Source organism: Lactuca virosa, chromosome 8, assembly GCF_052849685.1.
Source record: "Lactuca virosa cultivar CGN04683 chromosome 8, Lactuca_virosa_CGN04683_v6, whole genome shotgun sequence".
NCBI classification, from domain to species: Eukaryota; Viridiplantae; Streptophyta; class Magnoliopsida; order Asterales; family Asteraceae; genus Lactuca; species Lactuca virosa.
Window position 1 is genome coordinate 391,286,524 of NC_136433.1, and position 72,089 is coordinate 391,358,612.

The following is a 72,089-nucleotide window of genomic DNA, read 5'->3' on the forward strand; positions in this document are numbered from 1 at the left end:
TGTAGAACCTGGTCATCCCGTATAAATTTTAAAACCTACTCGACGAGTTGGAGGACCCAACTCGATGAGTAGAGGTTGTGCTTGAAAACCCTAATTTTTAGGGTTTGCACCCTATTTAAAGGACCTTAAGTCCTCCTTCCAGCCTCCCTTACCACCTTCACGCCCAGAAGCAAACCCTAATCAAGCTAACCTTCTATTTTGAATGTGTGTGAGGCTAAAGTGTGTGTGTTTGGTGCATTTCTTGAAGAGACTAGAAGATTGAGAAGCATGGAACGAGAAGGAGCTTGTAGATCCAACATCTACTTCGTTTTGGTATTCATTTGAAGGTAAAAAAGTCATTACCTTGACCATGTTCTTGTTAGATCTCTCCATTTAAGAGTTTTGGGTCATTTCTAGCTAATTCTTGAGGCATTTCAGGTAGTGAGCACGTTTTGAAGTGAGGAGTTCAGATCTAGACTCCTCTAGGCCCTCACAGACATAAAGTTCTCGACTTGATCAAGCTTTGGCCCTTCCCCATGCCCTAAACCTCTTCCTAAGACTAGTTTTGGGTGTTTTAGCCTCTTGTGGCCTTGCATGCACGTAAAGTTAGCAACTTTACGTGGTAACTACACCCTAGGAGGCTAGATCTACAGTTGGGAGCCTTGGTTTCGCTTAAAAATGTCTGAATGAGAAAAAGGGTTGAAGGAACTCGACGAGTTGCATAGCCAACTCGACGAGTCGATTAGGGTTATTACGAATCTTTTGGACAGTGGCGAGTTGCATCGGGTTTTTCCCGCTTTCTGGATTCTGAATGGACTCGTCGAGTTGATGAGATAACTCGACGAGTTGGTTAGGGTTTCTCCTGGTTTTCTGAGTTCTGAAGGAACTCGACGAGTTTCTAGATGCACTCGACAAGTTGGGTCAACAAGGACTGTTGACCTTGACTGTTGACTTTGACCAGGGTTGACCGAGTTTGACTCTAAGGGTATTTTGGTAATTTGGGTTTTGATAGAATTAGTCCTATGATGATTGTAGGTGTTTGAATTTGGAGTTGTGATTTGGGAGCTTAATTCATTTAGTTCAGTTCGACATTGTGAGCTGAGTTCTTCTCACTATATCAACAGGGTCTAAGGCACCAAGGTCGGCCCTTTTTGGATTGTATCCTGGTCATAGGATGATGTTATGTTAGTGATCTGTTAGATCTGTATCCTGGTTATAGGATGATGTTATGTTAGTGATCTGTTAGATCTGTATCCTGGTTATAGGATGATGCTATGTTAGTGATCTGTTAGATTTGTATCCTGGTTATAAGATGATGCTATGTTTAGTGATCGGTTAGATCGGTATCCTGGTATATAGGATGATGTTATGATTAGTGATCTGTTAGATCTGTATGATTATCTGTACATGCTAGCTAGCGTATGATATTATGTGTTATTTGTATGAATGGAGGTGGGTTGAGGCGGCCCTGCTTTGTGCTCTAGGCCAACATACCCAGGGCGGTTCGGATAGACTGCAGACCCGGTAGGGCGTACTAGTCAGGCTGAAGGCCCGAAGAATGGTCCAGACAGGTTGTAGGCCTGAAAGGGTGGACCATACATGCTGCAGGTTCTGAGAGTGGGCCAGATAGACTGAAGGCCCGGTGAGGGCGGTCTAGTCATACTGAAGACTCTGAGAGTGGACCAGGTAGACTGAAGGCTCGGTGAGGGCGAACCAGTCGTACTGTAGACTCTATATATGCATGTTGTTTGCTATGATATTGTTTTGATTGTATGACATTGGTATTTTGGGGGAACTCACTAAGCTTCGGGCTTACAGTTAATGATTTGGTTTCAGGTACTTCAGATGATCATGGGAAGGCGAATGCTTGATCGTACACCTCCTCGCATTTTATGATTTTGGTTTTTGGGATACTCTGACATGAAACTATTTTGAAACCACTTTGTAATAATTAATGGTTTTTAAATGGTTGAAAAAGTTTTAAATTGGCTTGAATTTTATGGATGTTACAAGTACATTGGCAGCATCGGAGGGGATCCGAGTGGACTTGGGAGCCGGAGGCCGAGATGCGGGAGTATTACCCGGAATTGTTCGCCACATTAGGCTTCGAGGACGAAGCCTAGTTCAAGTGGGAGAGAGTTGTAACGTCCCAATCTTCAGGTATGAATTTAAAAGCTTATTATTTATATTTTCAGGGCAACTCGACGAGTTGGAAGGATCCAAGTCGTCGTATAGAAGTATATTAAGCCGCGTATCTTTCAAGGTCTACTCGACGAGTTGGAAGGCCCCAACTCGACAAGTTGACGGTTGTATATGAAACCCTAATTTTCAGGGTTTTTCACCATATTTAAAGAACTTATGACTCATTTGTGGCCTCCCTCATCGTCCCCTCAGTCCAGAGAAAACCCTAATTGTGCCTCTTTCCCCATTTTGAGTGTTTGTGAGCTTAAAGAGTGTTCTTTGGTACTTTTCTTGAAGGAGCTTGAAGTTGGTGGTGTAAGGTTGAAGGGAGAAGCTTTAGATCCGGTATTTTCAGTGTTGTTACAGCCACTTAGAGGTATAAATTCGTTATCTTGATCATCCCTTCTTTTATATCTCTTCTTTTAGAAGTTATGGCCATTATTAGCTTATTTTGGGACAATTCTTGGATTTGAGCATGTTATGAAGCCATGGTTTCAGATCTAGACGTGGCATGGCCCTTGTTGACATAAACTTGTCATCTTTATCAAGTATTGGCTCTCCTTAATTCCCTAGGTCCCTTAATAAGACTTATTTTAGTGTTTTAGCCCCTTTGATACCATGCATGGATTTAAAGTTAGCAACTTTACGTGGTATATCAGTCCTAGGGGACCAGATCTACAGTTTGGAGCATTAAACTCACTTGGAAGCGTCTGAATGCATTAAGGCTAGGAAAACTCGACGAGTTGCTCTGCCAACTCGACGAGTTGGTGAGGGTTTTCCCGCTTTTTGGATGCTGAAGAACTCGACGAGTTGCTCTGGTAACTCGGCGAGTTGACTCGAGCTTTTCACGACCTTCTAAAAACTGAATGAACTCGACGAGTTGCTAGATGCACTCAACGAGTTGGGTCAACATGGACTATTGACCTTGACTGTTGACTTTGACTTAGACTATGGTTGACCAAGTTTGACTTCTGAGGGTATTTTGGGTAATTTGGGATTTTAATGGAATTAGTCATGTGATGGTTACAGGTAGTTGAGTTCGAAGCCGTGAGTTGTGATTCGATTTTATCGGTTCAACACTACTTGTGAGGTGAGTTCTTCTCACTATGCTAACAGGGTCTAAGGCACCAAGGTCGGTCCTTTTTGGATTGTTATCCTGGTTATCGCATGATGCTATGTTTAGTGATCTGTTAGATCTATATTCTGGTATATAGGATGGTGCTATATTTAGTGATCTTTTAGATTTGTATCCAAGTATATAGGATGATGTTATGATTAGTGATCTGTTAGGTGTCTGTGACTGTATGTACATGCTAGCTAGCGTTTGATATCTATGTGTTGCTTGTCTGTTTGCGGGTGGGTTGAGGCGGTCCTGCTTTGTGCTCTACGCCAACAAACCCAGGGCGGCCCGGATAGACTGAAGGCCCAACGAGGAATACCAGTCAGGCCGAAGGCCCGGAGAACGGTCCAGACAGGCTGAAGGCCTGGTAGGGCGGTCCAGACATGCTGAAGGTTCTGAGAGTTGGCCAGATAGACTAAAGGCCGGTAAGGCGGTCCAGTCATACTAAAGACTCTATATGCATGCTGTTTGTTATGATATTGTTCTATATGGCGTTGGTATTTTGGGGGAATCACTAAGCTTCGGGCTTACAGTTTTGGATTTTGTTTCAGGTACTTCGGATCATCGCGGGAAGGCGAAGCCTTGATCGTGCACCTCTTCACATTTTATGATTTTGATTTCTGTGATTCTCTGATATGAAACTATTTGAACACATTTTGTGATAACTAGTGGCTTTTGGATGTTTGAAAAAATTTTAAATTTTTATGAATTATATATATATATATATATATATATATATATATATATATATATATATAGAGAGAGAGAGAGAGAGAGAGAGAGAGAAAGAGAAAGAGGGAGAGAGAGAGAGAGAAAGAAAGAAAGAAAGATAGAGAGAGAAAGAGAAAGAAAGAGAGAGAGAGAGAGAGAAAAAAAAGAGAGAAAATTACTTTTTCGGAAAACAATGTAACCAAAACATTTTATTAATACAAATGATTAACTAATTATGATTTTAAATAGGCACTATAAATAAGGTGTTTAATAGACTGGAGTGTCTACATGACTTTTTATATCTACACTCCACACTACTACACTCCATCTTATTTTAACTAGTTTTGATTTTGACTATAGGTCTGTTAGCTTTTATTAAAAAGAAGCATGACTTACCTAGTTGAAGAAAAAAAGCTACGCTTCCCTATCCTTTTTTTTTTCTTTTTGCTGCTAATCCACGCGGCACTAAATTTTAGTTCTTTTATGCAAACTTATTTTTGTAGATTTATTTTAAAGATATTTATTTTTTTCCTATTTAAAACTATGTCGAAACTCATATGTTTTAATAACGTTTACCGGTAATAGATACGTATAATTTTTTTGTCGTAGTCCCGCATAATCAAAACCCTTATGTTTGATATATTAGTAAATGATATACTATTATATCAATTATTATTTATATACAAAATAAAGTTTGCCATTTAATTTTATTATTTTATAGATATTTAGATCTTAACTTCTGTTGCTTTTCATTTTATGTTGTGTTGTAATCATTGTGTTGTAATCCGTTGGTTCATGTTTTTTTTGATTTTCTTATGTCGAATTCAATGTATATAACAAGTAACAAATCATTTTTTAAAACTTGAAGTTATTAGTTTAAAAAAACATTCCAGGATATATATATATATATATATATATATATATATATATATATATATATATATATATATATATATATATATATATATATATATATATATATATCACATGACCCAACCAAGTTTTGGGTTTTGTTTTAAAAGGTGGTTCATATATATTTTTTTTGTAGTATAAGGCCTTAAACTTAGAATTGACCGCTTAAATTGGGTATCGTATTTTATTTTTGCCGGTTTCACCGGTTAAAGCTGTATTAAGTGGCATTTTTACTTTGTAAGTAATAAAAAAAAATCAAACTCACATATCTCTCTCTCTCTAACTTTTGCTCCAAACCCCATTTTCCATTATTCCATACCTTCATTTTCTGTGCAAAAATGGTGGTTCGTGACAACAATTTCAATCACAGAGATGCCCTTTTGTTGCACAAACACGAAGGGCCACCTTCGTTCTTCATCCAAATCTCTTTTTGTGCAAAAGTCGTGGTTCTTCAATCCAATGGTGTTTTTGGAGATTTCACAAAGTTGGGAAGTTTTAGGGATAAGAAGATGGGGCCAGACATGAATCTTTTCCATTGACCCAAGATTTTTTTTATTAATATAAATATTATATAAATTTCTGTTTATATAATTATTATTTTAAATTTCAAGAAATCTTTTACACTGTTTATGCTTCCTCTAGTTTCGTTCATCTACATTCCTCGATGTTCTCACCCCCATAATACTATCAATCCTTGCCTCAGTTTCCTCATCTTCCTCATCGAGCATCGAATCAATGTCAAAATTTTCCTGATATCCTTCATTCAGTTCCATTGAATTAGAATTAGACTCGATTGGACTCCAATGTGTTTCAGCTTAATCGAAGAACTCGGTTTCACCTTCATCTGTCTTTCAGTCACCGGAAAAGGAAAGACCAACTGCGGTGGTTTATTGAAGAAACAAGAATGTTGCTTGGGTTTCATACAAATGACCATTATTAAATAAATTGACAAAATTAAAAAAAAAATGGAATCTAGAAGCTATACATCAACGCCGGTGTTAAGATCGGCTGATGAAGTAGAAGAACAGGATGGAAAAGATGTAAGGCAACCAGTAAAATCGGTGAAGAGAGGAAAGAACGCAACAAAGAGAGAAAGAAAAGAAAAAAATAACATTTTTTAAGGTTAAACTCGTGCAAATTTCATAAGACCCTTGGTCAACAAATTTCATATAGCCATGTAATCCTACTTTTACCTGTGAAACCGGAAAAAAAAAAAGTTCTATACCATTTTTAACACGCCAATAGCGATTTTATACCCTTAGAAAGCAAAAAAAAAAAAGATATTAAGAAACTTTTAAAACAAAAAAGTTGGTTGGGCTACACTACCAATAACCCTCAACAAATTATAAACATATATTATAAAATTCTATAATTTTCATTTTTTTTAGTTGAAATTTTTTAAAAGTTTATTTAAACTTGAGGTTAATAAATTTATGTCAAGATTATGTTCAAAATATATATATATATATATATATATATATATATTGAACATAATAGATATAAATTTATTAACCCTAAATTTAAATAAACTTTTAAAAAATTTCAACTTTATATATATATATATATATATATATATATATATATATATATATATATATATATATATATATATATATGACTCAAATTAGATAAGTCAAACTTATTTATATCTTTTTTTCAGTTTTAATATATATATATATATATATATATATATATATATATATATATATATATATATATATATATATATATATATATATATAGAGAGAGAGAGAGCGCGCGCTAGGTTCAAATGTGGATTGACATCTATTGTGCGGACGTGTGGACAATGCTATTATGTGAGAATGATAAAGAAAATACGTTGTTTGGTAATGTGAATACGTTCAATCTTACATAACTATTGTGATTATCACACATTCTCACTAATTAAATCGTCTATAAGGTTATTATAGACTTTTTTATTATTATTCTCATTCTGTCAGAATGTTTATTGAGTCGTATTCTGTAAGAATGATAATGAGTAAAAAATGATGTGTGAAAATAAAAATGAATAAGAATTAGTGAGAATGGATGAAAATGACGATAGTTGTGTAAGGTTGAACGTATTCACATTAGAAAGCAATCTATTCTCTTAGTAATTATCATAGAATAACATTGTCCACACGTCCGCACAATAGTTGTCCATCCACATTATAACCTAGCCCTATATATATATATATATATATATATATATATATATATATATATATATATATATATATATATATATATATATATAGAGAGAGAGAGAGAGAGAGAGAGAAAAGAAAGAGAGACAAAATTATTTTTCGGAAAACAATGTAACCAAAACATTTTATTAATACAAATGATTAGTTAATTATGATTTTAAATAGGCACTATAAATAAAATGTTTAATAGGACGGAAACATTTTAAATAAGCACTATAAATAAAATGTTTAATAGACCGGAGTATCTACAATAGGGATGAGATTTAAAACCGGAAAACCGGACCGGAACCGGAACCGTTAGAACCGGAATATATAAAACCGGTTCCGGTTCCGGGTTTAAAAATTGGCTTTATCCGGGTTCCGGGTAATCCGGGTTTGGGTCCATCGGGTCCGGGTAAACCGGGTCTAAAAACCGGAACCGGTGTTAGGAACTGGAACCACTTTTAGGACCGGAACCAATTTTTGTGAAACGTTAAAAAGATGTATATCTCATTCGTTTCAACTCTGATTGACATGCGGTTTTTTCCAACGTGTATTTTAGAGTTTTTACATGATTTTAGACTATAAGTTTGCCATTTTTAGTTTTATATTCATTGACTTACAGTCCCCCAAAGTCGAGATATCAAAGCTGAAAGTTTTTAGTTTTTCAGTTTTTTTGTATTCTGTGAAAATTTTAAAACATGCATATCTAATTCGTTTGAAGTCGGATTGACATGTGGTTTTTTTCCAACTTGTAGTTTAGAGTTTGTACATGAGTTTAGACTATAATTTTGTCATTTTTTGTTTAATATTCAATGATTTACAGTCCCCCGAAGTCGGGATATCAAAACTGAAAATTTTCAACTTTTCAACTATTTGTTTTTATACTTTGTATTCTGTGAAAAAGTTAACACATGCATATCTCATTCGTTTAAAGTCGGATTGACATGCGGTTTTTTCCAGAGTGTAGTTTAGAGTTTGTATATGATTTTAGACTATAATTTTGTCACTTTTGGTTTCATATTCAGTGAGTTACAGTCCACCAAAGTCGGGATATCAATATGAAAATTTTCAAAGTTCAACCAACTACGTAGTAAGTAATTGCCAAAAAATTCAGGTTTTTTCGGGTTTTCCGGTTCTAAACCTATTTTATCCGGTTCCAACCTACCCACTTTGATGTTTCCGGGTTTTCCGATTCTAGACTCACTTTACCCGGTACCGTACCCGAAACCGAACCGGAACCGGAACTGGTTCCTATATACCGATTCGGTTTCCGGTTCTACAAAATCCCGTTAACCGTTTCCGGGTTTTCCGGGTCCGGGTCCATCCGGTCTTGGTTTGGACCCATTTTCATCCCTAGTCTACAACAACACCCTTCTATTTTAATCTCACAAACCCACACACACCCGTCTAATCCTATAAGCCCTCTTAATTGCATTAAATATTTATTTTTTTGTTACCGTGTTTTTTTCTCTCGCCCTGTTACACACAGCACATGCTTCTAATTTCATTTTTATTTAAACTAAATATTATCAATCTTTTATGAAAAAAACATCACGTTTTTATTTAAAAAAAACACTGTTTTCAATTTGTTTAACTGATATAAACAAAAAAAATAGTTTTCTTTATTTAATTAATGATGAACTTAATCACATAATTAATGAATATTTTTTTCAAAAATAGAAACACTAAGCTAGATAAATAGATGCCGGAAAATATTTTTTGTCGGCAAATAGTTTCGCCGGAGTGCTCGTACACAAGAAAATAGTTTTGACGGAGCCCTTGAATCGTTGTTTACTAACTTTATTATCAGTGTCTTAATCTTAATTATTTATTTATCTTATAAACAACTAGAAAAGAGCCCCCGCTGGAAAGGAAAGTTCATCTAATCATCGGATGTTTTTTTCATCAGAGGTTAGTAAATTGCGATCTTCTTATGGATTGATCCAATCATGAATGCCATATTGTCTTCCATCGAAACTTGTATTACAATAATACAAAAGTAATGTCATTGGTGATCACACTCATACCAGATTACACCATTTAAAAGTACAATAGTACATTGCGCAAATAGACAAACAAAGTTACCATCATCAGTGAAGAAGGAGGTCCATCTAAATCATCATGAGATCCTTTCTGGGAGTCTGATAAAATCCTAGTAACAACTCAATCGATAAATATTAAATGAACATATCAGATAACCTTCATTCCTGTTTTTTATTCTTTTTCTGCTTTTGTGGAAAAACAGTAAAAGGGGATTTTTTTTTCAGCCGATTTGTATTACAGTTAAACAAAAATCAAGAAGCATGAAAATGAAACTTACTATTGCTATGTTATTTCCATTGAGCAAAATCTGATCAAGCTTTGTAATCCTATGTCCTTTAGGTGTTCTCAAATGTGGATATGAAGAAGGGTAATGTCATACCTGTAGGAGTCAAATCTGAAATCAAACTAAAATCTATGAGATTATGACTTGTCAACAATGCTTTAGTTGTGATTTTGCAGCAAACATGTTTGGGGATGTGCATTTTGAAAGTGATTCTTTCAACTTGAAGAAAGCAAATCAGATAATTAGTCTATTGAACCTATAAATAGTTATATGTGTTTACATTTATCTCAATCATTACTTTTCTTATATTTTCATATCCTTTTATAAATCTGATTATCATCACCCTAAAAATGGCATAGAGTACAATCATTATTATTTTTACCAAAACACCAACATAAGTTTCACTTTCCAAGATATTTGTCATCTACCTCAAGGGCAGTTCCAGTCACATCAGTTGCTACAAAAAGCATAGTATTTACTCAAAGAAAGGTATTAAGTACGAAATCGCCCTTTTACTTGTATTCAGAATTACAATCCAAGTAAAAGAAGAAAGACATGGATGAGAGATGATAAAAATACTAAGAATTTACAACTGAAAACAACCAAGAAGCAGAAAGTTCACTTGCCTAACTAAAGCAACTATCAAATATTCTTGATGTTGTTTATAATGAATTGTAATTTCTAAAACACTTACAATAACATAAATGGGAAAATGACAAAAACCTTTCAGCAGAGAAGGCGAGATGGAGAGTCTGGAAATAAGCTTTACATTTTCTAGTTTGACATGAAAATGGTATATATGAAAGGTTAATCTTTAAAATAACTGTTTTTATTAGAAAGTAATTAATTCTTTATTGAAATTAAAAAGAAATTGCCATCTGATTTCGTAAATAAGGTTATCATGCTTTATGAATTGGCTTTTGAAAATGCTCAGCATTAAAACCAAATCAAAATATAAAAATAATATGAAGAGAAAGGTAAAGTTTATGTTAACTTGTGATTAAAAGAAATTGTAAGCTTTGTGATCTACCTGACTGTAGATTGTAATTTTTTGTGACCCTTCGAGACTCTGGTTGTGGTGAAGCACAGTCAATAGTTAAGTGTTGACCAGAAGGTTGACTATTTTCATCAGAGATCGGTTTTTGCCTGCAGTAAGGTCAAGTAATAATAACAGAGTGAGATAAAAATATTGAGTTAAACTCTTCATTGCTTCTTTAACTCAAAAAAATAGAATATATAGCTATGCAGCCTTAGCCATCCGACACCACCTAATAGTAAAAGTTAATTTAACAGAATCAGAATTAAGCTAAGTAACTATGATTAAGAGAAACTGTGGAGAAAAAGAAGATAATACACAATAAAATTCAAACTATATCCAAATCCAAGTGTAGGTTCACTCATCTGAAAGGGAAAAAAGCAAAGTCAATTAGCATTCATTCAGAAATTTATAAATTTTTATGAAAGGAAAAAAACTCATATGGTCCATATACGACATATACGACATACTGCTACGTCCATGAAGGACTACTGCAGGAAATCGGGTGACGAAGTCGCCAAACTCACCGGAGGCCTGGAATTCCAGTGACGGGCAGTCGAGACAAAATCACCCAAGACATCGATGCTCACCTGCTGTGATCAAGTAGATTAATTTTTGAACTTCAAAACAGATAGAACTACCAAATATTGTAACAATTATCTAGATTACATAACAAAATTGGAGATGAAGAAACATGTTTTCAACTTTTTAGCCATGTCTCATTATCAATTTGAATTTTTAAAATAGTAGATTAATCCACAACCTAGAAGAAATTATTGAAAATGAGAAATTTAAATAAAAAAAAAGTCGATTATAACATGCAAAAGGAAGATTTCAATTGTCAAACTATTATTGGTGAAATTTATTAATGATATACACTTCACATAACCCATTTTGTGATTCGGATAATGACAATTTTAAAGATTTATCGCACCCTTATCTTTCTACCTTCATGAACATGTCAAAAATCATAAATTTTATAATGACTCCATGGGTGCTCCCTAAATTTGGTTATCTGTTACCAAATTCACTTATCTTCACCTAATGGAAGGTTTTATGTAGCTCATTGGAAGGTCTCAGATGCTAGACTTGTGCTTGAAGATGGATCCACTTCGAAGGACAAATCATTTGCTGATTCTGAGAGTAAAGTTGGTGAGGTTGTATTTAATACTTCATTAAAAGAATAAGATATGGATGTATGATCATGTAAATAGATAGAAATCATGGATTTTTTTTTTGACATTTACCTGTTGAATAATACTATGTATCTATATACTGTAGGTATGACAAACCGACACGTTGATGAGGAACTAATCAATGCTTCTTGGATGGTTTTGTAATTAGAAGTTTGATTATCAGGTATGTTATATGATATGCATCATTCCTGTAACAAGACTTTAGATTGGAGATGCACGGAATCACTTTCTGACTATTTGTCAAAAAGGAACATCATGGAATATGTATGTTTTCTTTTCTGTTTCATCTATAGAAGTCTAATAGGTGTCTTGATCACAAAAAAAAAAAAATTGAAACCGGATGAAGAGGTATGATCCCTTTTTTGATGAAATGGAACAAATTGTTGTATGTATTGATGAAACATGACTTGGATGTGAGTCTGCAGAAGTAGTATTTTATGAGTTTTCGTTTATACTTTTTTTTGTGGAAATTACTTGATGTCTTATACTTTGTTTTTCATTTTGACTTATTTTTTATGTTCTATCCTGTAAATAAGCACTCATCAACTTTTTTTTCTTTTTCAGATCAATTTAAAAAAACCCTAAAATATAACCAATATTATAAACTGAAACTAACTGTTGGTTGTAGATTTTTGGCCCTAATTATAGTCTAACTAAAAATCATTCAGAACAAAAACAATTTGTCGTTTCTTCTTCAATGGAACCTGATTGCTTCGCCATATCTCTTGTTTTTCAAAATCAGCATATTTCGTTCTGGACCGACAAGCTGTCTTCCTTTGATGTTGGCGTCGATTTATTTGAAGGCGATGAAACGCCATCGGAGGTTTGGGAGGGGTTCAAACCCGGCGAGAGAAACACAGAGAATATTTAGGAGAAGAGAAAGGTGGTTGATGCTTTTGTTGGGTACGGTGGAGAAAGCCGTGCGCGTCGACGACGAAGTTGAAGCAGGTGTGCAGCGGATCGTCTATGGTAGCGATTGATGTTTTTGTAGGTTCAGGCGGTGGAGAAAGTGACAGACGATACATTTACCTGGAGCACCGATTAGGGGTCATTACGGAGGAACAGAGAAAGGCGGTGAGAAGCAGAGAAAAGGCGGTGGGAAGCATCTAGCGGTCATTACGGAGGAACAGATTAAAAACAAACGGTCCAATAATAACAATTTACTGTTCCGTAAGGAACTCAAAATTAATATTATTATAAATTATAAATAGTTTTGAAACTTAATAATAATAATAAATTTAATAATAATAAAATAATAAAAGTAATAATAATAATGTAGTAATTAAACAATAAACACATATGTTTTAAACGAAATCTCCAGAAAAGTCCTAAAAATTTATCATAATTTACGAAAAAGTCTCAAACTAAATTTTGTTTACCAAAAAACATGAATTACCGGTAAAAATCGCGATTTGACCCCTTTTTTCCGGTTTACCAGTTTTATTACTTACCTGTTTCACTAACATCTCATTATTTTACCCTAATTTGCTAATAAGTCCCAAAAAAAATTTACTGATGATTTTGCCATTTTCTTCATGTAACATACATTTTATCGGTTTCATTGATAACTTAGTCATATCTCAACATATCCATCTCATCATCTCATTTAATGACTAGGCGTCCGGGTCAACAATGAAACCGGTAAAATGTATGTTACATAGAGAAAATAGTCAAATCATCAGTAAATTTTATTTTGGGACTTATTCGCAAATTAGGGTAAAATAATGGGACTTTAATGAAACATGTAAGTAATAAAACCGGTAAACCAGAAAAAATGGTCAAATTCGTCATTTTTACCGGTAATTCATGCTTTTTCGTAAACAAAATTTAGTTTGACACTTTTTCGTAAATTAAATTTTAGGATTTTTCTGGAGATTTCCCTATGTTTTAATAATGTTTACTATATATATATATATATATATATATATATATATATATAAGAAATCTCATTATTTCTATAAACTAGGGAAGATTACCCCCGCATTGCGGGGTTTAGAAGGTATTTGATTGCAAAAGTTGTTATTGATTAAGTATTTAAAGCAATGTACTTATATTTCTTCACATAAAATATGAGTTATGCTATACAGCCATCACATTGGTTTCATATCATCCTGAGCCCCTTGCAGAAGTTGCTTTTACTTCATGTAAACAAAAATAAATCAACATTGTTATCCCCATGACGATAAAATTTTCATTTGGAAAAGCTTTAACTACCAATACCATAAAACTACAGCCTTCTCATCATAGATTACTAATTAAATTGGATTGTGAATCGTAAAGCAAATTGGATTAGTAAGTTCTCAACTCTATGATTTCATGTTTGTAAGGGTTTACTTATGGAAGAGTAATTTAGGATGTTGTTGGGAAGGCTGAAAATTAGATAAAAAACCATGAGTTTAGAACTTAGTTATCAAACCTTGGATAGATAAACCTTTATTTGGAAAAGCTTTAGCTACCAAAGCAACTTAGATGGTGAATCCTGAAATACACACACAGCCTAAATTAGTTATCAAACATTGATCTTGAGGTAGTTTCCATAAATTAGAAATCGACTATAACTTACTTGGAGAAGTAACAATATGTTTAAGCTTTATGACATTCTCATGATGCAGTTTCTTTAAGATTTTGATCTCACGAATGGCAGTTATTGGAAACCGTCCCAACAAAACTTTCTATCAAATTGGTAACAAAATCAATACCAAGTTTTATTTGAAAACAATACGCTTTGAACATACAAAGTCAAAGTAAATATATTTTTTTTGTCCCTGTGGTTGCATCAATCTTTCCATTTCCATGACGGCAACATCTACTTGATCTGCTGCCACCTGCCAAGCAGCAGAAATAATATATTCATATGAAGATCAAAACGGCATATGGTATGTTGCTATTTTTGCCAAATAATAAAATTGCAGCATATAATTGGTTCCACGGTGGGTTAACTTCAACCTTGACTCTTGGCAGTGCCTTCTTGATCTAGTCAGCATAAAAAATGCAAAAAGAACAAAAATAACACATCAATGAGTGTTTAATCATATTAAAACAATTATTTAAAAAAAAAAGAAGCTAAACTTCACTCGGTCTGCATCAGATAAAGGTCTTGCAGAAACATGTCTATTCAGAAGTTGTGTTAGCAAGTCAATCACAGGCAGTGGCTCGATGAACGCAGTAGAAAACATATATGCATCACAAACATGTCATAAAACAACATCAGTGCAACAAATTTCAAAGAATACCAAAAGAAAAGTTGCAAATTTTTTAGTAAATTACAAAATTGGTCCCTGTACTTTCTGAATTTTATAAAGTTTGGCCCTTATTAAAGATCCTAGAGACTAAAATCAATGAGGAAACATTGACCAAACTGAACAAACTGACCAATATTAAGGGAAAGCCCCATTTGTGTAGGCCTAATGCAATGATAAAAACCACGCCAGCTTTCCAAACTTTCACCCAATGGTTGTCTACGCCCAAGATTAGGGGAATAAAATGACCTCCCCACAAGAGTATACCTACATTCCTATATAAAATTCAATTAAACAAAATACTTATGTCATTAGATACTCTTAAAGTTACCAAAAGTTAACAACTCTGCTTATGATATTAATATATACCTGGTCAATGGATGAGAGCATCAATATGCATTGTGTATATTATAGTTAGGCGAGCATAAAGTCTGGTACTGATATAAGGAGAATGAACAAAGGATGATGATTACTATCAACTTATTTCTTATAGTTTTTAAATAATTAAATCATATTATTAATGAATTTGATTAAACTGATAGCAATTAAAAAGCTTCTCCAATTGTTTGTAACAAAAAATTGAAATAGACAAAAGATATTTGTAACACCTGTTCCAGGTATTATTTGATTTAGTTAATTTCAGGGTTTTTGGTGCATGGACTCGGCGAGTTGGGAGTCCAACTCGTCGAGTAGGGGCATTTAATCATGGACATGGATCGGGACCAACTCGGCGAGTCGGAATGCCCGACTCGGCGAGTTGGAGCTGTAAAGAGAAAACCCTAATTTTGGGGTTTGCCCCCTATATAAAGATCATTAACTGCCCTTGTGGCCTCCCCTAGCACCTTATCTCCCTACAGAAAGTAGTTTTCGGTCGTAAACCCCCTTGAGTGAGAAGAAGAGCTTGGTTTAGCAAACTTGGAGTGTTGAAGAAGGGATTTAGAAGAAGGAGCAAGAAGGGAGGTAGTGGATCCGACATCTACACTGTATTGGTCACCATTCTAAGGTAAAAAGTCATGACCTTGACCTCTAGTAGTTTAGATCTCATTTATTGGAAGTGAATGACCATTATTGGGAAAAATGGAGTCAAGCTTGAATCTGGACTTATGGTCCCATATTTGGACCTCTTTAGGTCCCCAATGGCATAAAGTTGCTCCCTTTATGCAGTTCAGCCTCTTTCTATGCACAAGAACCTTGTATGAAGACTAGTTTTGGTGTTATGGACATGTGAGGCCTTGCATGCACGTAAAGTTTGCAACTTTACGTGACATCTACACTAGGGAAGGCTAGTTCTGAAGTTTGGGAACCTTGATCCCACTGGAAAAGGCCGAAAACGAGAAGGACTAAGGAACTCGCCGAGTCCTTTAATCGACTCGACGAGTCGGCCAAAGAGTTTACGGCCAGGGGTTTGCAGTTGAGAGTTTGAATCCGCGAACATTAAGGAACTCGACGAGTCACTCAAGTGACTCGGCGAGTTGACGAGTTAAGCAAGGAACCCGACGGGTGGTTGGTTGTGCTCGACGAGTCGAAGTCAACATTGACTATTGACCTTGACTGTGAACTTTGACCTTGACCTTGATTTTGACCATGGTTGACTTTAAGGGTAATTATGGGATTATGTCAAGTTAATCACATTATGCTTATAGGCAGTTGAGTTGGAGCAGCACGTGGGACATATCTGATTCTAGCTTGTCAGTTCAGCAGTGCCAGGTCAGTCTCCTTACCATACCAATGGGTCTAAGGAACCAAGGCCGACCCATTTTATGATATGTGATATGCTAGTTGATTATGTGCTATGTTAGTATGACATTTGCATGGAAGACCTCAGGGGGGGGTTCCCGAGGGAGTAGACTAAGACCATGTGTGGCAATTAGTTATATGTGTTATGTGGTATGCTAGCTATTATGTGATATGTGGTATGTTAGATATTCCGTGATATGCGGTGTGCTAGTTGACTTTGTGTTGCTTGCATGGAAGACCTCGGGGGGTTCCCGAGGCAGTGTGATATAAGACCATGTGGGGGTTCCCATGGAAGTGATATAAGACCATGTGAGGGTTCCTATGGATTTCCTAGTTAAGACCATGCAAGGGTTCCCATGGCAGTGGGCTAAGACCACGTGGGGGTTCCAGTGGCACCCGGTGTAAGACCTTGGAGGGTTTCCATGGATTCCCTATATGTTTATATGCATGGCTTGTGTAGTTGATATGATTTATGTGAGTATGTGAATAAGACCTTGGAGGGTTTCCATGGCATCTTCATAAGTGTATATGCATGCTTATGTGATTGATATGGATTATGTGATATATGTAGCTTTTATAGCTAATATGATATGTGATATGTGGATTGTGTGTGGGGGTATGCTCTGGGGAACTCACTAAGCCTCGTGCTTACGTTTTACAGTTTTGGTTTCAGGTATCATTGATTTGGAAAGGAAGGGCTCAGATTGATCGCAGTGCACACACCTATGATTTCCGCAATGAATGATTTTGGGATGAACTCTGATAAATGTTTTACTTAATGATGATTTTAAATGTTTGAAATAAATGGTATTAACATTTTAGCTATATTAAAAATGAAATTTTTACCCTTGATTCTTGGGTCATTACAAGTTGGTATTAGAGCCTTGGTTTGAGGGATTCAGACATACTTTTGGGTATGTCTGAACTCAAACTGAGGATCTGTAAAGTTTTCAAAAAGAAAAATGTTTTCAAGGAAGGAACTTTCTAAAATAAGAAAAAGGTGTGGTGCATGCAATCCGCCGAGCTCAAGTAAGTTTCCCCAGAATACCCATATTTGTTACATGTTATGATTTGATTATGAATCTGTGGATCGCATGCTAGTTAGGGCTAGGGGAGATGCATGTATATGTTGTATGAGCTGGTAGACTTGCATGCTAGTGCTGAGTAGTTAGCAGTAGGTTTGCCTGATATGTGATGCTTGTAGCCGTGAGAATATTGGATGCCATGATGGAATGAGAATGATAATTGGTATTTGTAATTGCTATGTGTATGCTTTTAAAATTGTATACGGTTAGGATCTTATAGCCTTAGAATAATTGATTTGGCCTTATTTCCTGTTCCTTGTCTGGTTGTGATCCTAGGGTGGAGTCTATTATTCAACAATCTATTAGATCCTGTTATGTGTATAATTTGCATGCATAAGGCAGCCGACAGTGAGGATGGATGGATGTGGATAGCGCGAGTTGCGATATATGGGCTGAATGTTCTATGATAGTCCTTTGGATTGGAGTGCTACTGCACGAATGCTGCTTGCTTTGTGCTTTGTGGGACTCCTGAGTGATGGGAGTCAGTCACTAAGTGGATATGACGATATCCAGCAGGTGGATGACTGGCATCATGTGGAGTTCTTCATCAGCTGATGGCAGGATGAGATTGGGAACCTAGGAAAGCCTACGATATGCTCCAGTGAGTTAGTGGGGCTGTTCGGTGAGGTTAGGAACCTAGGGGGAGCCTAGGAGTTGCTTTGGTGGATAGTGTGTTGTTGTTTAGCGGATGTTTGGTGCACCAGTGGAGTAGGTGACTTAAAGAATTCGGGAGGATTGTTGAGGAAAGTATGGATAGGTGTGGAAGGTAGTATGGGCCCGTACTACTGAAAGCACAGGATCCATACTCGAATCGGTGAAAGTCTTGGGGAATCTAAGAAGCTTATGGGAAGGAGAATTCTTGGTTATGCTCTGATAGTGGGGATAGCTTCTTTGCCAAGATGAGAATGAGCACGCATGGGTAGGAACAGGGTTTGGTCCCGGCTCCGGTGGTGAGCCAATTAGCGGAAGGACTGCCAGAGTTTCGAGTTTGCCTTGGATCTCTTGTATCATGCGGCAAGGATTGATTGTGCGATTTATTACGCTTTGGGAGTGGAGGCTATGTCTTGGGAGTAGTTGTATCCCGGGTAGGGCAGAGGTTGCTCCAGCTATTGCAATTCATCCGTTGACGATTGAGTTGGTGGGTGTGTCAGGTTGCGAGACCCTGAATGATATGATTTCTGGAGTTGAGAGCGAGGGATTGACTCAGAGCACCTTGAGAAGAGGGGACCAGATCAGATATATATTAGAGGGTCCCTGAAGGAGATCTAAGAGTTTGGATTAGCTTTTGAGAAACCCGCAGGGTTGGACCCAGTGCAACGTTTTCGGAAACTGTGCGATGAAGTCTCGTTTCAGGGGTTTGGATTGTCATTGGGATCAGAAGGAAGTGTTACACCATGTGCTTAGGATGGTCGAGGTAACATAGGAGGAGATGTTTAGGATTCCTTCAGATGTTTACGGATATGCTATCTTCTGCTACTTCAGGTGAATATAGGGAGTGTGCATCGCTTTGGAATTGTGATAAGTTAGATCTCGGGTCGGTCCTCCGCTATTGTCTGAGTTGGCAAGGGTGGTCAGATGCCAGTCAGCATGCCGAGGAATCTTTAAGGGATCTTCGGACGAACGAATCTCGCGGGGTGGGTTCCGCGGGTACTGTTATTTCTCCAAGTCGTTGTCAGAATCTGTTAAGTGATCTGGGTTGCTACAGGTGTAGCAGGTTGGGCCACGTCATCGGGAATTTCCCATAGGGGGCAAGTCTGTTCTATTTTCGTTGTGATCAGGTGGGCAACAAGGAGGTCGATTGTCTGGCGATCAGGGAGGAGCAGTGAGTTCACCTGCTCTAGTCATTTCTGGGGTTGGTTCAAGGGCTTGTACGAGGGAATTATGGTTAGTTTTCAGTAGCCTTAGTACTTGTGCTTGGAAGAGCAATCGGGAGTGCCGAGGGAAGAGAGTGTTGTTGTTAGAGTTTTGGGTTGGAGCATCCGACCATTGGGCGTTGAGATCTGAGCACGGCGTCATTTTTAAGCATTTGGAGTCACCGATGTTGTTGGGATTTAAGAAGTGATAACTGGTTTCAGGGAGTGTGTCATTTGGACAGGGATACTTTTGGTGTGCTAGCTTTGGTAAGCATCGGTCGTCAGCAAAGTGAACATTGGAACGTAAGGAGGATTGGGAATCCTTCAATTTTCATGTGTCAAGCGGATTTAGTTGAATCTAAGTGGGGGAGTACCGTCCATGTATCCAGGTCAGAAGCTAGGGTGAAAGTGTTGTAAGAATATGGGGGAGCCGTAGCATTCACTAATGTTCGGTTAGGGTGGAAGTGTTGTAAGACAACGGGAGAGTCGTAGCATTCACTAATGTTCAGCTGTGGTGAAAGTGTTGTAAGACTACGGGGGAGCCGTAGCATTCACTAATGTTCAGCTGCGGTGAAAGTGTTGTAAGACTACGAGGGAGCCGTAGCATTCACTAAGGGTCAATTAGGGTATAGTGTTGTAAGACTGCGAGGGAGCCGTAGCATCCACTAGTAGTAGAAAGTGTTGTAAACTGCGGGTGGTGCCGTAGCATTCACGGATTCTTTCAGGTGATTTGGACTAGGGTAGGTGAGTTCGCAAGGTTGTGGGGGAGCCACAGCTTAGTTAGGATCAGGACCAGAGGTGATTGATCGATTAGTTATCCGGGGGCGAGCCCGGATGGTTATGGGAATTTAGGATGGAACCGGTAGAGACTGCTGAGCCAAGGGTTGGATCTTGAGATACAGGATCATGTGGATGAGTAGTGCATGTCATAATAGGGCTACGACTGGGTAGCCCTGATATTGGATCTCGTAGGAAACCTGGTGGTTAGACCGGGTGCGAGACTGGTGGTCTCAGGGAATCGGCTAAGGGTATTTATTAATCGTTCGAGTAAAGGATGACGGGAAGGCGTAGTGCATTATGCAAATTCCGATTCGGGGATCTCTGGATAGAAGCAGAGTATCAATTCGGTTTTGGATAGGAACCCGAATCGGAATTCGCGCATGTTTGGTGCAGGATTTTGTTTCAGTAAGATGGGATGTGGTACATCTATATGCCAAGGGCATCTAGGGCGGAATTCCAGGGGGATGAACGGGTTGGTTTGATGGTAGTTTTGATGGGTTTTGAGCATTCTAACACTCCTATGGTGTACATGCAACCCTAAATACCTTGGATCTATGTTTTCTCTATTATACATGCAAACTTGAACTTTCCAAGGAATTACCCTAACTAGCATACAACCATTGATACTTGGGTAATATAAACAAGTTAGAAGACATACCTTTTCATGTAGCTTGATTCCATGGAGCTTAAGAGCCTAGTGCCTCAAGTGTGACACCTCAAATGGTTCACACAACATCACCAACATCTTGGAATAACTTGAGAGAAAAGGTTCCTATGCTCAAATCGGCTAGCCCTCATGTGTACACACACTAGTGCAAATTTCTTGAGCCATGGGGTCCTTATATATGGTGGCTATTAGGGTTACACCATGTAACTCATGTCTTTACATATTCTTCATGCTCCATGGGTTTAAACCTCCATGGAGTATCCATGGGTTTAGCCCAACATGAAGAACTATGGATCATATGCCCACATATATAAGCCCATATATTTAATTAGTCTCCTTTTGATCATAAGCCCATATATTTAATTAGTCTCCTTTTGATCACAAAATTAATTCCAAATTAATTCTTGATCAATACTAATTAAATAATATGATTTCATATTAATATATTAGAACTTATAATATATTAACAAATCATAAATATCCTTTTCTCACAAAAGTCTATCCAAATTGTTCTGATGCCATGCAACCCAAATAGACCATGCCAAATCGGGTCAAGTACATACCAATTATAGTTATGGGCTTAGACACTAATCCAACAAGTTTAAGCCATTATGATGTGTCTCGGGTGGCTCTATCCGTAATAGAGCCAAAGGAGACTAGGTATGATGTAAGACTACAGTTATTCTGGTAGCATTCACCTTTTTGCGTCGGATTCAGTGGCGACAGGTTGTCAGCCTATCACGATCGGATGGATCAAATGGATTAAAGGAGCCATGAGTGGCGGTATAGATAGGGAAATTATTGTCAGACGAGGTATCCTTCGGAGGTCATGTGGGAATATTGTGCGTGTGTCCTGGCCCAGCAATCGGTTAGGTGTCCGATGTTTCGAGCAGTTGACAGATAAGGTGAGATCAGGGAGGTCTCGGCTGCCTTTATAGAGCAGCAAGTGGTAGCAAAAAGAGTCAAGGTGGGTTCAGTGACTTGGGATTTGTGTGTGGAATCGCTTATTTTTGGGTTATACACTAAGTTGTTTGTAGTTGCATTAAATAATCTCATAGTGGTTGATCTGACCTTGTTGCGCAACTCTCGTCTGAGTCTAACCGTTGCAGGGATGAGTCTTTTACTCGAAGGATTATCTGATCTGCACGTTGAGTTGGGTGTTCAGCACCGGCACATATTAAGTGGGGAGCAGTCAGTAAGTAGCAACGTGGTGACCAGTACTGGGAGTGGCTGGAAATTTAGTTTCAGTGAAGGATCTATCCTTCACAGGGATAGGAAGGGTTGATGCGTATGAACAACTGCCTTGGGAAGGTCGTGGACTGCACAGGGTAAAGGGTGGACCCCTTGGATGTCAAGTGTAAATACTCGGGGAATGCCAGAAGGATTGTCGGTTGGGTAAGAGTGGTGTGTCCACGATTGACAGTGATTAGAGCACCCTCAAGATTTTTAACTCTAAGGGTTAGCTTTCAGGAAGACCGGACGGAAGGCCAATAGAAGCGGTCTTTCGAGGATTGGATCGAGTAGACAGAGTTATGCATCGTATATAACTGTTGTGAGATGTATGCTCGGTAGGTGATAGATAGCGGAAGTCCAGGGCGTGACGCGTGGGGAGTATCTGAGAGGGGTAACCGCAGAACACTTCGAGGACGAAGTCTAGTTCAAGTGGGGGAGATTTGTAACACATGATCCAGGTATTATTTGATTTAGTTAATTTCAAGGTTTTTGGTGCATGGAATCGGCGAGTTGGGATTCCAACTCGTCGAGTAGGGGCATTTAATCATGGACATGGATCGGGACCAACTCGGCGAGTCGGAAGGCCCGACTCGGCGAGTTGGAGCTGTAAAGAGAAAACCCTAATTTCGGGGGTTGCCCCTATATAAAGATCATTAACTGCCCTTGTGGCCTCCCCTAGCACCTTATCTCCCTACAAAAAGTAGTTTCCGGCCATAAACCCCCTTGAGTGAGAAGAAGAGCTTGGTTTAGCAAACTTGGAGTGTTTAAGAAGGGATTTAGAAGAAAGAGCAAGAAGGGAAGCAATAGATCCGACATCTACACTGTATTGGTCACCATTCTAAGGTAAAAAGTCATGACCTTGACCTCTAGTAGTTTAGATCTCATTTCTTGGAAGTGAATGACCATTATTGGGAAAAATGGAGTCAAGCTTGAATCTGGACTTATGGTCCCAGATCTGGACCTCTTTAGGTCCCCAATGGCATAAAGTTGCTCCCTTTATGCAGTTCAGCCTCTTTCCATGCACAAGAACCTTGTATGAAGACTAGTTTTGGTGTTATGGCCATGTGAGGCCTTGCATGCACGTAAAGTTTGCAACTTTACGTGACATCTACACTAGGGAAGGCTAGATCTGAAGTTTGGGACCCTGGATCCCACTGGAAAAGGCCGAAAACGAGAAGGACTAAGGAACTCGCCCAGTCCTTTAATCGACTCGATGAGTCGGCCAAAGAGTTTACAGCTAGGGGTTTAAGGTTGAGAGTTTGAATCCGTGAACATTAAGGAACTCAACGAGTCACTCAAGTGACTCGGTGAGTTGACGAGTTAAGCAAGGAACTCGACGGGTGGCTGGTTGTGCTCGACGAATCGAAGTCAACATGGACTGTTGACCTTGACTGTGAACTTTGACCTTGACCTTGATTTTGACCAGGGTTGACCATGGTTGACTTTAAGGGTAATTATGGGATTATGTCAAGTTAATCACATGATGCTTATAGGCAGTTGAGTTGGAGCAGCACGTGGGACATATGTGATTCTAGCTTGTCAGTTCAGCAGTGCCAGGTGAGTCTGCTCACCATACCAATGGGTCTAAGGCACCAAGGCATGCCCATTTTATGATATGTGATATGCTAGCTGGTTATGTGTTATGTTAGTATGACATTTGCATGGAAGACCTCAGGGGGGGTCCCGAGGCAGTAGACTAAGACCATGTGGGGGTTCCCATGGCAATTAGTTATATGTGTTATGTGGTATGCTAGCTATTATGTGATATAGTGTATGCTAGATATTCTTTGATATGCGGTGTGCTAGTTGACTCTGTGTTGCTTGCATGGAAGACCTCGGGGGGTTCCCGAGGCAGTGAGATATAAGACCATGTGGGGGTTCCCATGGCGTTCCAGGCTAATACCATGTGGGGGTTCCCATGGCAGTGATATAAGACCATATGGGGGTTCCCATGGCAGTGGGATAAGACCACGTGGGGGTTCCAGTGGCACCCTGTGTAAGACCTTGGAGGGTTTCCATGGCTTCCCTATATGTTTATATGCATGGCTTGTGTAGTTTATATGATTTATGTGAGTATGTGAATAAGACCTTGGAGGGTTTCCATGGCATCTTCATATGTGTATATGCATGCTTATGTGATTGATATGGCTTATGTGATATATGTAGCTTTTTTAGCTAATATGATATGTGAATGTGAATTGTGTGAGGGGTATGCTCTGGGGAACTCACTAAGCTTCGTGCTTACGGTTTACAATTTTGGTTTCAGGTATCATTGATTTGGAAAGGAAGGGCTCGGATTGATCGCAGTGCCCACACCTATGATTTTCGCAATGAATGATTTTGGGATGAACTCTGATAAATGTTTTACTTAATGATGATTTGAAATGTTTGAAATAAATGGTATTAACGTTTTAGCTATATTAAAAATAAAATTTTTACAATTGATTTTTGGGTCGTTACAATATCTAACCAAACCTCACTAGATCTTTTTACACATTTAGTCATTCACACCAACAATATCAAACATATGGTATAAACTGTTGGGTTTTGTATACTACAACATCCTATGGTGCACATACAACCCTAAATGCCTTGGATCTATGTTTTCTCTAATTATACATGTTATAGTGTTTCCAAAGCATTAAGCCTATAACTACCATGCAAATAACATATGTATAATAAAACACGTTTTAGACATACCTCTTGATGTTGTTAATGTTGCTATAAAGACTTTGTCCTTTAAGAACTTAGTGCCCGAAGTGTTGCACCTCAAATGGAATCACAACGCACCTAGGACTTGAGAGAGAATTTCCATGCACCAAAAACACCTCCATGAACTCTAAGAACTAGAAGTGACATTTTTAGGTTATGGAGCTTATATTTATATGTAGGATTCCAAGAGTCATGGGTATAACCCAAATCCATACCCATGGGTTTTATGATCCATGGTTCATGTGGCCCAACTCTTTATATATCCATACATAAACTCCAATATGGATCATAAGCCCAACACATATAAATATAACCAATTACCATAATTAGTCCCCATAGATTTAATTAGCCTCTTTTGATCACTAAATTAATTCCAAACTAATTCTTGATCAATACTAATTAAATCATATGATTTCATATTAATATATTAGAACTTATAATATATTAATAAATCATATATAACCTCTTCTCAAAAGTCCATCCTAACAAATTGTCCTGATGATATGCAACCCAAATGCACCATGCTACTCGCGGGTCGAGTACATACCAATAATAGTTATGGGCTTAGACATCTAATTCAACAGTCTCCCACTTGGATAAGTCTAAAACTATTATTGCAAATATGACTCCAAAATCCTGACTAGCAATCGTAGTTCTTAAAAGCCGTTGCCAAACTCTGACCTAGTCAATGACGTGTCCATTAGATAAAGGATCATATATTCCTCCATTCTAGATATCATATGGACTGAGACATGGATTATAATCATTCTCTCTATCCATCTGTTGTTTCCCGATTTCTGATTTATGCCGACCGACTAATTGAACAAATCAAATCAGTCCAGGCCCGGCCCGACCGAGCACTTAGGGTTGTCATCACTAAATCATCGAGGGGCCCACATATATCGCTTTTATCCACATGGGTAAAAGGAACGGATGAACTTCGACCCAAATGCTCGCTTGTACTCACTCATCAAATTACACACAACGATATGTTTTATAACATCCAAGTTACTGGTGCGTTTACATATGTCAATGTGCAACCAACTCGCAACTATAACTCACACGTCTCCGATTGAAGAATATAAGATATTATCGTCTCATGACCACTCGTGATAAAATCCATGAAGTGATTCAAATGAGCGTGGGTTTAATCCAATACTCGAATCTTATTCCAGGAGCACTCATGAATACTACAGCTATGTCTAAGACATCTAGACATACTACAGACCCATTCATGACAGTCTTGCCTCAATACCTACTTCCAAAGTATGATCGACTGTGGACAGTTTGAATAACCTAGTTATTCAGGAAGTCAAAACATGCAAAGTGAAACACAAGAATAATACTAATCCTATATGACCCCAAAACTTTTGAGTCATATTGATTACTCATTATTCATTGTATAATGTTTCAAATAATCAACTTAATACTTGAACTAAAACAATAGTTGTCCCATGCTACAAGCATGCAAACTATGTTTACCTATGGTCCTTTCTTTGTGGAATAAATCACTTGAAAGCATTTCAATGATGCTCAATTCACAATTCCAAATCCTTATGACAAATGTAAGAATACAAGATTCTTTGCCAATCTGTTAGATTCTAAACTTATATGCAATGATCCTCTTCTAATGACTATGCACAAAAAGTCACAAAGACTTGGCTACAGACATTACAAAGTATTCCAATGGAGAGCAATTCCATGGAAGCGAAGTCTCAAATTCAAAGTACATTCCTTTGAACATCCTTCTTGCATTAAGTTTTCTAATCTTACACAGATTTAAAGAATAACTTCCACTTATGGAAACATTTCCATATTCCCATTTTGACTATCACTTCTGAACAAGAGTTGCCTCTTTTCAGAATATGTCAATATGGTCCTTCCAAAATTTACACCATACTTCCAACTGTCCATGAGCAACCAATCTTTGGTAAGCCTCAGATTGTCCTCGACAATTGCTTAATCATTTTAGTCATATACAGTTCTAGTCCTTTTTCCCTCTTAATGCCCTAGGCATTTGGAAAATTCAGAACACATAGAAATATTATAGCATATGGAATCGATCCTATACCCGAAGCATATGGGATACGATTCATAATGTCTCACATAAAGACATGATCCTAGACCAGTCTTTTGCTATAATTTTTTTCTATTAGCCATGTTCTCAAAATTCGGACTATGAAGAGGGATGTCGTAATCATAATCGAATATTAAGAACTCAATTAATATTTCCATATATAGAATTTCCTTATGTTGAACCATTCCAACATAACATTCATATATATATATATATATATATATATATATATATATATATATATATATATACTTGACTAAATTTGATTAAAAATTCATTTTAAGCTTAGCATTGGAATGAAGTATAATTTCCTCTCCCTTTAATTATAGCAAAACAACTTTTCAAACCCTGCAACTTTGCAAATTGAAACTTTCATTTTCTATAATTAACATTGCTAACTTGCAACACTTAACATAATAATCATGCTCCCACTAACATGATAATTATATTCTTATCAGCATAACACTTATGCTCCCACTAGCTTTGACATGTATTCAGAAATCAGTTGGACCTCTAGAAATCAAAACTTTATTGACATTCTTACCAAAGTTCAGATTTCTGATACAAAATTATTTGATAAGACTTTATCAAAATCATACACCTTTCCTTAGATAGCTCACATGTGTGTCTAAACAATTATGAAGAGGGATGTCGTAATCATAATGTTTAGACCTTTGCCAGTGCTCACAATTCGAATTATGAAAAGGGATGTCGTAATCATAATTGAATTTGAGAATGCAAATATCACAATTTATATATCCTTAAAATCTACTTAGTGAAAGCGTTTCCTCACCATCATTTTCATGAATCGAAGAGAAACCTTATGACACTTAGATTTTGTGGTGTATGTGTTCCTATCCATGTGAATTTGTCATAACCATAATCATAAGACAAGGTTAGTGACAAATCCAAACTCTTATGGACTGAACTTGTTCAATCTTAATTTCTTGCCACCTAGCAGCACAAGGGACTACCATGTCTTCCAAGTTGTTATGCAAACAATTGAGACCTCATAGAACTCACTGCATAGTCAACTTTTAACTGGAATGAGCACAGAAATAAGAATATGTCAACGCGATAGGTTACAAACCTCAAGTCGTGTGCTAGTGATAAACAATACCATTGATTAGTTCTTGAAACTTTTCAATATCTCCCACTGACCTCTTGACATATAAGATTCTCTTGTCAAGAACCATTCCTTGACAAACAAATATTCAAGAGTTAGAGCGGATTCTTATCAAGAAAAACACTTCACACTATTGGTCTTAGTTGGTCTTTGTTTTAACCAAAACATCACAACTTACCAATTTCAAACGTACAATAGTAGAAAACATTTTACTTTACATTTGATAAGTGTTTTAAACCTTCTTAACATTATGTCACTCAAGGCTCGATCTTGGAGTATTACTCAAAGACTCAATTTTGGAACGAAGTATGATTCATCTTTTGATTTAACCATTCCAACAATTCACGATTCCTCTTCCTAGTCAAAAAAATGCACTAAGATGTCCTTAGAGGATCAATTGTGATATGGTTTTTCATAATCATTAAGATGATCATAAAACATGATACTGAAGTACTCTCCCATCTTTTCAGATTGAAGAAACTTTTATCTTTCTGCCTAATTTGATTCTTCTCATTCGTCTTGCCAAACATTGAAACTTTTCCAATGTTTCAGAATTATACTTAAACTTGTAAGCACAACCAAATTTACTAAACTTTAGTAGATCATGACGAATAGCCTTATCATTCTTTGTGATGGACCTGATCAGCACACAACCAAGTGTACCTGATCCCCTAGTCCTTCACTTGACTCACCTATGCATGTGAACAAGGAATTAGTCTTAATTTCCCAAAGATGAAAATTCTCATTCATCATACAATACAGGTTGCATGATTCCAAGTTTCTATCCAACTAAAACTTGGGTGATGAGAATCTTTCCTTATTTTGTAAATTATGACACTACCACAAACGAAAGAATCAAATCCATTTTCCAATATTGCTATCAATGGGATCATATAAACAACAATTTTTCACAAATTCCATTGTAAGGATACTTAAAATAAATAAAATCAAAATTTTCCTTTTATTTTAAAATTGCGGAAAAACTTATCCTTACAATGCAAATACATATGAAAATTATGTTGTTATCTATTCCTAAGCAATCTATCATAACTCTTAAGCAGCAGCTCAAAATTCTGATCTTCGAATCATGCGATCGAAATCCATCTTCGCGATCAGATTCAGCATACTCTTCTTCTAAGCTTCCTCTTTTTTTTCCGATTCTACAAAACATCAAAATGCGACCTAGTCACATCATGTAATAAGAATCTCCAAATAGGAACTTAATAGAGTTAGATAGTGGACTTTACATGAAGGATAGTTAAATTTTTTGACTTTTACCATCCTAGTGAACTTCCAGGTAAATAGGGCAGCTTCGCAACTAATGCCCCCTCTTTTGGCAAAACAACATATGGACTCTTTAGTAATGGTATCTCAGACTTAGCCTTTCTCTTTACCATTTGGTCAACCAGGTTAACTATGGCCGATCCCTTTCCATTGGGAAGAGATGACTTTTCTAGACTTCCAATGTTTCCATTGTCAATGTCCATGTAAGTTTGGGAAGTAGATCTTCCAATCAAATTTTCTCTACCAGTGCCCCAAATCATTGATGATTCAGCAACAACAAGCAAACAGGTAAGATCATTAAGGGTCATGTCGTGGTCTGTCACATAGTAGTCCTTAACGAACTCACTATATGACTCGGAAAGTGATTGAAGAACCCAGTCAACAGTCAACTTCCTTGAGACTTCGACACCTAACTCTCCCAGCTTGTCAATATGAGACTTCATCTCCATGATGTGAGTACATATAGACACTGTTTGCCAATAGGGATTGAGTGACCTTGAACTTTTCAAGAACTTGTGGGTTAGGGAGAATAATTGGAGGAGGCGGAGGAAGTGAAGTATGATTTCCAGTCTCATTAATGCACAACAAAGGGATTAATCTTTCACCTTGATTGCCATTTGGGATATCATCTTCATTAGGAAAGCTTTATCCAAAAGGATAAGGAAGACCATAGTTGTCATAACTAGACATCTATGAGGGAGAAATTCAAGTTTAGTTGATTTAAGTCCTTAATATAACACCCAATATGAAATATTAAGGCTAAGACCCAACACAATATTTTATAACTTGGAAGAGGGATGCCGTAATCCAAGCTACAAAATATTTGAAGATAGGTAAATGACGATTTACCAATTTCCACCATGAAAAACGAAATTTAACATTAGGTTTTAAATGAATTGAAACTCCTAGATCTTTTGAGATTCATTGAACTATTCAATGGCATGTTTAAATCTCGATTGTGCCCTTCAAGTTTGTGACTGGGATGCCGAGGATCACAAACAATGATTGAATAACCATGCAAATTAACTTGGTACACTTAATGTTACAACCACCTAATCAATGTGCTGGTTAACCACACACGCTCCATTGATCTATGATTAACATCAAGCTACCCTTTGCCACACATTGTCAGTCCCAGATTAGTGTGTCGGTTAACCACACACGCTCCACTAACGACTTAACAAGGTGCAAAGTGCAACTTCATGGGTTAGCACCAAATTCACATTTTCCTAAAGTAACTAAGATTGGGAATTTAATAAAGTTTAGTTACTTTATATTTAGCATTCTACTTTTAATGAAGGGATAATTAATGTCCTGTCCTACCCATTCGGCTAACGACCCTCCACCAGTCAAGGAAGTGGTGGGTGAGAATGAACACCCATTAAACTGTCATTTTATAGGCAGCAACCTTATACCCCCTTATAGACCGGCTTCGTGAATGAGGCCTACTAACAGTAAGATTGACTTACTCTTATACATATATATAAATATTAAACCTATAATATTATAATAGTATAAGGGTTGAATTTTAAACTTTTAAAATTCTAAGGGTTGGAATTAAAGTATACATGGGGGGTAAATTTACAAATTCCAAAACTTGAGGGCAAGTTTTGAACAATTCAAAAACTTTTGGTTTCCATAACTTATGAGTTTAATATGGTTTTTATGGAAGACTTTCAAGTTCCATAACTTGAGGACAAGTTATGAAAGACATAAAACTATTTTATGATGAAATTCAAAAACAAGACCTTTCATTTTTCATAACCTATGAACTTTAATGAATCTTTTAAAAGGAAAAACTCTTCATTTTCCATAACTTGAGGACAAGTTATGGAGTTCATAAAAAACATTAAGATCAATTATTCCAATTAACACAATAATCAAATAATTTTTCTATGATCTAGATTAAACTCATAAGTAAAGATAATTCACATCAACAATTTTCAAGAAATTAGCTAATCACACAAACTAATACAAATCTTGAAACTTTGACAATTATCCTTTATTTGGATGAGGATAATCATTACCATAGCATCAAAATCAAATTTTATGAACAAAAACATTTTGTGGTAATGATCCTAATCCAAAACAGGCCAAAAAAACTCGAAAATCTGCATCCAGGACAGCCAACTCGTCGAGTGCATGAGCTGACTCGTCGAGTTGGTCAACTTTGTGAGTGGACTTGGCGAGTCACTCATCCAACTCGGCGATTCCAAGGCAAAAACCATGAAACTCGTCGAGTTAAGCACTGGACTCGGCGAGTCCTACTGTTAGAGTGCAGAAAATTCTTTGAAAACCAATAATAACATCAAAACAACCCATGGCTCTGATACCACTGTTGGGTTTTATATACTACAACATCCTATGGTGCACATGCAACCCTAAATGCCTTGGATCTATGTTTTCTCTAATTATACATGTAATAGTGTTTCCAAAGCATTAAGCCTATAACTAGCATACAAATACCATATGTATAATAAAACAAGTTTTAGACATACCTCTTGATGTTGTTGATGTTGCTAGAAAGACTTTGGCATTTAAGAACTTAGTGCCCCAAGTGTTGCACCTCAAATGGAATCACAACACGCCTAGGACAAATGTGACTCTTGAGAGAGAATTTCCATGCACCAAAAATACCTCCATGAACTCCAAGAACTAGAAGTGGCGTTTTAGGTCATGGAGGTTATATTTATATGTAGGATTCCAAGAGTCATGGGTATAGCCCAAATTCATACCCATGGGTTTTATGATCCATGGTTCATGTGGCCCAACTCTTTATGTATCCATACATAAACTTAGTCCAATATGGATCATAAGCCCAACACATATAAATATAACTAATTACCATAATTAGTCCCCATAGATTTAATTAGCCTCTTTTGATCACTAAATTAATTCAAAACTAATTCTTGATCAATACTAATTAAATAATATGATTTCATATTAATATATTAGAACTTATAATATATTAATAAATCATATATAACCTCTTCTCAAAAGTCCATCCTAACAAATTGTCCTGATGATATGCAACCCAAATGGACCATGCTACTCTCGGGTCGAGTACATACCAATAATAGTTATGGGCTTAGACATCTAATCCAACATAAACGTCTTTTGGAAGAAAGCAAAATTTTGACAGTCTACCTTATTATGTGCCGTAAGCCTATCGATTGGCGTGAAAACCCCTGAAATTAGAAAATATATATATAAGTACATTGTTAATTTGGGATAAATTACCTAGAAATCTTATTCATTGAAATTCCATCCAATAAAATAGATGAATTGTAAATATCCAAAATAATAGATAGAAATACCGCAAATGAAGCCCTGCTTCATAAGCATCTTTCTTTAGTTCATTTACTTATTAATCCTACATAAAAACTCTCATTCGGTCACGATTTATGTATGTATGGATTGGATCCAACAAAGTGTTACTCACCAATAAGGATAAATGTAGAGTAAACTAAATGGAAAATTTGTGCTACCATAAGTTTTTCCTTTAACTACTAAGCAATTTTTTCTTAATTCTTTCTCTTAAATGCCCTCCTAAATGTCAATGTGCAAGTGAGAAGAATGGTTAATCATTGCCTGGAGATAAAAGAATAATAATAATAAATAAATAAAAACCCCTACAATTATCTTACCTGGTAATTATCCGAACAACATCCAACATCACAATACAGGTATCCCACCTCCACAAATAAATGCTAGCATCTACCTGAGACATATATACATCAAGTAAGCTATAAAAATAACATACACACATAAAAAAAATTAGAGAAACTTTGTTGCTGGAATCAAACCAAGAAAGAAGTGCAGAAAATGGTCTAACATATCACTAACGGATTCATCAACATCAGAGGGGATGTTTCTCACAAGAACATAAACAACGAATAAAAACAAATCAATAATATTTTTTTCTTCCAAAAAACATAAATTAATAAGCACAATAAACTTACAGTAATCTGATATGGGCCACGCTTTTCAGTAGCAAGAAACTGCAACCTCATGTTATATTTCTTAAAAAGCATATAACATGCCCAAAAAGTAAAGTAAGTGTGTCGCTTGTTAAATCCTCGTAAGTAGCCACAAACGCCTCCTGTTATTGATGTATACATCCCACATATGCTTCACCACTTTCTCTCGCTCCTCCATTTCCTATTCAAAACCAGAAATCAGATTAATCAATCCATGACAACACTTGCTTACCTTAAAATCGGGCCAGAGAATGAAAGAAAGACGGAACCACTGCTTACCTTGAAATCAGAATCGAGAAAAAAAAATAGGGAAGAGAGATTCATCACGATGTTAGTAGAGTCGGTGTCTTTCCATTCTTAGTTGAGTATGTCAAAGGTGTCGTGTAGAATTTTTTGGTAATTTGAAGCCAAGGAGGAAGAAACTGAAATTAGGAACAAAGAATCTGAAGTAGTCAATGATTTTGACTTTTTCTTCTGGGCTTCAACCACGGCGGTGAAGGGGGGTCGTGTTGGGGTGTCTCGCTGGTGATGCGTTGGGGCGTGTCGCTGGTGGCGGTGCTGGCAAATCAATGCCTGTGTGTATGATGTGCCGCTACCGCGCCAGCTCCTTCCCCTTCGCTGAAGAGGTACCTGAAACAAACTGTAAACTGTAAGCACGAAGCTTAGTGAGTTCCCCCATTGTACCACATACCATACAAACACATAACATACATACTGCCGGGCAATTCTGGGGTGCCCGACCTACCCAATACGGCCATTATGGGGTGCCGACCTACCCGTGTCAAGCCATTCTGGGGTGCTGACCTACCCATGTCAAGCCATTCTGGGGTGCTGACCTACCCATGTCAAGCCATTCTGGGGTGCTGACCTACCCGTTGGTCCTAACAACCGAACTTGGGACTATTCCCCTCCTACTACCACTATCACATATAACATAGCATGCCAGCATATAAACATATCATCACATGCTGTCAGACATATCTGGGGTGTCTGACCTACCCTTCGGTCCTTACAACCGAACTCTACTACTATCACTTATAACATATCATGCTAGTATATAACATATCAGGTAGCAGCAAAACTAGATGATATCACAAAGACAATCACCTAACATACAACTCCTACTGGTGGGCCGGCATTGTGGCCGTAGACCCACCGCTACTGGAAGGTAACTCACCTCGTAGTAGTTGCTGATCTGTGCGGGAAATCCTCTGACTGCTACTGCTGCTGCCCCGGAAATCCTCCGACTATAATTCCCACAAAACACTTAGTCATACACTGCCAACTGCTTTTAGCGTAAAATGACCATTTTACCCCTGACCAAGTCAAAGTCAAAGTCAAAGTCAACTTCCAGTTGACCTGACTCGTCGAGTTGGTTCGCCAACTCGCCGAGTCCCTATCCTTCTATTTGACCTTATACACGTCTCTACTCGTCGAGTTAGGCGATGACTCGACGAGTTTTCCTTCTAATTGAACATCTACTGAATCTTCATCCGACTCGCCGAGTTGTATGAACAACTCGTCGAGTTCATCTTCAATCCTAAGAAGATTGCCTTGGACTCGCCGAGTCTGTTCATGCACTCGCCGAGTCCCATGAATTCTAGAACCATAGCTTAGTCCAGAACGTTGGGTCATTCCCCGGGACTCCCTAAAACCTTTCCACACTCAACTGGGTCCTTTTGACCCTCAACTGATATGGGACAGAACCCTAGGACTCGCCGAGTCCAAGAATGGACTCGTCGAGTCAGTCACATCCTGTCACTAAATCTTCGATTTCTGATGAACAACCCTTGATCAAAAGATAGATCTATGCTTCTACAATCGATCTAGCACGTAAAGTTACAACCTTTACGTGCTTGCATGGGACTTTGAGCTCAAAAGGTCCTAAAACAAGCTCTTACAATGCATGGGGCCTTCTTTGAGTGCAAAAGCCACTCCTTTCTGCCTTGTAACCCCTCTAAGGACCTAGATCCGAAACATCAACCCCAAACCATGCTTGCAATCATGGTTGGTGACCAAAATGGCTTAGAAAAGCCCTAGAACTCCATAAAATGGGATCTATCAAAAGAACAACCAAGGTACAGACTTTTTACCTTCAATGAGCTGAAAATGGTGCACAAACTCGGATCCCTTTAGCCTCCTCTTGTTCCTTCAAGCTTTTCCTTCCCTCCTTGGATCACAAAAACACCAAAGTCACTCCAAATGCCTTAGATTTCTTCAATAACGGCTAGGGTTTCAATGAGAGGTGTTTGGGAGCATAAAGGGGCGATGGAGGCTGCATAAGGTCGTTTAAATAGGGTGCAAACCCTTGGATTAGGGTTTTTGTCCAGACAGCGTCTACTCGCCGAGTCCGGGACCCGACTCGTCGAGTCCATCGCATAAATCTCGCGTTCCGTCCCGCTTCTACTCGGCGAGTTGGTCCTTCAACTCGCCGAGTCCAAGGCCAAAAATGCAAAATATTTAAAGAATTAATAAAAAGAATACGTACCAAGAACCATGTGCTACAAATCTCCCCCACTTATTTTAGACTTCGTCCTCGAAGTCTACTGCTCGTTCCTGGAACAGCTCGGGGGTAATGCTCCATCATCTCGTCCACTGGCTCCCAAGTCCACTCTGACCCCTTCCGGTGCTGCCATTGCACCTTCACGAGTTCCACTCTTTTGTTCCTCGGATCCTTCGACTTCCGGTCAAGGATCGCTACAGGCCGCTCGATGTAATTCAGGCTGTCATCAACCTGAATGTCCTCCAAGGGTACAACTGTTGAGTCGTCCACCAGGCACTTTCGCAGCTGGGAGACGTGGAAAGTGATGTGGATCTGGCTAAGTTCGGCTGGCAGATCCAGCCTGTACGCCACCTTGCCCACCCGGGCTACGACACTGAACGGTCCAATGTACCTTGGGCCCAACTTTCCCCGCTTCCTGAATCGAATGACGCCTTTCCAAGGCGACACTTTCAGGAGAACCATATCCCCGACCTGGAACTCCAGGTCTAATCGACGCTTATCGGCATAACTTTTCTGCCGACTCTGAGCAGTCTGAAGCCTGCTCCGGGCCTGCTGAATCTTCTCTGTCGTCTTAAGCACCACTTCGGTGCTACCCATGACCCTTTGGCCAACCTCACCCCAGCATATCGAGGTCCTGCACCTCCTCCCGTATAACATCTCAAAGGGAGGACGATCAATACTCGCGTGGTAGCTGTTGTTGTAGGAGAACTCAGCCAATGGAAGGTAGGTATCCCAACTACCTCCGAAGTCTAACACGCATGCTCGCAGCATATCCTCCAGAGTCTGGATGGTCCGCTCGCTCTGACCATCTGTCTGCAGGTGAAAGGCGGTGCTGAAATGCAGACGAGTACCCAACTCGTCGTGGAATTTCTTCCAAAATCTAAAAGTGAACCGAACATCCCTGTCAGAAATCCCGGAGACCGGCACCCCGTGACGAGCCACCACCTCTCGAATATAAATATCGGCCAGCTTTTCGGCCGATATGCTCTCCTGGATCGGTATAAAATGGGCACTCTTGGTCAACCGATCCACGATGACCCATATGGAATCCACTCCCCGCGCGGTCCTGGGAAGCTTGGTGATGAAATCCATAGTAATATCTTCCCACTTCCACAGGGGAATATCCAACGGCTGCATCTTGCCGTGTGGCCTCTGGTGCTCGGCCTTGACCTTCCTGCAGGTCAAGCACCGCTCCATATACCATGCTACATCTCGCTTCATGCAGGGCCACCAATAATCAAGACGAAGATCCCTATACATCTTCGTCGCCCCGGGATGAATGGAGAATCGGGATTTGTGCGCCTCCTCCATCAGAACCTGGCGCACGCCTCCGAGGTATGGAACCTACACCCTGCGGTGTAATGTCAATAACCCTCGGCTATCATAGTCGAAGGAGGAAACCTGTCCCACAATCCGTTCGCTTTTCCGATGTTCCTCCTTCATAGCCTCCTGTTGAGCCTCCCGGATCCGCTCCAAAAGCGGAGTCACCACTGTCATCCTCAGACAGATATCCCTGATCGGCGCTGACTTGCGGCTAAGCGCATCGGCCACGACATTGGCCTTCCCCAGGTGGTAAAGGATCTCGCAATCGTAATCCTTCACCACGTCCAACCACCGACGCTGCCTCATGTTTAGATTCGGCTGATCCATGAGGTACCTCAAGCTCTTGTGGTCCGTGTAAATCGTACAACGAACCCCATAGAGGTAATGACGCCAAATCTTGCGGGCGAACACAACAGCCCCCAGCTCCAAATCATGCGTCGGGTAGTTCGCCTCGTGAGGCTTCAGCTGCCTCGAAGCATAGGCAATAACGTGCCCTCTCTGGATCAAAACTGCGCCTAAACCCGAAATAGACGCGTCGCAGTATACCACAAAATCCTCTACGCCCTCTGGCAGGGCCAAGATTGGCGCCTCGCATAACCTCTGCCTCAGTGTCTCAAACGCTGCCTGTTGTTCAGGCCCCCAACGAAAGACTACGGCCTTCTTCGTAAGCCGAGTCAAGGGCACGACTATCTTGGAGAAATCCTGGATGAATCTCCGATAGTAGCCGGCTCATCCCAGGAAACTCCGAATCTCAGATGGAGACTTCGGAACCTCCCACCTCATCACGGCCTCCACCTTGGCCGGGTCAACCAGAATCCCGTTCTGATTGACAAGGTGCCCAAGAAACTGCACCTCACGCAACCAGAACTCACACTTGGATAACTTGGCGTACAAGCTCTCTCTCCTCAGAGTATCCAAAACCTCTCGCAGATGCTCCTCATGTTGCTCCTGCGTCTTGGAATAGACCAAGATGTCGTCAATAAATACTATCACGGACCGATCCAACATCGGTCTACATACGCGGTTCATGAGATCCATGAACGCGGCAGGAGCATTGGTGAGCCCGAAGGGCATCACCACGACATATCCTGCGCAACCCTGCTGAAGGTAACGCCTAGCCCTCGCTGCCGAACATAAAGCTGGTCCTCGCTGTGGCCTCTCGCCCTGAATCACCAGCTCTCCCCCACTTGGGGTCCTGATCCGCACCAACTGCTGCGCACAGTCGATCACCGCCCCATTGGGGCTTAGCCAATCCATACCGATAATTACCTTGTTCCCTCTCAACGGAATAGGAACCAAGTCTACCAAGTAGCGCTCCTCGAATAACCGCAACACACAATCTCGGAATACCGCCGATGCTCGCACCGATCGGTCATCAGCAATCTCTACCTCTAAAGGGCATTCCAACATGCCCGAAGGCTCAGGAAACTTCTTGCTAAGCGCAAAAGAGACAAATGATCGGGTAGCACCCGAATCAAACAGTACATGCACTGGGATCCCGTTCACATGGAACGATCCTAAATAGGGCACATTCATCACATAACCAAAATCACAGCAGCGAATCATAAAACATAAATAAGAAATCATACCTGTCACCACATCGGGTGCAGCGCGTGCCTCCTCGGCAGTCAACTGAAATGCCCGACTCCTCACCAATAGAGCCTCTGCCTTGCCCTGCCGGCCATCTATAATCCGCAGGGTCGCTGGAGCTGGCGCCTTCACTGGCGCTGCTGCTGTCAACTGGGGGCAGTTGGCCTTCTTGTGGCCCCTCTGGTTGCAGTGGAAACACAGCAACTCAGACGTATGAATAACAGGTTCCGGAGCGGTACAATCCCTGCTGAAGTGTCCCGTCTTGCCGCACTTCTAGCAGCCCGACGATCCCAATCTACACGCCCCCTCATGTGGCCTGCCGCATTTCCTGTAGCGGCCCGGTCCTGACTGGCCTTTCGGCCTACCATCTGACCCCTTGGGCTTCTTCCCCGAAGCCCCTATCGTCTGTCCCTCCTCTGCCTTCCTCTTCCGGATGTGCTCCAGATCAATCTCCCTCTCCCTTGCCCTGGCAATCATGGAATCCAGGGTAGGGCAAGCTGAAAAACTAACATGCTCCCGAATGTCAGCCCGTAGCATGTCATGGTAGTGGGTCCTCCTCATGTCCTCATCACCCGCGTATTGGGGCACCAACAACGCCCTCTCCCGGAACTTGGCAGTGATCTCCGCCACAGTCTCTATAGTCTGCCTCATATCTAAAAACTCCCTGGCTAACTGCTGGAGCTCCACGGCAGGTGCGAACTCCGCTCTGAACCGGGTCACAAAGTCCGGCCACGTCATAGCCTCAACAGCCGAGGCTTCCAGAGAGTCACCAACCGACTCCCACCAATCCCTGGCCCTGTCTCTCAAGCATCCTGCTGCATACCTCACCTTCGACCCCTCAGGGCAGAAGCTAGTCAACTGTGCAGACTCAATGTCTGCAATCCATCGTCTGGCAGCAATGGGGTCCTTCGCCCCATGGAAATCTGGCGCACCACTGCCCCTGAAGTCCTTAAAGGACAGCGTGCGGGATCCTGACTGGCCAGATGCCATGTCACTCCTGAACGCCCTGAGGCGGTCCTCCATCAGCTCAACTATCCCTTCCTTGATCGACCCGAAAATGATGGGGGTCGACTCAAGGATGCCTCTGGTGATCTCTGACGCGATGAACTCGCGTAGTCTCTCATCTACTGGCTCGGAACCTGATCCCGAACCCGATCCCTCTCCTGAACTGCCAACTGCTGGCCTCAGACGTAGTACCACCATTCTGCAATACATACAGGCAACCATTAGTGATACTGATACCTCTAAAGGGATCACATCTACTACAAGTTCCCTGGTCTTGCCTTAGCCTTCCTTGATTCAAGTAAGGATCCTCTGCTTTCAGTAGTACGGGCCCATACTACCTTCCACATCTATCCGTACTTTCCTCAAGAATCGCCTCGACTCCACCAAGTCCCTTCTACTACTACTGCTGATCTCATGCTAATCTCATCCTAGGCTTGCCCTAGGTAATCACCAACCCACTCTCCGCCATCAGCTGCATAAGAAGTCCCGGCTTTCTTCCCCTAACTAGCTCGCGAATACTATTACATATTACTCAGACTAGATAATTCTTCGAATGAGAGGTCCTACCCTACAACGGTTGGACTCAAACAAGAGCTGCGAAATAGAGCTAGACCCAACCTTCTGAAATTATTTAGTCCTTGCAATATGTAACTTAACATATTCGTTTACTAGTTAGTGAAAGACAACTACAACTTCTAAAAGCACAAAGCAAGCAGCATTCGGGCATTGAGTACACATAATCAAGTATATACTACTCTGGCTATCATACCGACTAATCTGTAATAGCATGCAGTTCTCAATAAGCTGGTACACATATAACAGGCACATAAGGCATCCTTCCTAGATCCTTAGCCCTAAGCTAGCATGCAGTTCTACTGAAACTGAGACTGGTAATCATATCATAAACTTGTATGGGTACTTTGGGGAATACTTACTTGAGCTCGGCCGGTCGCGCACATCACACACTTCGTTCTTTTCCAAACTCTTTATCTTAACTTTTAGAAAATCATTTTCTTTTGTAAAAATCCCTTTAGTCCCTCGATTTGAGTCCAGACACTCCCGAAGGTGCGTCCGAATCCCTCAAACCAGGGCTCTGATACCAACTTGTAACGACCAAATTTTCACATCCAAAAATTTCCTTTTTGATTAATTGATTTGTAAAACATTTGTAATAAAACATCATCCGATCATATCATTTCATAAAAATATATCTCGTGTCTGAAAACCAAATCATAAAAATAATAATAATGTCAGAGTACAATCCCAGAACATCTCATAATGCGGGAAAATCAATGCGTGTGTGTATGATGTGCCGCTACCGCGCCAGCTCCTTCCCCTTACCTGAAACAAACTATAAACTGTAAGCACGAAGCTTAGTGAGTTCCCTCATTGTACCACATACCATACAAACACATAACATACATACTGCCGGGCAATTCTGGGGTGCCCGACCTACCCGATACGGCCATTCTGGGGTGCCGACCTACCCGTGTCAAGTCATTCTGGGGTGCTGACCTACCCATGTCAAGCCATTCTGGGGTGCTGACCTACCCATGTCAAGCCATTCTGGGGTGCTGACCTACCCGTTGGTCCTAACAACCGAACTTGGGACTATTCCCCTCCTACTACCACTATCACATATAACATAGCATGCCAGCATATAAACATATCATCACATGCTGTCAGACATATCTGGGGTGTCTGACCTATCCTTCGGTCCTTACAACCGAACTCTACTACTATCCTTTATAACATATCATGCCAGCATATAACATATCAGGTAGCAGCAAAATTAGATGATATCACAAAGATAATCACCTAACATACAACTCCTACTGGTGGGCCGGCATTGTGGCCGTAGACCCACCGCTACTGGAAGGTAACTCACCTCGTAGTAGCTGCTGATCTGTGCGGGAAATCCTTTGACTGCTACTGCTGCTGCCCCGGAAATCCTCCTACTGTAATTCCCACAAAACACTTAGTCATACACTGCCAACTGCTTTTAGGGTAAAATGACCATTTTACCCCTGACCAAGTCAAAGTCAAAGTCAAAGTCAACTTCCAGATGACCTGACTCGCCGAGTTGGTTCGCCAACTCGCCGAGTCCCTATCCTTCTATTTGACCTTATACACGTCTCTACTCGTCGAGTTAGGCGATGACTCGACGAGTTTTCCTTCTAATTGAACATCTACTGAATCTTCATCCGACTCGCCGAGTTGTATGAACAACTCGTCGAGTTCATCTTCAATCCTAAGAAGATTGCCTTGGACTCACCGAGTCTGTTCATGCACTCGCCAAGTCCCATGAATTCCAGAACCATAGCTTAGTCCAGAACGTTGGGTCACTCCCCGGGACTCCCTAAAACCTTTCCACACTCAACTGGGTCCTTTTGACCCTCAACTGATATGGGACAGAACCCTAGGACTCGCTGAGTCCAAGAATGGACTCGTCGAGTCAGTCACATCCTCTCACTAAATATTCGATTTCTGATGTACAACCCTTTATCAAAAGATAGATCTATGCTTCTACAATCGATCTAGCACGTAAAGTTACAACCTTTACGTGCTTGCATGGGACTTTAAGCTCAGAAGGTCCTAAAACAAGCTCTTACAATGCATGGGGCCTTCTTTGAGTGCAAAAGCCACTCCTTTCTGCCTTGTAACCCCTCTAAGGACCTAGATCCGAAACATCAACCCCAAACCATGCTTGCAATCATGGTTGGTGATCAAAATGGCTTAGAAAAGCCCTAGAACTCCACAAAATGGGATCTATCAAAAGAACAACCAAGGTACAGACTTTTTACCTTCAATGAGCTGAAAATGGTGCAAAAACTCGGATCCCTTTAGCCTCCTCTTGTTCCTTCAAGCTTTTCCTTCCCTCCTTGGATCACAAAAACACCAAAGTCACTCCAAATGCCTTAGATTGCTTCAATAACGGCTAGGGTTTCAATGAGAGGTGTTTGGGAGCATAAAGGGGCGATGGAGGCTGCATAAGGTCGTTTAAATAGGGTGCAAACCCTTGGATTAGGGTTTTTGTCCAGACAGCGTCTACTCGCCGAGTCCGGGACCCGACTCGTCGAGTCCATCGCATAAATCTCGCGTTCCGTCCCGCTTCTACTCGGCGAGTTGGTCCTTCAACTCGCCGAGTCCAAGGCCAAAAATGCAAAATATTTAAAGAATTAATAAAAAGAATACGTACCAAGAACCAGGTGCTACATGCGGCGTCGATAGCGGTGGTGAATCAAAATCCTTCTGCCTTTCCCGATAAACTCATATACACTCATCGACTCCTGGTTAGAAATCGATGTACAAAGTTCTAGAAGGACACAAAAGCGAAACTGAGCATAGAATGAAAAAATCGAACCTGGACCATGTGAAATCAACGATTTGTGAAAAAACGAAGGAAGACGTCGATGAGAAGCAACAGAGAGAAGCGTGAGAGTTTGTAGAAAGTAAATACGACACTACCTATGTTGAGTCAGTGGTTTTGGTGAAGAAGGTCAAGTGCTATCGAGGTGGAGCAATGGTATTGGGGAGTAGAGGCGGTAGAGCAGGTGATGAACGGATGAAGAAACATAAATCTTATTGGAACAAACGGTGGTGAGGGAGCATGTGGTAAGAAGGGGATGGGTTGGGGGAAGCGGGAGGTGGTGCAGGATGTTACGGCTGAACCGGTGGAAAAACGAAAGAAGGGAGAGGCGGTGGAGACGATCAATCGGTTGTGGGATGAGTTTTGGAAATTATGCCATAATGGAAGCAACATACTAATCGAATAAGGCTGTGTAATATGTGATTGGATGTGAGAGACGGTGCTGGTACTAAAGTGTCAACCCTTTAAGCCATCTCTACTGGATTAAACCCATGAAGAATTGTATGGATTGTCATGTAGGAAAGAGAATATACACATTCAATTTAATTCTTAAAAAAATCTTAAATTTTCATTACAATTCTATTGCACCGTTCAATGGCCATTCAACTCCACACTCTCTCTCCTCTATATTATATTCACATTTAATCTATTATACCCTCATACAACTCCCATTGTGGACGGCCTTAAAGTAAAGCAAAGAAACAAAAATAAAGTGGTAAAAATGAAAACTTTGGTGGCAAAAGTGTGAAAGAGCAAAAATCAATTGTAGACAAGGCTCCCGCGAATTACAGTTATACATAATAACTTTAATATAATAATAATATTTTTTTAAGAATTTTAAGTCTTTAAGCTTAAAGTACAAGTAACTACTAATAAAATAATATTAAACCTTTAAAAATCCTTAGAATTCTACGAACCTGGCCTGCCTTCCCTATATTCGGGTTCATTCAAAATTTGAAACCTTATAGTTCCTGATACGCTTCCTTTTCTCTCTCTGAATCGTCTCATGAGACTAGAGGGAGTGGGTGCGGCCTGGACCGTACTCCCCTTGCCATATAAGCACAAACACCACCCCTGGGTGCGATAGAGAGTGCACTGCACCCTTCCAAGGGAGCACTCCTTCAAACAACCTTCCAGCAATGTGATTGGTTCATTTTTCTTCCCTCCCTCTGATTGGTCCTTTTTATTTATTAAAAAAATTAAAAAAATACCCAAGTGTGGCACCATTACTCAGGGCCGGCCCCAAGATTTTAGAGACCCTGTGCGATTTAACGAAAAATAGGCCCTAAAATTTGAAATATCTCAAAATTTAAGCAAAAAAATATACATTTTAATTTTTTATTGCAAATACATAAAATTAAAATTTCATTCAAAATAATACACAAAAAAGAAATTGGTTTCTACTTGAAAACTGTCATCCTCCTAATATTTGTTGAAATAAATTTCTCAATAACATCTTCATATGTAACTTTGTCCAACATGTTACGCTCAATCGTCATCAAAGTCAATCCATTAAGTCGTTCTTGAGTCATTGTAGATCGTAAATAGGACTTCAAAATCTTCAATTTTGAAAAACTTCGTTCTGCAGATGCAACAGTACCAGGAATAGTCAACATAATTCTATATGCAATAGATATAATAGGAAAACAATCAACACGTTTTAAAAAGTTTAATATATCAATTGATGTCATTTTTTCTTTGGGAAAGAGATGTAGAAGTAATTTTAACTCAACATACAAGTCATTTCCATCAATATACGATTGCTCATCTTTGTTGAGTGAAGTTTCAAGAGACTTACAACAAGATTTTAAGGTTATATCATCTAATGAATATAGTTTTTCTGAATTAAACAAAAAACCAAATATTTTATCATATTGTTGATATTGTTCAAACCTTGTAGTTAAAGAAGTAATTGCTTGATCAACAATATAAATAAAATATTTAACCCTAAATTTCTCTTGCGCGGATTGTGAAACACTACAAGAAGTATGAGATGAAATCTCATAAAAATGTTTTTTTATTTTAGGTTCACGTTTTTTTAGAAAATATTGGATCGATGCCCATTTCCAAGGCAATATCCTTTGTAGTTTCTAAAGCATTTAAAAAACAATTTTCTCTATATTCTTTAAAAAACGAAATCAGCCCCTTTATTTTTTCCATAGCAACATCAATAAGCATTTCTTTTTATTGCAATTGTTTGCTAACTAAATTAACAGTATTTAACATTTCATACCAAATTACTAAAGCCAATATAAACTCAAAGTTACCAAGTTCATTTTTTGCTAAAGATTTAGCTTCACTTGTTATTTTTGGATCATTATCATTTTTGGCTACTTGAAGTAAAGCCTTTTGTATGTCAAAAATTTGAAATCTTATAGCTTTAACACTATCAACACGACTCTCCCACCGAGTGGATGACAAAGATTTAGGAGTTAACCCTTTCACATTATCTTTTAAAATTTGCCATCTCTTAATGGAATTTGCAAAAATTGTATAGATATGTTGTATTGTTCCAAAAAAAAACCTTTAGCTTTACCACAAGTATTAGCCATATCACACAAAGTTAAGTTCAAACTATGACAACCACAAGGAGTATAAAAAGCTCTAGAATTTATATCTAAAAGCTTTTTTGCACTCCTTGATGTTTTCCTTTCATATTTTATCCATTATCATAACCTTGTCCACGCACATTATTAATGTCAAGATCAATCAAATTCAATTCATTTTGTAAAACATCAAAAAGTATTTGGCCGGTTGTATCATTTACATCTAAAAACCCTAAAAATGATTCTTCAATGCAAACAACATTTGATAAAACATCCACATATCTTAAAATAATAGTCATTTGCTCTTGGTGACTTATATCGGGACTACAATCAAGTATTATAGAAAAATATTTTGCATTTTTTATCTTTCTAATAATCATAGATTTTATTTCCGAAGAAAGCAAAATTATTAATTCATTTTGTATCCAATGCCCAAGATAATGTTTATGGATACCAATTTCATTTGTAATACGTTGTATATGCTCATAAGAAACCATGTCAAATTCAGCCAACATTTCAAATAAGCCTAAGAAATTTCCATTGTTATCTTCATACACTTTCTCTTTAGTACCACGAAAAGCAAGATTATGTTTAGCAAGAAATTTCACAATAGAGATAATTCTCAACAAAACTTGTCTCCAATGAACTTTTTCTTTTTCTAATTGTTTTTTAGCCGCATTATCAATAGTTTTATTTTTTTGTAATCTTAAACGCAAATCATACCAAGTATTTATATTTTTAACATGTTCCATACTAGTTTCATGCTGTTTAATTCTAGTGTTAAGATGTATCCAATCTCTAAAACCCTCATTTGCTAATTGACCCTTTCCACACCCTTTTCGAAAATTTTTACAACAAAAACAAAATTTTTTTTATCAATTTCTTTAGAATAAACAAGCCAATCTCTATCACATTTTTCCCCATTTGGTAAAGTTTTAGTGTAATATGTTGAAGAAAATCTTCTTAAATATTTATATTTAGGACCTTTTATAATGGATAAATCTCTTTTCGGACCTTTCAATGCTAATATATTTATCATATTAGAATCAAGAACATCCCAATTTCTTGGATCAAATATATCAAAAGTGTGAAAATTAACATTATCATCAACATCAACATTAGAATTATCATTAACATCAATATTGTCATTAGCATTATCATTAACATCAACATCAACATAATCATTATCATCAAGATTATCTTCATTAACGGTTTGTGTTTCACTTTCCGAAAAGTTTTGTGTTTCTTTTTGTTAAAAACTTATCCATAGAACCTGCTTGAGCTTTATTATATTCTTCAATTTTTTGTTTCTTCTTACGTTTTTCATATCCAGATGCATATTTTTTTAATCTAGGAGGCATTGTAAATTATAGAAAAGAAAGAAACAACCTTATTTGCGAATTGAGATTTGTAGATTTCTTCTTGGTTCTAGATTTTTCACACTTCAAATCACCAACAGAAGATATCAAAACTGTAAATAAAAATCAAAATCCAAATAAGAAATCAAATAGCATATCAGAAAAGAAAAATTAAAAAAATCATATCAGATCATAATTAAAGAACAAATGTATCATTATCAAGAAAAAAAGACAATCATATTCATATGATATTATAAATCCGAAAATTACCTTATGATTTTGACACTTCAAATCAGAAAACAATGTTATGCTCCAAAAAAAATCAGAAAACCTGCAATCTGAGATCAAAATATAGTTCTTAGTCCTTACAAATAAGAAGTTATTAGAAACGGAAAATCAGAATGAAAAAGTAGAAAAAATCAAAATTTTGAAAGGAGAATTTTGTAACGCCCCGATTCTTAGGTATTGATTTAATATAAGAATTTTCTTGATTTCAAGGGCTACTCGACGAGTTGGTGCCCTACTCGTCGAGTAGCAGCGGGTTGGTCCACGTATTTTAGTGACCTACTCGCCAAGTCCAAGAAGGGACTCGACGAGTAGGAACTGGCAGATGAAACCCTAAATTTCGGGGTATTGCACCATATTTAAAGGATCATTGGCCTCCCCCAGCCTCCCCTGTACTGCTTCTTGTCCCTCTCAAACCCTAAATCGAGTGTGTGTGTTCTTTTGGTGTGTTCAAGCTTGGAGGAGGAGTTTTGAGGAGTTTTGGAGGAGGAAACACTTGGGGAAAAGCAAGCAAGTAGAAGCAAGAACTTATGGGATTCAAGATCTACATCAGTGGACACTCTCTTGAAGGTATTAGACTGTTCCTTGGCTCATGTTCATCAAAAAAAACTCTTTTGGATGGGTTTTATGAAAGGCTTCTTATGTTTAAGCTAAGATCTGAAGTTGTAACTTCAGATCTGGAACCCCTTTGGTCTCTAGATCCATAAAGTTATCAGTCTTGACTAGAACGAGCCTTCCCTCAAGTGTGAGACTTCATTGCAAGCTTGGTTTTGTCATTTAAGGGCCTTAAAGCTTTGCATGCACGTAAAGTTTGCAACTTTACGTGATAAGCATGCCTTAGAAGCTTGGATCTGCAATATGGAGCCGCTGCATGGCTTAAAAAGTGCATGTATGGGTGAAGGTCTGAATGGACTCGGCGAATTTCATAGTCAACTCAGCGAGCCACATGAAGATGGCCATGTAATCGACGAGTTGGATGAACAACTCGGCGAGTCCGTTGAAGATTTCCTTGAACTCGGCGAGTCAGTCGAAGACTCGGCGAGTCGGCTAGGGTTTCTCTCAACCTTTGGACACGTATGAACTCGACGAGTTATAGGGTAACTCGACGAGTCGACCTAGGATTTCACGACTTCTCGAGTCCAGGAAGAACTCGACGAGTCGATGATCTGCACTCGACGAGTTGGGTCAACATGGACTGTTGACTTTAACTGTGGACATGGACTTTGACCAAGGGTTGACCAGTTGACCTCTGGGGTATTTTGGTAATTTGGAAATTTATGAAAAAGGGTTTTGTGGTAACTTTAGGTGGAGGAGTTCGTGTTCGTGATCCGAGAGTTGAGCTTATCACTTCAGTGCGACATTTGAGAGGTGAGTTATCCTCACTATGCTAAGGGGTCTAAGGCACCAAGGCCGGCCCACTGGATATGTTATCCTAGAAGTGTTAGATGTTGAGTATGAGTTAGTGTTGCATGCTAGTGGTTATGCCAGTTAGGTAGATCTGTAGGACTACCCGTGATGTTATATGATTATTGCATGCTCGGTAGTTATGTTATATGTCGATATGTTATATGGGATTGGTTGAGGTGATACTGCTCCGTGCGGTAACCAACAAACCCGGGAGCATTCCAGATACGAGCTAAGGGAGACTCGTACTATGGGCTCGATAGCAGTCCAGATGTGAGTTGTGGCCCCATTAGGCAATCCAGACTCACACTGTGGGCCTAGGGGTAATCCAGTCTGTAAAACTGTGGACCCATTATATGATGTTCAGTTTGTTATGTTCTGATGTTGCTGACATGGTTATGTGGACTGTATGTGTATCGGTATTTTGGGGGTAACTCACTAAGCTTTCGGGCTTACAGTTTCAGTTTATTGTTTCAGGTACATCAGGGGATCGTGGCAAGGCAAAGGCATGATCGTACAACTCCTCACTTTTTTATGACTTTGTTTCTGGGATACTCTAATATGATACATTTTGAAAACAAGTTTTGTAATAATTAATGGATTGTAATGTTTTTAAAAAAAGTTTAAATTGGCTTGAATTTTTTTGGGTTTTACAAATTTACCTCAATTCATTATTCCTTGACCCTTGTTCCTTCTGATTTATAGAAACTGATATTGACGGTTCTGAATTTCGGAATTTGATCAGAAAAAGAAAAATTGATCAATAAATTATTCAATTAGAAAATAAGAAACCATAAAAAACAAAACTAAAGGTTAAAGTTACCTTTGATTTCGAAACCTCAAGGCTCAAGCAGGTAAGAATTTGAAGCTTCTGATTTTGAAATTTGATGATTCTTAATTCGAAGCTTGATAGTTCTGAACTTTTGAGACTTGGTGAAGAAGAAGAGGATTAGAAGAAATAGAAGTAAGAATAGAGTGTAATCGTTGACTGTTATCACTGAAGAAGAAGAAACAAAATTAAGAACTGAAATTGTGTCTTTAATATTGGAATAAAAACGATTGAATAGATATTACCATTCCTCTTGCTCCTGCAATGATGTTTCCTATTACCCATGTCTGCGTTAATCGTTATCAATGAAGAAGATTAGAAGAAACCGAAGCGTTTTTCTGTTTCCCAAAAATTCATTCCCGCTCCTGCTTCTAGTTGGCGTTCCTTCTTCTAGCTGGCGCGTAATAAAAAATAACCTAATTTTTTTGGGCCGAATGAACCTACTCTACAAGAATAACTAAATAATTTTTGGGCCCTATAATTTTTTGGGCCCTGTTCTTGGGCACTGGTTGAACCTCCGTTGGTCCGGCACTGCCACTCCTTAGGTGTGGTATGACACCACACTTTTGTGGTAATGGGTGAGGTGGCGATTGCGGTTTCACGAGGAGTGTGTCACCGCTCCCTCCAGCTTGAAACCCTTCATTACCACCGCACTATGCCTCTCTCTCCCTCTACCGTTCACATTTTCTTACTTTCATCGCTGTATTTACTTTTCTCTACATTCCTTTTGGCCACACCGCAACCGCCTACGACACCGACGTCACCCCATACAAGGTCTCTGGAAACGATGAATCCCTACCACTAGTCTTGGTTCTATGTAATCGCCGATCCCTTCTCCAAAAGAACTGATCTTCATCATCTTCGCTGAAATTATGATTATTGTTTTTTCTGATTTAGGTTTTTCCGATCTATGTGTATTTGTTTTTCCGATTAGGATTTCCCGGTCTAGGTTTTTTGTTCATCAGCATTGGTGCCCTTGATCTCTCTTGGCAGTTACAAGTCAGATACATGGTTTCGCTTTTTTTTAGTAATTTATGATGGTTCATTTTGCCATTTTGTTAAGATATGATGAAAATTCTCTCATTATAGTGCATATTTTTGTTATGTGACGAACAATTCATACTTTTGTAATTTTTTTTCCATCTCAGGGGACTAATGATATCTGATTTTGATTTTGATTTTAATTTCTACTATAAGCTTTATAAGCTTTATGTTCGTGTAAGGATGATTATAGTTAAGGGATATGGTGATTGGGTTAGGATAATGATGGAGTAATCTGGGAATCTAACTCCTTATTATTTGTTCTATATATCATGCAGGTTCTCGTAAAACTCATGAAGTGAAAGAAACTAGGTGTATGATCTCATAATGAAAATGATTCAGATTATATTCCCTTTTCACCACTGCCACCACAGAATCCATACTCCCCTTTGAGGTCTCTCTTTCTCCTTCTCTACAACCCCTAAACCTTTATGGTATATATTCTTTGGATTTTGTAGGCATTTTAATTCATCAATCTATGTATTATTTGTGTAGGTTATAAGTTGTTGTTGGCAGCAAAGATGGTGAGAAAGGCCATAATATCAGAGTTCTCGATAACTTTACAAGATTTGTATTTTAGAAGGTTTGGAATGCCAGTTCATGCTTGAAAAGCTCAGGCATGTTACCTATAGTAATTAAATTAAGAAGATTGACAATCCACTTAAATTAGATGCACCACCGGGTAAGCAGGCTTAAAAGTTTAATAATATGTTTTTTAAATTCAGTTTTATATTATTTGAAAAGTTTAATATATATTTTTTCATTTACACTTTATTTCTTCATAAAGTTCAGCTTCACTTTTTTTTTCTACAGGTGGACCTTCTGAAATTCATACCAAATTGATCGTCTTTTTTAATTGGTTTATCATCTAGTTGTCATTTTGATCATTTTTTGATTGAGTAATGATCTTTTCCTTTAATTTTTGCATTGTGGAGCTTCACATCTAGGCATAAGAATTTCCAAATGCCAAAAAACTTTTCATACTAAATTTATTTTTTTAAAGTACATTTTGATTTGTTTTTGAATTTTTCACAATTGACTTATCATTGAAAATGTTGGAGGAAATTATAATTTTCCTTGTAAGGTGATCATTCCTTAAGAATTTGGGGTGGCATGTTTGTATAATTCTTATTATGGACTTCAAAAGCAAAGTAATTGTTGAAGTAGCAATGATATGGGCATATTTAGTTATACAATACATGCATTATCTTAATACTTTATATTGATTTTATCTCATTTAATGAACAAAAGGTGCTTAATTAGTTTAGAATTTCATTATTCAGCAACAATGACATGCTCGGATGGAAAAGGAAGCGGATTTAGAAATTGGAAGCTTGGATCTTGGATTTTGAAGAAAGAAGGATGTTGCTGGACAGCTTGACCCCTCATCAGTGTTTTGGCCATATCTCATGATCCGTAACTCCGATTGACGAGATTCAAAATGTTCTGAAAACTAGACACAATTTCGGACGACTTTCGTGTTTTGAGAAAATGTTGATTCCAAATGGACTCGACGAGTAGGCCATAAACTCGACGAGTTGGTCAGAAGTTTCGCGATTCTTGACTATGACTTGCCGTACACGGGATTTTAAGTGGTGGACTCGCCGAGTCAGTCACTGGACTCGCCGAGTCAGTCACTGGACTCGCCGAGTAGCCCTTGTTTTCCGAATTTATATATAGAAACACTTCTCATTCGAACCCTAACGAATGGGGGAAGCTATGGACGATTTTTAGAGGCCAGAAGGGTTCTTAGAAGCTGTGGTTTTCGAGATTTCAACTTAGATTCCAATTTTGAGAAGATCAAAGTCAATTTAGGTTTACTCTTTACTTAATCTTTTGTTTAAACTATGTTTGCATCAATTGATTTCGTTTTTGACTTACTTTCTGCTGTAGATATGAGCTAAAAACTCATAACTTCTGTTTAGGATAGATGATTTTATGAATATGGTTTGATTTTATGATTGGATTAATTTAATTTGGTGATTTTGTTTTGTTAAGCTTGTTAAGGAACCTTATGTGTTAATTACAACTATTTTCTGTTAATTAACCAGTAATTAAGTTGCATGAACATCTCTTAGTTGCTAATCTCATATGATTTATGTGAAAACATTGTTATATGACTAGGAATAGCGAACGTGAAACTAGGGTTAACTAGAAAATAGGTACGTTAATGTGTGAGATTGTGTGACGAACCATCAACAAGGGAGTTAGTTGAATTAGCATATTTGATTAGCTCATTACAAGTCTTACTTAATCCGAATCAATAAACTAGGAAATATATTAGTTTAATCAACTGGCCACTTCTTGAATTGGAATGTTTTCTAAGGATTAGTAATAGCGAACGTGAACCTAATCACATTAATCAGTAGCCAAATCCAATTAATCCATTGCATTTGTCATAAAATCAATCATAGGAATAAATGATTCAAGACCTAAACAAAAGTCTTCTCTATTATTGAATTTAGTTGATCTTTATTTGCTTAGCTGTTAGTTTGCGTGTATTTAAGTTTCTAGTCTTGCAAAACTAGAGAAAACCCATTTTATTACTTGTTTTATTTAGATAATATTAGTAGTAATTTTAATTGTTTACCGTTCCCTGTGTTCGATACCCTACTTACCTAAACTACACCACCAATTGATAGGTTCACTGCCTTTTGTGTGTCTAATTTATATTTAAAAAAGTAGGATTAAAACTAGTGCATTCAACACACATCAAGTTTTTGGCGCCGTTGCCGGGGAACGGTTCAAATAATTAATTTTATTTGCTAATTGTTATCGTTTTTAATTTATTGATTAATTTTTTTTATATTTAGTTTAATTTTTATTTTAATTTTTATTTATTATGTATTTTCCAAATCTCCATGCTCTTGATGCTTTTCTTGAGGAATTAGTACAGGAAATTGAGCAAGAAGAGGAGGAGTATGACTCAGATGATGATTTGAAGAAATTTGGAAGATGGTAAGATAACATCTTGCCTAATAAAAAGGAGTAATCTGAGTCACAAGAGCTAAAGTTACAAGATGAAGAATTTAATCCAGAAAGAGACTTGGAGGAGCTGGAAAGATTGTTGGCAGAGGGGTCAGACGAAGAACAAGAACAAGCTGAGTTGCAGGAACCAAGCTGTCACACCCCCAAACCAAGGATGGCGGAAACGTTCAGGGGTGGAGGACTTCATGTATAGTGTCACAACAACGAGTATAATAGTGCTCATAGTAAAAACAACCATCATAAATATAATTGAAAAAGTTACACCATAGTATGAGTTACATGTTTCAAAATCAATTACATCATGATGACAAAAATGTTTAAATTGATGTCTTGCGTCCCATCCTCAAAAGCAGTTGGTTACCTGATTCACTGGTTTCCTGAGAATACAAGTGGTTTTGAAAGAGTGTTAACAATTAAGTTGGTGAGTTCATAAGTTTTTGGTTGTAGTGATTGAAAAACCCTTATTCGTATATGTAATATATATACAAGAAAATCCAATATTTTCCTTATAAAATGTTATGTAGTCTTAAATCCCAAGACCAATTGCATGAGTGTGTTTCGAAATTATAACGATGAATGCGGTTTTAAATAAATAAAAACCCTCCTTAAAGTAGAATTTCCCGTAAACTTTAAATGTTGTTAACTTCCTATGTGAGTCGCTATAACCATACTACAACCGGATGACCTGCTACAACGTTTTTCAGGCGTTAGAATTTGTTATGACTTTTGTCACCCGTAGACCTGCAGGTCCCGCTGTAGCTAGCAGCAAGGTGTGGGGTGTCAATCCCAATATAGATCTATGCACAATTATCACGCTCTCCCTACAAGAGATTCTGGTTATAACTTACAGGAATTTTTAACCCGCACTCTAAGAGTACAATGAAGAATTGTCTCACAACTTACGTTAACGAGTTTACGTGTAGTGTTTGAGCAAAAACCGTTTTCTGTGGTGTAAGTGGAATTTCCCTTTTGTGTATCAAAACAGTGATATGAATTTATTAAACTATACTTATTATAGTTTATCATGTAGTAGTGGAAACCCGTTTGTATTATGGTAAGACCCTTCTTGTGTATGTAATATTTTAACCAATGCATAATTATACTTGTATATTTCATCTTGCATTAATTCTAATTACAAAGGACCCTTATAATTTATAGGGTATTTTCTGCTATATAACATATCACAATAGATAAACAAATGTAATATACAAAATCATCAAATGTTGCACTTTGCTCAACATGTTACAAAGTTCTATGACTATTGTAAACTGTTAACTTGTTCTTATCTTTCCTACACTGTTTTAGAAAAGTCATAGAAAAATCACACAAAGTCAAAAACCAAATCCGTAAACTCTGAGAGTTTAGAAAACGTGTCTAGTTTGTTCATAAATTTTATTATGATTTTTAGAAGTCTGTAACTTGTGTGAAAATGTCCATATTCACAGACTGGTATGCATTCGTTTCTGAAATGATAGGCAGTTTTGTAAAAATCACCATAAATTGTAGAAAAATCGTATGGAGATGTGCAAGTAGTCATTTTAAAGGTATGAACCTGAACTAGAAAATTAAACAGTTTTGAAAGATATTGAGTTTAAGATGGTCAAAACAGTCTGTGAATAGGACTCAACTTTTCTGATGAAAGGTGTTGTTTGAGTTTAGTTGAGTTTTTGGCATTTTAACTTGTATTATCCCCCTAAAACTTGAAGAAAACATGAAAATGTGAGGGTATGAAATCACCTTGAGTGATCTCTTAAGATGGATGATGAAAAGAAGAAGTTTCCAAGTCAAGAACACTTGGGAGACACTTGAAGATTTGAAGATCCTAAGCACAAATATGATGATATTTGTATAAGAGATTCGTGATTTGAGTGAAGGAATGTAGAGTATTCAAATGTAGGATGAATTTACTTACCAAGACTGAAGTGAAAAGCTCAAGAGCAACCTTGAAATCTCGAGTTCTAGAGAGGGAAAGTGAGAGAGAGAGAGAGAGAGAGAGGTGTTTGCTTTTTGGTGAGAGTGAATGAGTAAAGTGGGGAGTGATTTGGGTGTTTTCAGCTTTTGATGACGCTATGCAGCTGGAGGAGGGGTGTCAAAGGACAAATAGTACACTAGGTATGGAGGAGTAGTGACTGAGGGTTGTCCTATGAGGGTATGGATGTTAACTTGTGTCATACTCTAGATAAAGTCAACACTATATCACAAAATCTAACTTAATAGATTTTATTCTTGGACAAGGATTTTCTCTAAAATATAATTAAAATATGAATATTTAGGGTTTCTTATGCTAAAATACGAGTTTGGGTGAAAATCCCGCGTTAAAATCACGAAAAACGGGCTTAAAACGAAGATTGGGTCAAAAACCGGGAAGAAGCTGCGAGCAGCCGAAGTCAGGAGGCGAGGCGAGGTCCATGTGCTGAACAACCGAAGGCAGGTTCGGTCCGAGAAGGGTTCGGTTGCAAGGCTAGGACCGAGAGTGGGGGGAAGCGAAATAGACCGAAAGGTGCGCAAGGAGCCGAACCGAAGGTGACTTCGGTTCTAAAAGGGGTCTCGGTTCTAATAGAGAGTTCGGTTCTAAGCAAGTTCGGTTCTTATAGCAGTTCGGTCCTAAGCAAGTTCGGTTCCTAAGAGGTTTCGGCTCTTAAGAGGGTTCGGTTCCTAAGAGGTTTCGGCTCTTAAGAGGGTTCGGTTCCTAAGAGGTTTCGGCTCTTTATGGCTAATTTTCCGTTTATCTTTCCGTTTCGAGTTGTTTTCGACTAAATTAAGGGTCGGGATGCCCCGAGTGATCATAAAAAAGTTGAGAGAGATTTTGGAAGAGATTTCACATTCTTGGAGAGATTTCTCGTACTTAGAGAGATTTGGGAGAGATTTCACATTCTTGGAGAGATTTCTCATACTTAGAGAGATTTGGGAGAGATTTCACATTCTTGGAGAGATTTCTCATACTTAGAGAGATTTAGGAGAGATTTCACATTCTTGGAGAGATTTCTCATACTTAGAGAGATTTGGGAGAGATTTCACATAATTAGAGAGATTTGGGAGAGATTTCACATACCTAGAGAGATTTGGGAGAGATTTCACATACTTAGAGAGATTTCACATACTTAGAGAGATTCGGGAGAGATTTCACATTCTTAGAGAGATTTGGGAGAGATTTCACATACTTAGAGAGATTTGGGAGAGATTTCAGGTAGAGAGAAATAGAGCGAGAGAGACTTGAGAGAGACTTCGTATGAGACCTTTTCGGTTGTTTAGCTTCGCTATGCAAGGTTTGTAAACCTCGTTAAGCCTTGTTATGAACGTTATACGCTCCCGAGGGGATACAGAATAGTGTTTCACCAAGTAGTCTCATCATTTACCCAAATTAGGGTTTGAGAATTTTGAACATCGGGATTTTCCAAGTGATAACTTCTTATTAAAATAGCGAGTTGTACAGTAGTAACATAGTGTAAAATCCAATATACAAGGTTAATTTGAATTAAGCGGTTTGACTTGTTGACTTTATTTTGACTTTGACTTGACCAGAATTTGACGGTTGTCACGTCATCCCCCCGTTAGAAGGAATTTCGTCCCGAAATTAGCGTTTTGACTGGGACTACAAGAGTTGGGGAAAAGATGCGGGTTTTTTTGTTTCGTTTGATCTTCGCGTTCCCAGGTGAATTCGGGTCCTCGTTTTGCGTTCCAACGGACCTTCACAATAGGAATACGACTTTGTTTCGTCCTCTTGATCTCTCGATCCATGATTTCTACCGGTTCTTCTATGAAGTGGAGACTCTCGTTGACCTCGATTTCCTCGAGTGGAATTACAAGAGTCTCGTCCGACAGACACTTCTTTAAATTTGACACGTGGAAAGTCGGGTGTACGTTGTTAAGTCCTTGGGGTAGCTGAAGCTTGTATGCCACCGGGCCAATCCTTGCAAGGATTTCGAATGGCCCGATATACCTTGGGTTTAGTTTACCATGTTTACCAAAACGTATCGTTCCTTTCCATGGTAAGACCTTCAGTAGCACACGGTCCCCAACCTGGAATTACAAGGGTTTGCGTCGCTTATCGGCGTAGCTCTTTTGTCTATCTCGAGATGCTTTCAATCTTTCTCGAATTTGAACAATCTTTTCCGTAGTTTCCCTTATGATTTCAGGTCCAGTGAGGGTGTTGTTAGGGACTTGCCCTTTTGCTAACTGTATGTCTCCCACTTCAGCCCAGCACAGTGGTGATCTGCACTTGCGGCCATAAAGAGCTTCAAAGGGCGCAACCTTGATACTAGTGTGATGGCTGTTGTTGTATGAGAATTCAATGAGTGGTAAATGGGTATCCGAAGCTTTACCGAAGTCTATCACACACGCTCTTAGCATATCTTCCAGGGTTTGAATAGTTCTTTCGCTCTGCCCGTCTGTTTGTGGATGGTAGGTCGTACTCATGTCTAGCCTGGTCCCTAGAGCTTTCTGTAGGGACTGCCAGAATCGTGAAGTAAATCTACTATCTCTGTCAGAGATAATGGATATCGGCACACCATGTAGTCATACAACCTCTTTGATGTACGTCCTAGTCAACTTTTCTATCTTGTCGGTCTCCTTTATTGGCAGGAAGTGCGCAGATTTGGTCAATCTATCGACGATTACCCAAATGGTATCCAGACCACCCGTTGTCTTAGGCAGTTTGGTTATGAAGTCCATGGTTATTCGTTCCCACTTCCATTCGGGTATCGCAGATTTCTGTAGTAAACCCGAAGGCTTTTGTTACTCTACCTTAACCTTGGCACAAGTCAGACACTTGCTCACGTATGTAGCGATTTCGGCTTTCATGTTCGGCCACCAGTAGAGTTTCTTCAGGTCCAGGTACATCTTGTCGGAACCGGGATGTACGGAGTATCGTGTTTTGTGTGCTTCATTCAGGACGACGTCCCTGAAGCCGCCGAATTTCGGTGTCCAAATTCGGTTCATGAGATAACGAGCTCCGTCGTCCTTGACTTCTAGATTCTTATCCATTCCTCTCAAAGCCTCACCTGTCACATTCTCAGGCTTCAAAGCTTCTAACTGAGCCTCTTTGATTTGCATGGACAGGTGTGAATGGATTTTCATCGTTAACGACTTTACTCGGCGACCCGAGTATTCTTTTCGACTTAAGGCGTCAGCTACTACGTTGGCCTTGCCTGGGTGATAACGAATCTCACACTCGTAATCATTCAGTAATTCTACCCATCGTCTCTGCCTCACGTTGAGCTCTATTTTATTGAGGATGTGCTGAAGGATTTTGTGATCGGTAAAGACGGTACACTTTGTTCCATAAAGGTAGTGCCTCCAGATATTTAGGGCGAATACTACTGCTCCCAATTCGAGGTCATGCGTGACATAGTTGACCTCGTGCATTTTTAATTGCATCGATGCGTAGGCGATGACCTTTCCTCGTTGCATTAACACACACCCCAGACCCTGGTTTGATACGTCGCAGTAGACCACAAAGTCTTTAGTTCCCTCGGGTAGGGACAAAATTGGGGCGCTGCACAGGGCTTGCTTTAATGTTTGGAAAGCGGTTTCTTGTTTCTCTCCCCAGCTGAAGGCCACACTCTTTTGGGTTAGGGTGGTAAGTGGTTTGGCAATCTTGGAGAAGTTCTGGATGAACCTTCGATAGTAGCCAGCGAGGCCTAAGAATTGGCGGATTTCTGTAGGCGTCCTTGGTGCCGACCAGTTCTCAATCGCTTTGATTTTGGAGGGATCCACGTGTATCCCTTTCTCGCTAACCACATGACCGAGGAAGTCCACTTCTCGGATCCAAAATTCACACTTCGAAAATTTTGCATATAATTTCTCCGCCATTAGAGTCTCCAATACCTGTCGTAGATGTTGTCTATGCTCTTCCTTACTCCTGGAATAAACCAGGATGTCATCTATAAAGACAATCACGAACTTGTCTAGGTATGGCCGGCAGACCCGGTTCATTAGATCCATGAACACTGAGGGTGCGTTGGTTAATCCGAAGGGCATTACTACAAACTCGTAGTGACCGTACCGAGTTCTGAACGCCGTTTTGGGGAACATCCTCCTCTTGAACTCGTAGCTGATGGTATCCCGACCTCAGGTCAATCTTTGAGAAATAAGATGCTCCTTGGAGTTGGTCAAATAGGTCATCGATTCGGGGTAAAGGATATCGGTTTTTGATGGTAAGCTTATTCAGCTCGCGGTAGTCGATGCACATGCGAAACGATCCATCCTTCTTTTTCACAAACAGAACTGGTGCTCCCCACGGCGAAAAGCTGGGTCTAATGAACCCTTTGCTCAACAGTTCGTTTAGCTGGCTGGATATTCTTGCATCTCGGTTGGCGCTAGTCGGTAGGGCGCTCTGGCTACGGGGGTAGCTCCGGGGATTAGGTCGATTCGGAACTCGACTTGTCGTGCGGGTGGAACTCCGGGAAGGTCTTCCGGGAATACGTCCGAGAAATTACAGACCTCCGGAATGTCCTTGATGTTTTTCACCTCTTGTTTCTTATCCACAACGTGGGCTAAGAAGGCATGATATTCCTTGCGGAGATACTTTCGGGCTTTGACGCAAGAGATGATTTGTAGGTTCGCACTGGGTTTAGAAAACCTGTCTAGTTTGTTCATAAATTTTATTATGATTTTTAGAAGTCTCTAACTTGTGTAAAAATGTCCATATTCACAGACTGGTCTGCATTCGTTTCTGAAATGATAGGCAGTTTTGTAAAAATCACCATAAATTGTAGAAAAATCGTATGGAGATGTGCAAGTAGTCATTTTAAAGGTATGAACCTGAACTACTTGAACATTAAACATTTTTGAAAGATATTGAGTTTAAGATGGTCAAAACAGTCCGTGAATAGGACTCAACTTTTCTGATGAAAGCTGTTGTTTGAGTTTAGTTGAGTTTTTGGCATTTTAACTTGTATTCTCCCCCTAAAACTTGAAGAAAACATGAAAATGTGGGTGTATGAACTCACCTTGAGTGATCTCTTAAGATGGATGATGAAAAGAAGAAGTTTCCAAGTCAAGAACACTTGGGAGACACTTGAAGATTTGAAGATCCTAAGCACAAATATGATGATATTTGTATAAGAGATTCGTGATTTGAGTGAATGAATGTAGAGTATTCAAATGTAGGATGAATTTACTTACCAAGAGTGAAGTTAAAAGCTCAAGAGCAACCTTGAAATCTCGAGTTCTAGAGAGGGAAAGTGAGAGAGAGAGAGAGAGAGAGAGAGAGGTGTTTGCTTTTTGGTGAGAGTGAATGAGTAAAGTGGGGAGTGATTAGGGTGTTTTCAGCTTTTGATGAAGCTATACGGCTGGAGGAGGGGTGTCAAAGGACAAATAGTACACTAGGTATGGAGGAGTAGTGATTGAGGGTTGTCCTATGAGGGTATGGGTGTTAACTTGTGTCATACTCTAGATAAAGTCAACACTCTATCACAAAATCTAACTTAATAGATTTTATTCTTAGACAAGGATTTTCCCTAAAATATAATTAAAATATGAATATTTAGGGTTTCTTATGCTAAAATACGAGTTTGGGTGAAAATCCCGCGTTAAAATCACGAAAAACGGGCTTAAAACGAAGATTGGGTCAAAAACCGGGAAGAAGCTGCGAGCAGCCGAAGTCAGGAGGCGAGGCGAGGTCCATGTGCTGAACAACCGAAGGCAGGTTCGGTCCGAGAAGGGTTCGGTTGCAAGGCTAGGACCGAGAGTGGGGGGAAGCAAAATAGACCGAAAGGCGCGCAAGGAGCCGAACCGAAGGTGACTTCGGTTCTAAAAGGGGTCTCGGTTCTAATAGAGAGTTCGGTTCTAAGCAAGTTCGGTTCTTATAGCAGTTCGGTCCTAAGCAAGTTCGGTTCCTAAGAGGTTTCGGCTCTTAAGAGGGTTCGGTTCCTAAGAGGTTTCGGCTCTTAAGAGGGTTCGGTTCCTAAGAGGTTTCGGCTCTTTATGGTTGATTTTCCGTTTATCTTCCCGTTTCGAGTTGTTTTCGACTAAATTAAGGGTCGGGATGCCCCCAGTGATCATAAAAAAGTTGAGAGAGATTTTGGGAGCGATTTCACATTCTTGGAGAGATTTCTCGTACTTAGAGAGATTTGGGAGAGATTTCACATTCTTGGAGAGATTTCTCATACTTAGAGAGATTTGGGAGATATTTCACATTCTTGGAGAGATTTCTCATACTTAGAGAGATTTGGGAGAGATTTCACATACTTAGAGAGATTTGGGAGAGATTTCACATACTTAGAGAGATTTGGGAGAGATTTCACATACTTAGAGAGATTTTGGGAGAGATTTCACATTCTTAGAGAGATTTGGGAGAGATTTCACATACTTAGAGTGATTTGGGAGAGATTTCAGGTAGAGAGAGATAGAGTGAGAAAGACTTGAGAGAGACTCCGTATGAGACCTTTTCGGTTGTTTAGCTTTGCTATGAAAGGTTTGTAAACCTCGTTAAGCCTTGTTATGAACGTTATACGCTCCCGAGGGGATACAGAATAGTGTTTCACCAAGTAGTCTCATCACTTACCCAAATTAGGGTTTGAGAATTTTGAACATAGGGATTTTCCAAGTGATAAATTCTTATTAAAATAGCGAGTTGTACAGTAGTAACATAGTGTAAACTCCAATATACAAGGTTAATTTGAGTTGACCGGTTTGACTTGTTGACTTTATTTTGACTTTGACTTGACCAAAATTTGACGGTTGTCACACAAGCCGTGGATTGACCATTACCACAACATGGCCCCCTGTATTTCCGGTTTGTATTTCGAAGCATGGGGTGACGATTCCAACTTTGGAGAAAGTTATGAAGCGTGATCCATTTCTGATTAGTATCCAACCGGTTCCAACCCTTGTCAAGATTCTTAGGTTTTATGAATTCAAGCGCGTTTGGTCAATTTTTGAAGCAAAGAGCCAAATTTTACAAATTGGTCCAAAGAAAATGTTTAATGCAATGGATGGATTGGCATTGAGTTTATTGGAAGTTTATTAAGTTGGGAGTCCAGCTCAAGACTCACACAAAAAGAAGCGCTTGCGGGAGGCAACCCGTCATTAGAGTTTGCTTTTCTTTTTCTTTTTAAACTTCTAGTTTATTAGGGTAATGTAGGATTTTAATTTTGATGTTTTTTTTCCTTTTTATTATGTGGTATTGTGTTTTTGATCTTTTCAGAATTTAGGGTGAGGGATAGCTTAAAAGAATAAAGCGTGAGGGATAAAACGTGAGATCGAGTCTAAAACGAGAAGAATGGGAGAATTAAGTCTAATTACGAGTCCAATAATTAAACAGCTGAAGGGATGTGCTTTTACTAAAGAAAAATGAGGGGGAATATTGCTATAATAATCTCCTCAAGCCCAAGAAACGAACCTGAAGCAGGAGCTATTTTTTTTTGCACTCAGTGAAGAAAACTCGTCGAGTTCCATTCAGATACTCGACGATTCCATTTGGAAAAACCCTACTGTTATCGACTTAACTCGGCGAGTTCACTCTGGACTCGACGAGTTACTCATTCTCTTACCTTCAAGTTAGTGATTTGATTACATTTGACAAGGGCAATTGGCTATACTATTAAAGATCAATTTCCGAGAGTTTCCAAGACCTTTTTCCTCGATATTTTAGAGTTGTCCACCACACAACATTTGAAGCCCGAGACATGGATGAGTTGTTCCCATGTCTAAAGTCAATTGAAGATGGAGCTTTCAATGAAGAAGATCAACCTCGCGACTACTATCCCAGGGGAGTTTGTTCCAATTCCCTCTTTACTTTTGTGTTCTTTATCATGCATAACATGCAATGGGGACATTGCATAAGTTAAGTGTGGGGTAGGGGGTTGATTACATTAGTTATATTAGAATCCTAGGATAATTTAAAAAAATGCATAAAAATTGCTAGGAGTTAATGTAGAAAATTTTGGTAAAAGTAATTAGGATTCATGCTAGTATTATGTTTGATGATTCTATGAGGACCCAAATGTTTAGTTGAGCCTATACACGTTATAATGCATTTGTGGCCCCCTTTATTCTAGTGAAATCATGGGACATAAACACAACCTCGCTTAGTTTGAGGGATGCAATATGTTTAGCATCGTGTACTTGAAATGTATCCAGGAAAACTAATACTTTAACCAATAAAGGTTGAAGTCAAGTGCCCTTGCTTAAGCATGTAGGTTTTTAGTGAAAAAAAAGTGAGTTACATGTGAAAAGAAAAAAAGAGAGAATTACAAGAAAAGTTGTAAGGATTTTGGAGCAATCAAAGTGAAGATTCAAAGATCAAAAGTCTAAAGAAATTCAAAAAATTGAAGATACCAAAAATCAATCGAAAAGGTGGTGAATTCAAAGAAATCAAAGATCAAATTATCAAAGAAGGAAAGAATTCCAAAAGAGCTCCATAGTGGTATCGAAAAGTTGTAATTTTCTAGTTTATGTATGCTTGGGTTGCTTGACCAAAAATACATTGAGGTTAGGAAGTTTTCTGCGGATGGATTCGGAGGGATGCATAAAATGAGCGTTGTTCAAAAGAAGTGGGCAAGTGTTTATGAGAATTGTGAGTATTTAGAATTAGGGGGGTCTTTAGGAAAAATTTTAGACACAAATGCATGCGTTGCGGTCTTGGCATAATGGTTGGGTTCGATTGGGATTGTCTAATGTGGTATTAGTATGTTAAAATTCAGTTTTGCTTGGGGGCAAGCAAAAGTCAAGTGTGGGGTATTTTGATATTGACATATTTAGTTATAAAATTCATACATTATCTTAATACTTTATGTTGATTTTATCTCATTTAATGAAAAAAAGGGTCTTAATTAGTTTAGAATTTCATTTTTCAGCAACAATGACATGATCGGATGGAAAAGGAAGCGGATTTAGAAATTGGAAGCTTGGATCTTGGATTTTGAAGAAAGAAGGATGTTGCTGGACAGCTTGACCCCTCATCAGTGTTTTGGCCATATCTCATTAACCGTAACTCCGATTGACGAGATTCAAAATGTTCTGAAAACTAGACACAAATTCGGACGACTTTCGTGTTTTGAGAAAATGTTGATTCCAAATGGACTCGACGAGTAGGCCATCAACTCGACGAGTTGGTCAGAAGTTTCGCGATTCTTGACTATGACTTGCCGTACACGGGATTTTAAGTGGTGGACTCGCCGAGTCAGTCACTGGACTCGCCGAGTAGCCCTTGTTTTCAGAATTTATATATAGAAACGCTTCTCATTCGAAGCTATGGACGATTTTTAGATGCCAGAAGGGTTCTTAGAAGCTGTGGTTTTCGAGATTTCAACTTAGATTCCAATTTTGAGAAGATCAAAGGCAATTTAGGTTTACTCTTTACTTAATATTTTGTTTAAACTATGTTTACATCAATTGATTTCGTTTTTGACTTACTTTCTGCTGTAGATATGAGCTAAAAACTCATAACTTCTGTTTAGGATAGATGATTTTATGAATATGGCTTGATTTTATGATTGGATTAATTTAATTTGGTGATTTTGTTTTGTTAAGCTTGTTAAGGAACCTTATGTGTTAATTACAACTATTTTCTGTTAATTAACCAGTAATTAAGTTGCATGAACATCTCTTAGTTGCTAATCTCATATGATTTATGTGAAAACATTGTTATATGCCTAGGAATAGCGAACGTGAAACTATGGTTAACTAGAAAATAGGTACGTTAATGTGTGAGCTTGTGTGACGAACCATCAACAAGGGAGTTAGTTGAATTAGCATATTTGATTAGCTCATTACAAGTCTTACTTAATCCGAATCAATAAACTAGGAAATATATTAGTTTAATCAACTGGTCACTGCTTGAATTGGTATGTTTTCTAAGGATTAGTAATAGCGAACGTGAACCTAATCACATTAATCGGTAGCCAAATCCAATTAATCCATTTCATTTGTCATAAAATCAACCATAGGAATAAATGATTCAAGACCTAAACAAAAGTCTTCTCTATTATTGAATTTAGTTGATCTTTATTTGCTTAGTTGTTAGTTGCTTAGTTTACGTGTATTTAAGTTTCTAGTCTTGCAAAACTAGAGAAAACCCATTTTTATTACTTGTTTTATTTAGATAATATTAGTAGTAATTTTAATTGTTTACCGTTCCCTGTGTTCGATACCCTACTTACCTAAACTATACCACCAATTGACAGGTTCACTGCCTTTTGTGTGTCTAATTTATATTTAAAAAAAGTAGGATTAAAATTAGTGCATTCAACACAGATCAGGCAACCAACCTATGGGAAAAAGCTGTCATAATTATTGATACACCTGGTCCACCTTTGTAGCATTGAAGAAGCTAGAAGGTGTCAAGGTGTCCGGAGACCTTGTGACGTCTTAAAGTTAATAATTATTAGGTAATAATATGATTTCATAGTATATTTTTTAATGTTTTTAAAGCAAAAAAAACCATTTATTGTTTCAACTTGCAGGTTGATCTCTACATTAGTGAGGCTGAGGAAGACAAACATGAAATGGGGAGTTTTCTTGAGGAAGACGACATGAAACGTCTCCTTCATTCCTGATGCATATAAATCATTCTACATGATTCATACACATGCACTTCGCTAGAAAAAAGGCAGAAAACTGAAAGTTTAAATAAAATAACATTATGACATTATACTTTCAAAGTACAATGGTTTATTAAGATGGTACTAAAGTTCTTTGCTATATACTTATGATAAAATTTATTGTAAATCATTTTATTCGTAATTAAGTGATAACATATGCTTGTGGGTATTAAATTTGTAATGTTAATTGTGCATGTGGGATTTGATCAAGTCGGGTGGGTATTGTGACATCCCCAATTTCATGGCCAGAAAAGACCGATTTTGTTTATGCTTTTTAAAATAAAATCAGAGTAATCTTTCAAAAGGTGTTGTGGAATTTGTTCCCAAAACAAAATATGATAAGAATCTATCAAAACTTTTCTTGAAGAAATGTATTTTCATTAAATAACAAATCTCGGGATGTCATGTTCCGATACAGACCAAAAGCATAAACAAAACATAATAGACCTTACAACAGTTATTTATAACTACTGGCCTATAATCCATAATCTCTCGTCATGTCAACCAACTTATGCTCTTGAGCCACTACCTGTAATACAAAGAAAACTGAGTGGGCCAGGCTTAGGAGCCTGGTGAGCATATAGGGTTTTCAACCCACAATAATACAATTATTATATTCAATCATCAAACAATCAACCCAATTACCCATCCCCATATCTCCTTTATTTCTTAAGGATTTACCCTAAGAATCAACTATCCTTCATCCATTCATTCCTAAGAATTGACCTAAGGAATTTACCCAAAGTCCATTGCTAGCAAGGTTCACACGACAGGCACTACGTCTCATAGTTTCCAGGGTTTATACAATAGGTACTACGTCTCATAGTCGCCAGGGTTTTCTCAATAGGCACTACGTCGCATAGTCGCCAGGGTTTACTCAATAGGCACTACGTCGCATGGTCGCCAGGGCTTACTCAATAGACACTATGTCGCATGGTCGCCATGGCTTACTCAATAGGCACTACCTCGCATAGTCGCCAGGGTTTACTCAATAGGCACTACGTCGCATAGTCGCCAGGGTTTACTCAATAGGCACTACGTCGCATAGTCGCCAGGGTTTACTCAATAGGCACTACGTCGCATAGTCGCCAAAGTTTACTCATACCATCTTTCGTCACACACCAACTATTACATCTACCCCTATTCTACCCGTCATTTTCGTAGATATAAAATACATATACAGTTTAAATCATTTAAAACTTGTATAAAACATCAAATCCACACCCATCTCAAATAAACAAACAATATATAACACATAACACGTATTTCATGGCAAACACTTCATATTTATGTGTTAGAAGAAAGTAACTATACACTCACTTGATAAGACGATGATCGGACAACACCTTGTCTCTTAAAATAATATTTTCAGATAAAACCGGGATGTTTTCTCCAAAACCGGACTTCACGCGGGGCAGAGTTTCGGCTCGAAAACTATTTTTCTCGGGATCTTCGGGGCTTCGGGACTTACTTTGGGTGTCGGGATTGATACCGGGGCTTCGGGGGTATTTCTTGCAAAGTAGAAGAAAGAAAAGGGGTGAAAGATGGAAAATTGGCAAATGAAATCGACAGCCCTCGCATCCTATTTATAGGGTGCTGAACCCTCGATTACGTTGGGCGTAACTTCAGAGTACGCGGGGCGTACTCCCTCTTCAACGCGTACGTTGGGTGTACTGGCTCGTCGACATGTATGTTGGGCGTACTCTTCAAGTACGCTGGGCGTACTAAGCGGATCAGATCGGATGCGTCATGGCTTCGGGCCCGAGGCACTCAAGTGGGGCGACGTGGCCCAATTCAGACCATGTTCATGAGTACGCTGGGAGTACTCCATATTTCCAAACTTCAAAAATTCGTATCTTTCGCATACGAGCTCCGTTTTTAACGTTCTTTACATCCACGCGTAGGTGAGACTATGCTCTACAACTTTCATTTAGACTCCGTCGGCTAATTTTGAATTTATTTTTATTATTATACTTTTAACAGGCCGGGACAAGAAAAGTCCGTTAAAAATTCATACCTTCTTCATCTGACGTCCGTTTTCGTCTGTCTTTTTACCGTTGCACTACTATTAGCAAGATCTTCGATTCTCGTTTAGATTGTTTCAGCTAGAAATCACTCGATCTCATATTCGAGTTTTGGGTTGCATACTGCTAAGTCGAAACTTAGAAAAATCATAACTTCCCCATACGAAGTTAGATTTGGGCGTTCTTTTTATGCACGCTCTCGGTTTAACGTATTCTACAACTTTCGTTTAGATCACTAAGGCCAAAAATCGCTCCATCATAAATTCACTATTTATGTCGCGCTGTGTCGTGCCGGTTCTGTTGCGAAACTTCGACTGATCATAACTTCTTCGTTATAACTCGGATTTCAGTGTTCTTTATATGTACGAAATCCTTGTAACATACATTACAACTTAGTTAAGATTACTCCTAAATAATCTTCTATCAAAAAGTCATTTTTGACGCTTATCGTCTCTAAATTGACTAGCACTGATCTACGGGCGTTACAGGTATGTTTATTGATATGGATTGTCTTGTGAGAAATGTACCCAATGGGTCCGTTCAAATGTGGATACTACATGATATGTCTATAACAGTTTGTTACATTAAAAAGAAAGTGTGGAATGTTATCTTTTTACTAGAAGCTACAAAAGTTTATGTTTTTTAATGTTGGTAAATTGTTTTATCTTTTTCGTGATCATAGCTGGCATGTGAAAAGGATGCTTTGGTTTAATAATAATTTCATTCGAATTATCAAAAATTATGAAGGGCGCTTCTGTCCTTTTCCAGTAATTTTCCAGGTGTGTCCATAAAAATAAAACCAAAATAGGGTGGCGTGGTCTTTAATGAGATCAAAAGAATATGTGTAGGTGGTTTGCAGGAGATGGCATGATGATGGGGTTAAAATTTGGTCCTTATACCATTAAATTGAAGATGTATAATGATAGGAGTGAACATCATGGTCAGAGTATTGGGATTATTAACAAAAGCATTATTCTTCTGTGCAGTTGCAAAGATTGGAATGGAAACAAATGGTATTTTTGGAATATTGTGTAAAGATTATATGATGCAGCGGAAAAGAAAGGGGAATTAGATGTATTTACAAGATGTAATGCATTGGAGTTGTGCCATGTGTTGTATTGATTTAATAGAGAATTGGAAGTTAAGGAAAAAATGAATAAAAAGAAAGGGAAAGTGATTCGTGGCTTCTTTTTTAAGGATGGTAAAACTCATCTGAACTTTAACATGTGTATGTTTTCTATCAATAAGATATGTCTTTAAAAAACAAGTATTTACTTGTGTATCATACAAGAAACAAAGGTTGTCTGGAAGTGAATTTTGTTATCTATTTTAATGTAATTATAGATTATTTTATTTGATGATCTGTGATTTTCATTTTAACATTTTTCCAATTAACTTAGTCAACTAAAAAATTCATCTCAACAAAAGCTAAACCTGAATAATAACAATAACAATGATTATATATATATATATATATATATATATATATATATATATATATATATATATATATATATATATATATATATATATATATATATATATATATATATATAGGGAAATGATCAAATGAAAACACCTAAAAGGTTGAGAACGCGAGAACAGTTCTGGACCAATCAATATATAAGGGCATATTAGTAATTGTATATTTTAATTAAATTAAAATAAAATAAAATCAATCAAATTCCCTTAAATTTAGGATCAGTTATCAAAAAAGAAGGAAATATTTGATTTTTTATTTTTCTTATTAATGAAATATAAATAACATTTTTATCAAAAAAAGAATTTTAAACTAAAAAAATTTAATTTTTTTTTCTTAAAAAATAATTTTTTTCTCGTATTTCACGTTTTTTTTTTCGAAAAAATTAATAGAAATCTGACACCCAATCAATATATTTGTATTCATAAACGATTTTTTTTTTTCAAAAAAACTAATACTACTACAATCACAAATGAATACATATCAATTTACAAGTAATCCAATTCCTTTCTTTTAATCAACCGAAAATAAAAGGGGTGTAAAAATTATCATTTCTTCATAAAAGAATACCTTTAATCATAAATAAATACACTTATTCACATATGATTACACTGCTATTTACAAATAAATAAATTGTTATTAACAAATGAATACCCTGGTATTCACAAATGAATAAAAGACTACATCTAATCATAAATAAATACACTCATTCACACATGATTACACTGCTATTTACAAATGAATACATTGTTATTAACAAATGAGTACCCTGCTATTCACAAATGAATACCTCTCTCACGCATTTCATCAAACAGCCCAATCCTCCCAGATACAAAGCCAATGAACCTGATGTCAAATACGCCCTCCACACCACACAACGCCAACAAAGACAAATAATCCTCAATTTCAATTAATTATCGATTGCAATTGATAATCTTCAAAAGGCAATTCTGGAAATGCAACAAAAAAATGCTCCAGTTGTTGATTTTTGTTGTTGTCGCTTCTCAAAATTCAAACCACACAACGCCAACAAAGACAATCCTCAATTTCAATTAATTTTTTTGTTGACCTGGTGGATGGAAACGAGAAATCAGAAACTTAGGAAGGAAGCTTATTAATTGAATTTATGTTAAAATGACAATCAAGGAAATCTTACAAGGGCTTAGTATCAATCGACATTATAAACTTGGACAACAGAAATACGAAATTGATTTAACTCGAACCTTTTTCCGGCCACCTCCGGTTGAGCTCCGCCATTTCCCTCTCTGGTGGTCAGTGTTGCCGCCATCGGCGACTACCCTGCTCTTATTTCTGTTCTCATGACCACACAGCAACACAGGGAGATTGAGAACCCATGTGCGTTAAATTTATTCCCTATGTATCTCAATTTCCTTCAACCAAATTACCTCAAATTGTGTTTGATGCTTCGAATCCACTCCCGTCTCCTCGTCTCAGATCCTCGTCTCTTCTGATTTTTAAGACCACACACACCCACCCAAAACGCAATTAGTGTTTGGTTGTTTTATCCGGAATTTTAATTGTGCGATGGTCGACGATGGAGGATGGCAGAAGATGATGAACGAAAACAGTGGTGAAGAAGGTGGGGGTGTGCGGCCGATTTTTTCAAAATAATTAGATTAAGGTTTCTAGTTAAGTAGAGAGAGAGAGAGAGAGAGAGAGAGAGAGAGAGAGAGAAATTATAGGAATTTCTATTTAATTAAATTATATGGATTTCCTATTGTACCATTCTTGCCATTTCAAAGTTACATATTTAGCACATCAGTTTTATAAATATTCATAAATGGTCCATTTGATAATAGCCATAGATCTAATTATTTATAAGGTTGTGATATGTTCTCGCGTTCTCAATCTTTTAGGTGTTCTCATTTGATCCTACTCCTATATATATATATATATATATATATATATATATATATATATATATATATATATATATATATATATATATATATATATACTTTATAAAACCTTACGTCAGTTTACCTCCCTTTCATAAGGAACTATTAACAATAAGAATTAACAAAAAGTTATTTCTACATATTTTCTACAATAAATAAATGACAATGATAAATTCAACGTATTTTTGTTTTAAACAAAAAACATGTTTTACTTTTAACAACAAACCAACAAAATATGTTTATTTTTAACAAAAGTTAGCAATATATTGTACTAATATTTTGAAACGAAACATAAACATAGTTATGATAGTAACCCAAAACAACAATGTCGATTTATATTGTACTAATATTTTGTAATTCAGTTTTCAAGAGTCAAGACATTTTAATATATATATATATATATATATATATATATATATATATATATATATATATATATAACTTGAACTCTAGAAG

General features: G+C 38.2%; 1 long non-coding RNA gene and 1 pseudogene across 1 annotated transcript; both read right to left on the reverse strand.

Moving 5' to 3' along the window:
* Positions 1–9,112: 9,112 nt before the first annotated feature.
* LOC145128843 (uncharacterized) lies at positions 9,113–10,657 on the reverse strand. The gene is made up of 3 exons (XR_013717129.1): positions 10,449–10,657; positions 9,413–9,529; positions 9,113–9,244 (listed from the first exon to the last, which is right to left on the reverse strand). It is a non-coding gene; the product is annotated as an uncharacterized LOC145128843 (long non-coding RNA).
* A 33,957-nt stretch (positions 10,658–44,614) lies between these two features.
* Positions 44,615–47,121, reverse strand: LOC145131996 (uncharacterized; annotated as a pseudogene).
* Positions 47,122–72,089: the final 24,968 nt, after the last annotated feature.